The sequence below is a fragment of the Pangasianodon hypophthalmus genome, chromosome 12, assembly GCF_027358585.1.
Source record: "Pangasianodon hypophthalmus isolate fPanHyp1 chromosome 12, fPanHyp1.pri, whole genome shotgun sequence".
Lineage (NCBI taxonomy): Eukaryota > Metazoa > Chordata > Actinopteri > Siluriformes > Pangasiidae > Pangasianodon > Pangasianodon hypophthalmus.
In genome coordinates this window covers 26,133,833-26,203,832 of record NC_069721.1, presented here as the reverse complement: position 1 = coordinate 26,203,832, position 70,000 = coordinate 26,133,833, and the positions used below count along the sequence as shown (strand labels likewise).

The 70,000-nt window shown below is 38.0% G+C and overlaps 5 protein-coding genes across 9 annotated transcripts in view; 2 read left to right on the top strand and 3 right to left on the bottom strand.

The window, feature by feature from the left end:
• Positions 1-2,042: 2,042 nt before the first annotated feature.
• On the bottom strand, positions 2,043-2,969 carry LOC128319450 (C-type mannose receptor 2-like). Its single transcript, XM_053238513.1, has 3 exons — positions 2,645-2,969; positions 2,453-2,544; positions 2,043-2,231 (listed from the first exon to the last, which is right to left on the bottom strand). Exons 1-3 carry the CDS (start codon positions 2,934-2,936, stop codon positions 2,088-2,090), a joined length of 528 nt encoding a protein of 175 aa, XP_053094488.1. The 5' UTR covers positions 2,937-2,969; the 3' UTR covers positions 2,043-2,087.
• A 2,368-nt stretch (positions 2,970-5,337) lies between these two features.
• On the bottom strand, positions 5,338-10,239 carry LOC128319456 (hepatic lectin-like). Its single transcript, XM_053238536.1, has 2 exons — positions 10,203-10,239; positions 5,338-5,720 (listed from the first exon to the last, which is right to left on the bottom strand). The coding sequence occupies exons 1-2, from the start codon at positions 10,237-10,239 to the stop codon at positions 5,338-5,340; spliced, it is 420 nt and encodes a 139-aa protein (XP_053094511.1).
• Positions 10,240-19,278: 9,039 nt separating this feature from the next.
• Positions 19,279-28,039, bottom strand: LOC117599002 (inactive histone-lysine N-methyltransferase 2E-like). 5 transcript variants are annotated; one of them, XR_008303143.1, is made up of 14 exons: positions 27,600-28,039; positions 26,439-26,574; positions 26,125-26,287; positions 25,807-25,999; positions 25,567-25,668; positions 25,382-25,453; positions 25,150-25,242; positions 24,299-24,391; positions 23,510-23,602; positions 22,869-22,940; positions 22,179-22,284; positions 21,871-21,935; positions 20,973-21,154; positions 19,279-20,869 (listed from the first exon to the last, which is right to left on the bottom strand). XR_008303143.1 is itself a non-coding variant. In XM_053238974.1 (13 exons), the coding sequence occupies exons 1-13, from the start codon at positions 27,696-27,698 to the stop codon at positions 21,062-21,064; spliced, it is 1,380 nt and encodes a 459-aa protein (XP_053094949.1). In that variant the 5' UTR covers positions 27,699-28,039; the 3' UTR covers positions 19,279-21,061. The 5 variants fall into 5 exon arrangements, 4 of the variants coding, with proteins under 4 accessions (XP_053094949.1, XP_053094950.1, XP_053094951.1 ...); XM_053238974.1 differs by having other exon boundaries at positions 19,279-21,154; XM_053238975.1 differs by lacking the exon at positions 20,973-21,154 and having other exon boundaries at positions 27,600-28,037.
• Positions 28,040-37,419: 9,380 nt separating this feature from the next.
• LOC113547487 (C-type mannose receptor 2-like) lies at positions 37,420-46,509 on the top strand. The gene is made up of 6 exons (XM_034309544.2): positions 37,420-37,492; positions 37,978-38,043; positions 43,278-43,640; positions 43,941-44,273; positions 44,410-44,498; positions 44,696-46,509. Exons 2-6 carry the CDS (start codon positions 38,007-38,009, stop codon positions 44,810-44,812), a joined length of 939 nt encoding a protein of 312 aa, XP_034165435.2. The 5' UTR covers positions 37,420-37,492; positions 37,978-38,006; the 3' UTR covers positions 44,813-46,509.
• A 22,872-nt stretch (positions 46,510-69,381) lies between these two features.
• The window catches only part of rpl38 (ribosomal protein L38), a 5,937-nt gene continuing 5,318 nt past the window's right edge, over positions 69,382-70,000 (top strand). The window contains exons 1-2 of the mRNA XM_053238991.1: positions 69,382-69,432; positions 69,608-69,614. Coding sequence (XP_053094966.1) covers positions 69,382-69,432; positions 69,608-69,614 — 58 coding nt within the window. The remainder of the gene's footprint in view (positions 69,433-69,607; positions 69,615-70,000) is intronic.

Here is a 70,000-nt window from a genome sequence, read left to right as displayed (position 1 = left end):
CTAAATACAGTCATGGGGAAAAGAAAGTGCACCCTCCTTCAGTACTATGTTTTTAATGTATCAGGCCTAAATAACAATCATGTGTTCCTCACCAACTTCTATAAACAAACAAATAACCTCAGCTGACAGCAAGAAAACACAACAGATTTCAATTTGGAGTCATTTTTTTCCAAAAAGTAAACCAACTTTCAGAAACTAGGTGGGGAAGAAATAAGTACACCCTATAATTAGTAACATGTAGAACCACGTTTAGCAACAGTAACCTGAAGTAAATGTTTTCTGTAAGAGTTAATCAGTCTCTCAGTTCAGTTAAGGATATTGCTCCAGAACTTTTGTGTTAAACCTAAACGTAAATCATGTTGCCATATTCCTTTTGGAGAGAAGGGGCTTTTTCCTAGCCACCCTTCCATGAAAGCCATATTTGTTCTGTCTTTTTCTGATTGTGCCGTCATGAACGTAAACATTTAATGTGTTTACAGAGGCCTGTAGGTCACATGATGTAGCGCTTAGGTTTTTCTTTATATCTCTGAGCATTAAATGGTCTGACCTTGGACTGCATTTGCTGGGACGCTCACGCCTGGGAAGATCGGCAACTGTCTTGAAGGCTCTCCATTCGTAAACCTTCCTTCTCACTGTAGAACATTGAATTTCTAATTGCTTCTCTGAGCTCATGGCTGATGTTCTTTCTTCTTAGCATGATGTAGACACACCTGAGTGCTCCAGATCACCAAACTGCCAAAAGTTCTGCTTTTATAGAGGCAGTCACACTTCTTAATGATTAACTAATCTTTTGCATTTCATTAGTAACACCTGGCTGCTAATAACTCTCTTAATGATTGTGGACATGTGCTTATTTTTTCCCACCTGGTTTCTGAATGTTGGTTTAGTTTTTGGGAAAAAATAACTATAATGAAATCTGTTGCATTGTTGTTGTCACCTGAGGTTACTGGAATGTTTGTAGAAGTTGTTGAGGAACACACAATTGTTATTTTAAAAAACATAGTACTGAAGAAGGGTGTACTTTCTTTTTCCCATGACTGTATATCTCACACTTTTAATGTCAATATATAGAAGTGAAATATGCCCTCACTTCCTGTTTGGTGACTTCAGGTTCATTTGCAGATTATGGATGAAACATCACAGATATAAAAAAAAATCAGAGAACCTTTTTTTCTGGACCGATCTCACAATGCTGTGATCCAAAGTTTCTGATGATTAGACCAAATTTGAAAGAGAAGCAAAAATAGTTTTTTTTTAATTGAATGTTAACATGGTCGACTTCCTGTTTAACATGGTTGACTTCCTGTTTAACATGGTCGACTTCCTGTTTAACATGGTTGACTTCCTGTTTAACATGGTCGACTTCTTGCAGATCACAAATTCATTACATGTCCAACTCTCAGCACCTTCCTAGGAATCAAGAGAAAGAAGAATCATGATTGCAGGTTGTAGCTGTTCTTTCGGCTGCTCCCGTTAGGGGTCGTCACAGAGGATCACTTGTTGGCCGCATGTTTGATCTGCGCGGGAATTGAGCCCGGGCCTCAGCGGTGAGAGCGCAGGATCCTTAGCCACTAGATCCTTACAACCTGCAATCATGATTCTTGGGGTCCCTTTAGACAAGATAATTTACTCATCTACACAGTTTGGTCAAAATCCATCACCTCGTCGCTGACATATGTCCTCACATCCTGTTTGGTGACTTCACAAAATCCAATATGGCAGAAATAAACAACATGGTATTTGTTGAACTTCGTTTAACCCAAAGAATCATAAAACAACAACAACAACAACAATAATAATAATAATAATAATAATAATAATAATAATAAAACATACAATCAGCTTCGCTGCTTGGCCCCCTAATCATAGTAATAATAATAATAAGAAGACGAAGAACAAGAAGAAGATGAACAACAACAACAACAACAATGAAGACGACGATGACAACAAAACATATAATCACTATAAGATGCCTACACACATTAAGTGCTTGGCCCCCTAATGAGGACTACGGCTACATAGAAGTGTTCTCTGTCTGGGAGTTGAGAACGTTATTCCAAAATGAGTATGAATGCACTTTACAGGACTTAAAGGCCACACTTCTGCTTAGTCTCATTTTTTACCATAGTATTATTTTGTTTCTCCTTGTGAAACACTTCTCCATCTCGCTGCTCTCTCCATTTCACTGTGATGTTCTGTGCCATCCCATGATCACGCAGTTTCTGGTATATCTGAAGAACAAAAGAAGAATTTTATTGCTAAATGAGCAGGATAGAGACACTAATCTTCTGAAAAAACCTATGAAAACGCAACAGAAGCTGAACACAGCAGTCAGATTATGATTATAATGGAGTGTGTAAGTGTCAGAACTTGATGAAGACTCAGGTTCTGGCTGCAGTGATGAGGAGAGAAATGTACGTTATAAGTGGAGTTTTTGGAGGATGAGACTCACCTGCTCCAAGATGGCTGCCTTTACTGCAGGATCATTCACATCCTGACTGGACCGGACCTTCACTCTTATGGTTTCCTTTTTATCCGTGATTACTGGATGCACAGATATAAACAAACATTAACACATAATTAAACTTACATTCTAAAAGCAGTTACTTGTCTGAAAATAAGAGTAAATAAAGCTTTAACTCACCTGAGTAACAGAAGAAAGGCATTACGTCTGAGCAGAGAGCATCAGCAGCCTGACTGTTATTTAAATAACCACAATTTTCTTTCCCCAGTTTATTATCAGGTTTTCCAGACATCCAACTGATGGTAGAGAAGTTTGTTTGGTCTGTCCACTTCCAGGAGTCTCTGAACAGCCCAATCCAAGTCTTTACAGTGATCAGTTCCTGTATAACTAAGTATTCTGTTGTGTTTCTTACACTGGTCAGGTCTGTGTGATGCTGTCTACAGTAGCTCTGAGCTCCAAGCCAGGTCATCATATTAGAGATGTAAATGTAACTCTCATTGCCAGTTTTATTCTCTGTAAAAAGGTTTTAGAATTTTTACTGAAAGGACACTGAAAGGAAATGTTCAGTAAGTTTATTATTCAGTATTCAAGATTCTGCACTATTTCTAGTATATGGGTCTTTCTATGTCAATTTAGAAAGAGTTGTTGAAGAAGAAGCCTGTATTTTGTCACATATACATTACAGCACAGTGAAATTCTTTTATTCGCATATCCTAGCTTGTCAGGAAGCTAAAAACAGCTATAAAAAACATACTTTATTCTATAAGATCCTATATAGGCTATATACGTATTAGGACTGTTCAAACATTTGGAAATCCTGCTGGTGTGTGGCGTGTGGCGTGTGGCGTGGTAATGATGGTTTAGATGGTCACTGATTGTTTGCAGGGAAATGCTCAAAAGCTAGTCCAGTATCTGTGCTAGTCTTCCTGTCCTGTGTGTCCTACTGCCTTGTCCTACTGCCACACTCTTCTGTGCCACACCTGCCCCAGCTATCAGAAAACAGCTACAGCACAAGTGTCATGTCTACGCCTGAATCTGCACTGGACTCCACTTCCCACAATGCACCTCTGCCTGCAAACATGGACACCTTGGACTACAACATCTACCTGCCACTTTCACTGTCATGTTCATGTCATGTCATGTCAATTACTGATTACACACACCTGCATTCAGTCACACCACACACTCCTTACGCACGCTCCACACTCATTTACAGCATGACGTTCTCGTTCAGCTCTGACTTTTTCACCTGACGTATCAAGTTTCATGTTTGTTATTTCTGGTGTTTTCGTGTTTCTGGATTTTTGCCTTGATCGTGGATACTCTGTCTGACCCACTGCCTTTTCTTTCTTTTTCACCTTTGCCTAGTGGTTTGGATTTGTGTGATATTGCCAGTCGTTTTAAATAAAAACAGTCTCTGCAGTTGTCACCGTCTCTGCCACCTGACAACAAGAAGCCATGACTTGTAATTTGTACTCGATTCAGAATAGAGATTGGCTTCCTAGGTGGGCTTTTGTATTCGCTCTTATTGTTGAAGACGAGACTGAACATCCTACTTCAACATTGTTTTGAAGTTCATGCCTGTAAATCTGCGTAGTATCTTGCCTGATGATGTAAACCTACCAACATGCCACAAACACTGTAGCATGTTTCTGTGTGCAGCCACTGAGCACGCAGTACTTCACGTCAGAACTTGAACTAATTCAAGCTTCTTTTACTGTCATGGCCACCAGGGAAAGTTCCATCCTGGACCACTAGAGGGCACTCTTACTCACTGCGAAGAACTTCTGTTGTTTGCTTCATTTCCTGTCATAATCCAGCACACCTGCTTTGAATTTCCTCATTATCTGCCCTATTTAAGTTCCATGTTTTGCCCCTTGGTTTGTGGGAACATTAAGTTATATTCGTGTTTGTGTGGTGAGGTTTTGGTTACTGTTTGCTCTGTGTATAGTTTTGGTTTCTCGCCTAGCTTTAGCCTAGCTTTAGCCTAGCTTTAGCCTAGCTCCCTGAGTCCCAGTGTTTTTTTTCCCCCTGTATTTTTATTTGTTTCTTGATTGTTGTTTTTTTTGTCCCCATTAAAGAGGTTCTGCACTTTGCATCCATCTCTGGACTCCCCTTATGACATTGACTTTCAGTTACATTTCTGATAAATTGAGATAATTTTATAACTTGCTTTTTTGTTTAATATCCAGAAACGGTAAATTCAAGTAACTCACCTGAAATAATATGCTGAAGTCTGAGATCCAGTCAAACAGTTTAGTTTATATATGTATAGACAAATTTATATTTATAAGCAAAAATAAGGCTCAAATCTAGATAAATCTAAACACTGCAACTTATTTCAAACACATTTCACACCATTTTTCCTGATTATACTAGTGAGTAAACCTCACCATCTGGGCATGTCAGAATAGCACCAATATTTAAACTTGCCATGTGATTTTGTCAATATCTTTAATTGTATTAATTGTTCGGACCTCAGACCTTGACACAAAGTAAATTAAATATGGTAATAAGCCCCTAATATCACTCCAAGAAGATAACATGGCTTCTGTGGTGACTTCTCCATATAGACAGATAGAAAACAAGTATAACATCTCAAGAATAATATTTCTGGTGATATTAAATCCTAAATGTGACTTGAAAAATATGATATTATTCAGGGGAGTGAACAAATACGACTTTAGTATTCAGCCAAAATACTTTACAGACTTTGATTTTAAGTCACAAGTAAGAAATTAAAAAAAAAGGAATGACCAAACTCTGAGACACGCAGCAATATCCCGATCTGAACTGACACTGAATGACCCATATACTGTATATAAATTCAGTACTGATGCAGGTATATATTTAATATAACTTGAGAGCATACTTCAGTCCTCACCATCAAAGCACACAAACGGATATCTTTCAGTACAGGCTTTATCATACCAAACCCCAGGAGCTATCACAGTACACTCCTGGTTTCCTTCCCAGTTGTTAGGCTCCCCAGCAGCCCATTTGTTCATACTTCCCAGAGGCTCATTTCCAAAGGACCAGCGCCAGCTGTTGACGTCATTGTAGAGTCCAATCCAAGCGCTGGAATTGAACTGTTGTCTCTGTGCTTCGTTCTGAAGTCGGATCATGTCATCATTACTTTTAACGATAGCCAGGTCAGTGTGAGTGGCCTGGCAGTAAGCCTGAGCATCACTCCATGTTTTCCTCTGCTGGATCAGATAGTAGTTACGAGACACAGACAGGACGAGGGGGATGATTCCTGTGGAGAGGAGTTTTAAAGCCTCCATGAACATAATTGCATAATACAACAATATCACTGAATAAGCATCCACCAAGATCCAAGAAATCCATATCATTTATGACTCTGTGATTATAGGTGAATGCTCTAAAAATCCTACTTTCCTCCTGATCAGAACTGTGTGGGTGTGTCAGAGCAGACTGACAGTGACATATCCACGGCAACGTAAAGAAATTAACAATGCTAAGCAAGAGAATTGAAAGCATGACGCTTTTGTTTTTTCACGTGCAGGGGAGTATTGATGTATGTTTTACTTTTCTAGGGGATTTGATCTCTTCATGATGAACCCAGATTTGCTGCGTAGGGTCTCAGACTTTAATTTGCTGTTTTTGTTGTATAGTGTATTTAAAATTTTAGAAAACAGGTTGTGGAAAATCCAAATTTTGGTAACTAGCTCTGGAAATCACATCGAGCAATTATAGTGATGACATCACAGCTGTGTCCTACCCCTGTTCACAATCACCTGATTACTAGTTAAACTCACCTGTTTGCAATCAGCTTCAATCCTGTTAAACGACTCAGACTTACATTGTGTCTGTGTAAAGTCTTGCTTTGTGCATTTGATGATTCCTGGCCTTTTTTCTCTGCATGTTTTGTCTTGTTGTTTTGACGATAACCTGCTTATTGGTTACCCTTTTAGCATTGGCTAGTTTATGCCTGTTTGCTAATTGCCTGGCCATTAGCCTGTCTCTCATTCTGAGTAGTGCCTAGTCCTTGTGTTTGTCTATCTGATTTGTTTTAAATGAATCTATAAACCTGCACCTGCATTCCTAGAACTGTTTCACATAACACATTCCTACGCCAAAAATGCAGGTGAACATCTCTAGACCCTTAAGCAGGGAAAAAGGTCAGCTGCCAAACAGCTAGAAGCAGTTCGATCTAGCCAGTAATTATTACTGCCTTCTGCCAGGGTTTGAGAAGGGCCATGATTACAGAGTTTACAGCAATTTGTCACAGACATACATTTTGCCCATTTGCCTAGACAAGCTTCATGCCAGAAGAATGCAAAGTCTCATGATCTTCAGCCAAGTCAAGAACTATAAACCACATCAGTGATCACATGACACATTTGTTCACAATCTCTAACCCTTTGATTGCATGGTCTACGCAACAGATCACTGAGAAGTCATGCTTCTGCACTTAGATGGTGACTTTACTAAGCCTTGTTTATATTGTGCTCTACTTTCCCGGTTTTACATTACTCGCCTAGTTACAGAGTTTGCCTGAGCCCTTTCCAGAGTCTTTGTTGATTGCCTGACTGATTCTATTTTTTGAGCATCGCTCTGCCTTTTGGTTTCATAAGCCTGTCCAAAATAAATTTAACCGTGCATCAAACCCACCGAAGTCTGACACCAGTCAGACCAAGTACCAAGGAGGCTTGACAATCTGGATAGTGCAGTGAGTCCTCTCTGTAATATTTCTCAAAAAAATGTTAAAAATGGTTTTCCTGTTCTCTGTTTCTCTGAGTTGTTTCCCTGTGTTTTCTGATTACCGTGTCTTGAAAAGCATCAAGCATAAAGCAATAAGTATCCCCTGCCTTTTCTCAGCTCCGTATTCAAACCACTTAACAGAACCACCATTTTCTCTAAGCTGGACCTGCAAAACACTTATCACCTCATCAGAATCAGGGAGGGGGACGAAAGGAAAACAGCGTTTAAAACCCCACTAGGCCACTTTGAATACCTGATTATGCCCTTCGGCCTCACTATTGCTCCAGCTGTGTTCCAGGCCCCTGTTAATGACTGTTACGTTCCCTCCTTCGTCTAGTGGTTGGGGAGGAAGTAACACAAAAAAAAGTAAAGATGTGGCTCTAAAAAAAAAATTAGCCAACGAAAAATGACAGCAAAACAAGCATGGAGAAATCTCCTTTTCTCCTATCCCAGCTCGAGTTTACACCCACAACACTTTTGATTAACAGCACCCAAACACGGAATATACTCACATGAAGTGGTTTTATTGCCAGCTTAGCAAAGCCAAGTAAATAACATAAACAAAAAACAACCAAATCGTCAGGAGAGGGCAAGGCCAAAAATAATAAACAAAACAAATCTTCCTAAAGAGTTTAAACAATATAAATTACCTACCAAAAGAAAAGCAAATAAAAGACAGTTGTCTTACCTCTCTCCCTGACTAACGTAAAAACAGGAGAAAAACAGAAAGGGGGTAAAACCCAAATGAGCAGGCTCCCGTCTCCCTACACGGTTTTAACTCACAAAAAGATCAAATGGCCACTTCATATTCACACAACAGATTCACCAATTACACTTTTGCTCAACAGAAATTATACAACACGTTGATTGGGATAGCAGAAAAGGGACTCTTCCCGAGCTCTGCTTCTCTGCCGCGTTATATCGGCTGTTACACGCGCTTGACGGAGGAAGCGCGCTCCCGGTAAATAGGCTCAGCTGCAGATGGTTTGGAGCGCTGCGTGAAGAGAGAGAGAGAGAGAGAAAGAGATTTTCTGAACCAGATAGTTTTTGTCTACCTGGACAACATTCTCATCTTCTCCCACACCCCAACCGAGCACATTCTTCATGTCCGCCAAGTCCTGCAGTGCCTCCTCAAGAACCATCTTTGCGTCAAGGCCGAGAAATTCCATGCCCCCTCAGTCACCTTCCTGGGTTTGTTGTGGCGAGCGGCCGGGTTAGAGCTGACCTGGAGAAGATTTGGGCCATCGTCGAGTGACCCAACTCCCTGTAACAACTCCAGCGGTTCCTGGGATTTGCCAATTTTTACACCTGGTTCTTCCGGGACTATAGTAGGGTCACGGCAACTCTCACCAAGCTCACCTCCCCCTTCTCTCCATTTGTCTGGACCCCAGAAGCTGACCTCGTGTTCCGCATACTCAAGGAAATATTTACCTCTGCCCGTGTGTTAAATCAGCTGGACCTGTCCCAGCAATTCATAGTGAAGGTGGAAGCCTCAGACACAGGTGTGGGGGCCATCCTCTCCCAGCGTGCAGCCCCTGATCAAAAACTCCACTCGTGTTCCTTCTTCTCTCGAAATCTTACCCCAGCCAAGCGCAACTACGACGTTGGGAATCGGGAGTTGCTGGCAGTGAAGCTGGCCCTGAAGGAGTGGAGGCACTGGCTTGAGGGGACTCTGTTCACTGTCTGGACCAATCATAAAAACTTGGCTTATATCCAAATCACCAAATGTCTAAATTCCTGTCAGGCACGCTGGGACTTATTCTTCGGCTGGTTTAATTTCTCCATCGTGTACCACCCTGGCTTGAAGAATACTAATCCGTATGCTCTCTCCAGTCAATTCACCCCTGAAGAAACCCCCTCGAGTCCTGACACTATCATCCCTCCTTCCTGTATAGTTGGAGCTGTCACATGGGAGATTGAGACTGCTGCCAGAAGACCCCTACGCACCCAACCGGAACCAGGTAATGGCCCTCTGGTTGGTTGTTTGTCCCAGATTCTGTATGTCCCAACATTCAGTACCACCTCAGGACAATCATAAATACTCAATAATGCATTATGGACTGGCCAATGTGCCCTTAATCTTTCAAGAATTAATTAATGATGACATGCTCAGAGATATGCTAGGAAAATTTGTAATTGAGTACATTGATGATCTATTGATCTATTTGATCTCCATGATCCAGCACATCCATCACACCAGTAAGGGTTGCAGAGACATATGCAAAGCGATCTCTTGGTCAAGACAGGGAAGTCACATTTCTGAGGTATATTATAAGCCAAGAGTGTGTTGTTACACTGCCAAGGTCCTTACAGTAACAGAAAGACCCTGTCCCCATAGTATCAAACTTCTAACAATGTTTTATTCAAAACTTCAGTACTACTGCAAACTCTCTCATGTGATTCCATAAGGGAAAACCAAAGAAACTGCGATGGACCTCGCAAACAGGTCATGTTTTCACCATTCTGAAATAAGCCTTCATCCATTTTTCCTTTAATTTACCTTTAATTTTTCATATACGCATATTAAACAAAACTGGCATCACATTTTGTTGTGAACCAGAAGCATTTGATGCATTATCTAATTATAATATGTTAAATATGTGTGTATGTCTTTACTACAAAAGATCCTACACAACATGCAATCACAAAACTTATTTAATCTTAATCTATACTGGTCATTCTTTATAAGTGGTGCAAAATTCTCTTCTCTCAATTAACTAGGCAGTTAAAACATTAATAAATATCAAATCTAGTAGGTATAACTGAATCATTCTGATTAAAAACAATATGGGTTTATATTAGAGATGCGCCTTCTGTCTGTTTTTCTTCTAATAGTTAGTGGGAAAAATCTATTTTATAATGGAGCCAAATTTTTTTCTAAATTTTATAAATATTTCTATTGCTAGAGGTGCCATATGTCACGCAGCAGAGCTACCTGTGAAGGAGGAAGAGGCTATGTGCCCCTTTTCCGTAAAACAGGTGAAGCTGACCACACCATTATGTTTTCTCTCACCTGTGAAAAACAGGAGCTTGAACATCCTCTTCTCCATCATAAATGTATTCCTGGGTGTCTCAGTAGATAAGTTTCTGTCAAATAAATGATCATACACATAAGTTGTAGGAAATATCTAAACTCTCTAGTTGTAGGAAGCATCAGACTCCATCAGGTACCTGAAGAAGGAACTCCTTGTGTCCTCAGAGCTTCTTTCCCTCTTTGAAACTGAGGTTAGCTGAGGTTAATGTATTCCGTTTGTAAAGCATCCACCCTTTTGCCCGTATGACCGTAACAGGTCCTTCATTTGAGCTTTTGGTCTGAGTGGCCAATACTGATTTCCATTTTGATTTCCATAGGCCATTGTTTAAACTAGAGCACATAGTTGGGCAATAATGTTTTTTTCCCACATAAGACATTTCCCCTGTGTCTTTTTACTTCATTTTCTCTCTTGTGATTCATAGACATGTGGTCAAAATCTAACATTATCGTGCCAGATTATTAAAAAAAAAAACATGTAATAATAGAATCCAAATGTGAAAGACTGTTTTGTTCGTAGTCCTGTTTACAATATGCTCTCAGTGAACCACCTTAAAAACACACTTCACACTGTCTGACGTTATGTTATACAGTTTTGACAGAACACACTGTTGCATATCGCTTGTTAATCAAGAATCTAGATCTAAAATCTACATCTGGATTTCTTTAAAGCTGCTTTGTGATGATATCTATTGTCAAAAGAGCTACAAAAACAACAACAACAACAACAACAAAAAAATTTGAGTCATATGGCAAAATAATTATATAGTAGATCAGATAGCAGCAGACATCTGTCAGGTCATCAGCTGCCACTTGCTCCACTACAGTAAATCAGCGCTCTGCAGTAGGGAGTTAATGCTGATATTAATAATTGGATACTATCACTGTGACATGTCAGCTCGCGGCTGAGTCTCAGATGTAATGCACATCATTATTACAATGTTCTAGGAGCTGCATGGATCCCTAAAACCAGCACCTAGCAGAAGGTGCAGTGTGTATCGAATGCTCTGGACTTCTGGTGCTAGGCACATCTGCTAGGGCTCCTAGGGGAAGTCTCTCCTTTGTGAGGTCCAGGAGGACAAGAACATAAAAATACATAAAATATAAAATTTGAAATTAAATTCATTCCTAATGAGCAAGCCAGAGGCGATGGTGGCAAGGAAAAATTCCCTGAGCTGACAAGAGTTCATAACACCTTTTTATCATCTCAGAAACATTGCCAGATTTCGCCCTATGCTGACGTTCTCTCTGACTGAAAAGTTAATCAGTACTTTTGTTTTTACTCGCATTGATTATTGTAATGCTTTGCTGGCTGGAGTGTCAAAAGCTACCGTAAGTAAGTTACAGTTGGTACAAACTCTGCTGCTAGAATCCTGACTAGGACCAGTGCAGGGATCACATCACACCTATTCTGGAAGCCTTGCACTGGCTTCCTGTTAGGTTTCATATTGATTTTAAATTTCTGATGCTCAATTATAAGGCCTTGAATGGTTTGGCTCCTCAATATTTATTTATTCTTGCTCTGTTAAAAATGGTTCTTATTTCTATTTTTGTATTTTATCTCTGCTTGGATTTTATTTTCATCGTATCATTTTAATTTGTATTTCACTGTATCTTAATTTATGGAAAGTGCTTTGAGATGCTACTTTAAAGGCACTATATAAAATAAAGTTTATTATTATTATTATTATTATTATTATTAAGAGGAAAGAAACGGTGAGAGGAACCAGAATCAAAAGGGAAGCCATCCTGGTCTGGGTGACACCGGATAGTGCGATTATAAATCATTCCCTTCTGTAACTGTGTACTGTAGAGTCAAGCAGTAGTAAGAGTGTTAAAAGGAACTTAAGTAAGAGCCTCGTTAGAGTTTTAATATAAGTTTCTTGTATTAAACTGAAGTTATCAACTGTTCAATGATGGAGGCTTGAGTGTAAACTGTTCTTGGAAATTCCTGTCTTAAGTCTTAAATCCACACACCATCCACAGTAACCCATGGTGATCTGTAGGCAGTCCATGCGAGGCCATCTTCAGCATCAGTGAGGGATCTTCAGGTGAAGGTGATATATGGTATAAGCTTATCTGCTGATGTGTCGTAGTACGTTATATTTACATTCACAGCAATGTTATTATTATATTGTTAGATCTTTTTGCACTACCTGTTACACCTGACACCCTCACTAGATCTGTGTACAGGTCAGTGCTGCTCTGTGTCTTACTGGGCCTGGTGTCCTGTTTTAGTAGTTACTGTCTTGAGCTGTTGTGAGCTGTTTATATAGTCCTGTGTAGTCTTTATTTGGTTCTGTGTAGTCTTTATTTGGTTCTGTGTAGTCTTTATTTGGTTCTGTGTAGTCTTTATTTAGTCGTGTGTAGTCTTTATGTAGTCGTGTGTAGTCTTTATGTAGTCGTGTGTAGTCTTTATTTAGTCGTGTGTAGTCTTTATATAGTCCTGTGTAGTCTTTATTTATTCCTGTGTAGTCTTTATTTATTCCTGTGTAGTCTTTATTTAGTCATGTGTAGTCTTTATGTAGTCGTGTGTAGTCTTTATGTAGTCGTGTGTAGTCTTTATTTATTCCTGTGTAGTCTTTATATAGTCCTGTGTAGTCTTTATTTAGTCGTGTGTAGTCTTTATGTAGTCGTGTGTAGTCTTTATGTAGTCGTGTGTAGTCTTTATTTATTCCTGTGTAGTCTTTATATAGTCCTGTGTAGTCTTTATTTAGTCGTGTGTAGTCTTTATGTAGTCGTGTGTAGTCTTTATATAGTCCTGTGTAGTCTTTATTTATTCCTGTGTAGTCTTTATGTAGTCGTGTGTAGTTTTTATTTAGTCGTGTGTAGTCATTATATAGTCCTGTGTAGTCTTTATGTAGTCGTGTGTAGTCTTTATTTAGTCCTGTGTAGTCTTTATGTAGTCGTGTGTAGTCTTTATTTAGTCCTGTGTAGTCTTTATTTGGTTCTGTGTAGTCTTTATTTGGTTCTGTGTAGTCTTTATTTAGTCGTGTGTAGTCTTTATGTAGTCGTGTGTAGTCTTTATGTAGTCGTGTGTAGTCTTTATTTAGTCGTGTGTAGTCTTTATATAGTCCTGTGTAGTCTTTATTTATTCCTGTGTAGTCTTTATTTATTCCTGTGTAGTCTTTATTTAGTCCTGTGTAGTCTTTATTTATTCCTGTGTAGTCTTTATTTAGTCATGTGTAGTCTTTATGTAGTCGTGTGTAGTCTTTATTTATTCCTGTGTAGTCTTTATTTAGTCATGTGTAGTCTTTATGTAGTCATGTGTAGTCTTTATATAGTCCTGTGTAGTCTTTATTTAGTCGTGTGTAGTCTTTATGTAGTCGTGTGTAGTCTTTATATAGTCCTGTGTAGTCTTTATTTATTCCTGTGTAGTCTTTATTTAGTCATGTGTAGTCTTTATGTAGTCGTGTGTAGTCTTTATGTAGTCGTGTGTAGTCTTTATTTAGTCGTGTGTAGTCTTTATATAGTCCTGTGTAGTCTTTATTTATTCCTGTGTAGTCTTTATTTAGTCATGTGTAGTCTTTATGTAGTCGTGTGTAGTCTTTATGTAGTCGTGTGTAGTCTTTATTTATTCCTGTGTAGTCTTTATATAGTCCTGTGTAGTCTTTATTTAGTCGTGTGTAGTCTTTATGTAGTCGTGTGTAGTCTTTATGTAGTCGTGTGTAGTCTTTATTTATTCCTGTGTAGTCTTTATATAGTCCTGTGTAGTCTTTATTTAGTCGTGTGTAGTCTTTATGTAGTCGTGTGTAGTCTTTATATAGTCCTGTGTAGTCTTTATTTATTCCTGTGTAGTCTTTATGTAGTCGTGTGTAGTTTTTATTTAGTCGTGTGTAGTCATTATATAGTCCTGTGTAGTCTTTATGTAGTCGTGTGTAGTCTTTATTTAGTCCTGTGTAGTCTTTATGTAGTCGTGTGTAGTCTTTATTTAGTCCTGTGTAGTCTTTATTTGGTTCTGTGTAGTCTTTATTTGGTTCTGTGTAGTCTTTATTTAGTCGTGTGTAGTCTTTATGTAGTCGTGTGTAGTCTTTATGTAGTCGTGTGTAGTCTTTATTTAGTCGTGTGTAGTCTTTATATAGTCCTGTGTAGTCTTTATTTATTCCTGTGTAGTCTTTATTTATTCCTGTGTAGTCTTTATTTAGTCCTGTGTAGTCTTTATTTATTCCTGTGTAGTCTTTATTTAGTCATGTGTAGTCTTTATGTAGTCGTGTGTAGTCTTTATTTATTCCTGTGTAGTCTTTATTTAGTCATGTGTAGTCTTTATGTAGTCATGTGTAGTCTTTATATAGTCCTGTGTAGTCTTTATTTAGTCGTGTGTAGTCTTTATTTGGTTGTGTGTAGTCTTTATTTAGTCATGTGTAGTCTTTATGTAGTTGTGTGTAGTCTTTATGTAGTTGTGTGTAGTCTTTATTTAGTAAAGATTTCCGTGTAGTCTCATGCAGTTGTGTGTTGTTTATGGAGCACTATGGTCCTGGAGGGATGTTGTTTTGTTTCACTGTTAGTTATATTATTTATGCTCTTGTCCTGTAATGATTAACAGAAATGTAAGTGAGAGAGTTAGTTGATGTTTGAATTGTGTTACTGTGTCACTGTTATTTCTGAATCCTGTACCGGTAGATCAACTGCTTTTCTGTCAGTAAAGTAAAATGGCATTACTCTCTGTGGGCTTTTTGTTTATCTCAGCAACATACTGTGGTAGATCTCAGTTAACATTTTGACTGCCAAAGTGCTCAAAAATGTTGGAGACCACTGCTGTGGAGGGATACGAAACGAGTCTGTAATGGACTTCAGGTGGAACAGTATCAGCAGCGCAGAGGTCTTCATAATGACTGATGTTAGAGTAATTGGTCTATAATCTTTCAGTTCTGTTATCATGTCCTTCTTATTCGCAGTATTTAACTGTCCTCAGCAAAATATAAATGTAAGGAACACAGCAGACATGCAGTAAAACTTTCTTCATTCAGTTTCCTCATTCATTAATTTAGTCTTTGGCATTCTTCTACAAAATAAAAAAAATGTTATTGAACCTTCCCAGAGGATTATTTGCTAGGAAAAGAAGTTGTTTAGTAAGTAGCATGCCAGCTAACTTTGTGTATTTCCTAATGTAAAGAGAGATGATTTACTGTACACACACACACACACACACACACACTTTGCACTCAGCTGCAGGGATTATTATTCCCTCATATTCTGCACATCACACATTCTGATTCAGTGCTGAGCCTGACTAAGTGTTAACCCCTAGAATTGCCTCAAAAATGACAATATTCTTATCAAATCTATGTAAATGAATTTATATAGCATGTACAATAATGCAGACCTAGAGGGTGTCTAAGGGCATCTGTCTACGTCAGTGGAAAAAACAACAACAGTCAATCACTGAAATGCAAACTGGTGTCAGTCCTTTCCTCTGAAGAATTTGGTAACCCAATCAGCCATTTGCTGTGTTTTGCGTAAATCCTTTGCATGGATGCTTCACTGCACCATATTTCACTTTAAATCTGTAACAACGAGCTGTTTAATAAAAAGGAAAGAGAGGTAAAATGTGCATGTATGAAAATAATTGCAAGATAACTTTCTGTATGATATTTTAGATTTTGCTGCATTAAGTGTAATGATTTGCTCAGAGGATGTTAAATACAAGACAATTATAATTAAATTATACAATTAAAGATTATTATTTAGCTGTAATTATTTGACAGGGCAATAAAATATCTTAATATGTTTATAGATTTTATATGTTATTTTGTGAATAGTCACTGCCAAGAAAAAAGAAAGGAAATTATTAATTCATGAAATAACATTAGTATAATTCATCATCACCATTTTGCTTCCAACTCAGTGTGTTTTTTCTTTTTCTTTTTGTATTAGTTTTGTTTTAGTCTCATGAGGAATAGTAAAATGACAGTGTGCTAGTGACAAAGATGAATGAATGCAGAACTAAAAAAGATATTTATTGAGGTTTTACAGGTACAACAAAGGTCCTGTTCACACCTGGCATTAAGGTGCATTCTGGGTGATCGGATCACGAATAGACAGCACTGAGTACAGGTGAGAAAGGGGTCGAATGCATCCAGAGAGTTATCATATATAATATAATGTATGTGTTTATAATAATTCATTATAAATACATATGTTATAGGTTCTTGTTTAACATATATTTGTAAAAGAAAACAGACAATAAATGTAAAGAGAAAGGCATACATTAAGATAATCCTTTATTCGTTCCCCAATGGAGACATTTGCATAGGGATAAATTATATTAAATTAAATTTTTATAAATATATTATATTAAATTAAATTTGCATAAGGGAGACCTTTATATATTTATAATTTATATCCAGAATTGATATTTTTCTATAAAGCTGCTTTGTGACAATGTCCATTGTTAAAAGCGCTATACAAATAAAATAAAACTGAATTGAATTGAACTGAATTGAACCCTGGACATCATCAGTCCATTAATAAAAGACATTTTCTCCATCTTTTCCTGATAAACCTCACGTGTGTGAAATTTTCCACCTCATGGTTCCACTACTGTTTAATCAGTGGGCTAAGCAAGTGTTTAGAAAATACTCATAAGCTCCCGTTATTTCTTTAGATAAGTTGCTAAGACACAGGTACAGCATTTTAAAAGGTCTATCTAGGTTAAATATCCTGAAGAAGGTTTAAATATATAGAAGTTGCCTCTTTCCTCAATTCCACGTTTTGTTATTATTTTATTTGTTTTTTCATTTTAAAGATTTAATAACTGTTCTGATATATGCACAAGCTTTAATATGGTAACTACACAGCCTAATATTGATGGCAGTGCTCCCCCATACTCGTGATGTCATCTGAGCCCCCATGTCACTCACTATGTCTTCTGGGATGCTGAAAGACCTAAACACACAGTTGAAGACGAGTTTATCTGTTTGGAAGGCTGATGGGAGGTCAGGGAGAGAGATCAGGCAGAATAACTGGGAGCAGTGTTCCAGCTGGTTCAGAGAACTTTAACGTGAGCACAGGATGCATGAAGAGATGAACCTCAGGATTTCAGAGAGCTTGTGGGGCCAGTATTTGTACTGCAGGAGCTGATGAGCTCTGTGGTGTGTGAGTGTCCTGTAGCAGGGGAGGTGTGTGCTCATGTGATGATGAGTTTGTCTTTTAGATGTTCAGGAGTGTTGGTGATCTCACGGTCGAATTTCCAGGTTAAAGCTCCTACGAAACATGACTGTGGCAAAATGCATATCCTTCTTCGGAGGTGCAGGATGTAGGTGTGAAACGGAGTCTGCTTGTGTGTTTTTAGAACCTGGTCCACATGAGAGGGTGAACTGGAGTCTTGTGAAAAACAAGGCCCATTGTGCTTGTTGTGAGTTTAGTCTATTGTAATTTTTGATATAATTAAGGTTCTTGTGGTCAGTGTAGACTATAAACAGCTGAAGTGATCCATCCAGCCAGTGACACTGTTCCTCCAGGACCAGCTTTATGGCAAAAAAAAAAAACCACTGGATGGAGCTTGGGTTTTTCTCCAAACCTCTGTGATAAACAGTTCCCACACCTGTGGAATGTAAACTGTACAGATTTGCCAAAGATTACATTTATTAATGAGCAACCTGTAGGTGGAATTTGCATATGCTGAGTTTACAGTCAGACTTGACCATACACACCTTTGATGAATAAGGGTCATTATGACCATCATGCTGATTTGATTCTTTAGTCAATTAAAATAAAATGTAGATGTTGTGCTACATCTCCGCTGTGTTCTTTACAGTTATATTTTGCTGATGGGGCAGTTAAATGTTGAGAAGATGTCCTGAGCTGTAAAATGCTCACAGGAGCTACTCCCTAAAAGATATTTTCTTTCGTTTAAAAAGCACTGCATCGTAACATATTTAATGTGAGATATGGTGAACTGCAGCGAAGCATCCATGGAAATCATTTAAGCAAAACACAGCAGCAAATACTGCTCAGAGCAGTTTGCATTTCAGGGCTTGGCTGCATTTACTCTCACTTGAGTGAACTTCGGCGCATGTCTGTGTTATGAACTCCGCTGTTTTATTGTCTCTGCATTAGCAGGGCTTTCATTGTGACCAGTAAGTTAATTTCTCTGAGTACAGTTACATATGAATACCCAGACGCTGCCCCTTCGTGAGGCTCACACATGAACAATAATGTGTGATGTGCATGTGTTTGTGTGTACATGCATGTACAGTAAATCATGTGTAGGGGAAATCATGCTGTTTAAACAGAAAGCACTGGAAGTGCAAACTACAAACCAGCAATATAGGTGCTTCACTGTAAATGTAATTAAATCAGTCTCATTAAATCAGTCTCATTAAATCAGTCTCACAGAATGATTAAAACCTCAATTTTAGTTAAGAACAGTAACAGTAATAATCAGTGACTTGGTTTCTGAAGGTCGAGTTCTGAACAGTTTGGCTTCTTGAAATATCAAAGTAAAAACCACAACACGACAATAAGATGTTCAGTAATATAGCATTTATTGATATATATATAGAATTAACACTAATTATCTATGAAGTTAATTCTAAATAGGGACATGTGTATGTGTGTGTGTGTGTGTGTGTTTGTGTGTGTTTGTGTGTGTATGTGTGTGTGTGTGTGTGTGTGTGTGTGTGTGTGTGCTGCTCTAGAGTGAATTACGTGCGTGTGTGTGAGGGAAAGAGAGAGAGTGTGTGTGTATATGTGTGTGTGTGTGTGTATGTGTATGTGTGTGTGTGTGTGTGTGTGTGTGTGTGTGTGTGTGTGAGTGAACTACGCCCCCGGTCTGTGGTGTGTGTGAGAGAAAGAGAGCGCACGCTTGTGTACCTACACACTCACACACACACACACACACACACACACACACACTCAGTTCATTTATGCTGTAAATGAACCGCATTAAGACGCGCCTAATTGCTCACATTGCTCTTATGGTGATGATGTCAGATTTATTCTGGTTGCAATTTCCCTTAATTTTCTTGCCAGTTTCCTTGTTTCCTGTAATATTCCAGATCTATCTTTAGATAGATGTCCTGAGATGCCACTCCCCACACACACACACACTCACACACACACACACACACACATACTGGTTTTTAAGTCTTACGAGGACTTTGCCGGCCAAACCAGTTGAAACGTGGTTTAAGGGGACCCACCTTTCCCTTTGTGCTACAGCAATGCCGTAAACATCAAAAAATTTGGTTTTTTTTTAGCAAGACAAATTTCACTTCAGATTTCTTCTACGCAAAATTAAACTCTTAAACACAAGACCTGACATTATGGTTGCATATAAGGACCGTCTGAGAAGCTCCCGCCTCCGACAGAATTGGTACTTATAAGGTCACACCGCTTTATCGGGACATCAGTTTAACAATACACAAAAAAAGACTTTACACTGTATTAGAAGGACAGGCATGTTTTATTGGTACTCGACTTAACACAAACACAAACATGACCGCATGGTGATTTACCGGGTCATCTGTGACTTAACAGAACAAGTCCTTCTATACAACAATTACAGAACATTAAGCAACTCAGGTTAGGGATACTACAACTGAGCACTTAAAAAACATAACTGTTAACTGTTAACATAATTTTTAACTCTGTTAAATACAGTCCCCTCTGAAAAGCAAGTTCAATTATATTGTTTTTCCTATACCTAGACATCTGGGTTTAAGATCAAATGACGAATATAAAATGATAGCTCAGAATTTTAGCTTTTTTTCCTGATATTTACATATAGATTTTTTAAACATTTTATTTTCAAGTGATGAAGTATGTTGGAACATGTGACTGGTGTTTCTTGTTGCCCAGGTGTATCCTGTTAAATTGATAGTTTAAAGAATTAGTAGCTATGAACAGCTACTCTTGTTTTGAGCGATGTATATGGGATGTATGTATGCTGGCTTGATACAGTTATTGCAAGTAAGGGATATGAACCAAATATTAAGTGCTGTTTAATTTACTTTAAGAGAATTTGTGCCTATACCAAAGGTGCCATGTTTTAAGCTGTGTAACACAGATATAAAAATCAGGAAATGAAAGCTGAAATTCTAAACCATCATCTCATATTCATCTTTTGACCTCAAACCCAAACGTCTTCAGTGTATAGCAAAAACAGACTAATTGAGCTTGCTGTTCCATTACTTTCAGAGGAACCTTTATGTAGCATCCCTTGCCCATTTTTCCTGCTTCTAACACATCAACACAGAGAACTGACTGTTATACCAATATATCCCAACCCTCAACAAATGCCATCGTAGAGAAATAATCAATGTTATTCACTTCACCTTTCACTGGTTGTTATGTCTGATTGGTGTATACAACACGTATCAAAAGAATCAATTAGATTGTGATGTTTAAAATTGTGAACCTTATAGCCAGCTTACTGCACATAAAACAGCAGGTGCTCTATGGGACATGGGCAAAGCATCTGTGTTTGAGACTAAACAAACAAGTATATAAATATGCACATCATACAACCATAAAGACTGGGAGATATGATGACATATACTTTTGTTTCAAATTAAAAATAGGTAAAACAAAAATGATAATTATGAGTTATATGACTAAAATAAAAGTCAAAACCACATATATAACTTGGAAAATACAACCAGAACATCCAGCTTTGGCTTCTTTTGGTGGGTGATCCTTCTGCATCCCTGTAAGAAGAGATTACCACATTATTCAGCACACAAACAGTGTGGACTGATCATGACCAAAACAATTGGGCATGTAACACATCAATATGTTAGAAAAACCTACCAATCTGCACTGGTGCACTCATAGACACATTCATATTCTCACTTTCAGTGCCATTCTCAGATTCACTTCCATCAGTTTAGCCAGGAGAACTAAATGAACACCACGGTAGGGTCAGGGTTTTGGGTTTGGCAGCCATGGCAGAGTCTACATTCCCACACCAGATATCTCCTGGGGTTTGGAAGCTTTTAAGTGCAATGAAAGAAGATGACGTTGCCTCTGTAGTACGCAATGACTTTTGTAATTTCTAATCCATCAGTAGTTTTTCTTATTTTCAGTACAAGAAATTACAGATGACTGAAGACACTCCTCAGCTTCATCCACTTTAGCTTTGCCCTCTGCCATTAATGATTCCTCAACATCTCCATGTAAATCACTTCCACCAGCTCCCTCTCTTACTTCCAACAGTTGCTGGCTTGCAGATGTTCCAGTGACTGTTGTTGGCAGCATTAAACTGTCTGATGCACTGCCTAAAACTGCAACTTTTGACGTTCTGTAGGTCTCAGACACTTGCTTACCCTGAACTTTGCTTGAAAGATTATCTGAGGTTTGTGTATAGCTCGCTTCACTGTCATAATCTACATCAGTCAACTGCTCCTCATAAAGTAAACCAACTTCTTCTCTGGCCTTAACACACACTTTGCCCTTGCTTGCACCTTCAGGATTCAACTTGGCAATCTGGGAATAAATAGCCTTTCGTTTCTCCATATTCAAGGGGCATTCTCCTTGTAACTCTACTGAACTCTCAGATTCACTGTCTGACTCTGACTGTGGCACATATTCTTCATCTAGTGATTCATCCTCACCAGTACTTACTCTCTAGTACCAGAAAACAAACGATCACTAGAAATTGCACTTGCAAATGACTAAAATTTATATAATGAATTATAAATGCACTCACCCATGATAGTGACTCATTCTTAATAAGTTTTACAAAGCAGGACTTGTGCCAAAAACAATTGCAGACTGCAAAAGAGAGAGAAGTAAATAAGTAAGAATGTAAGACTTCAATACACATAAAACTAAAAACACCACAACTGTTGCCTTAACTCAATATAAAAAGATGAAGCTTAGAATTTTATTAATAATTTTCAAACCTTATGAATTTATGAGACCAGGACCACTGTCTGGAAACAATGGGCCAATTGGACAAACCATACCAGTTATAAATTAACTGCCATCTTAAATACTGTAAAGTACATTACTGACCTTTGCATCTCAGACCAATCCATTTGAGTGATGCTACAGGTCCAACACATGCTGCACATTTGTTCATGCTCGAAACAGTTGTGAAGACCATTTCATGTTTACAATTCTGTGAATAGAATTAATAAAACTCATTTGACATCACAACCAAAAATATTTGTCTAAAAGTAACTCTAGTGGAGGAATAACATGGAAAGCAAAATCCATTTATTTGATGTTAGATGATGTGCACTTTGGGCATTTTCACAACTCAAATACAAATACAGACAAAAAGAGCATGCCTGTTAGAGGTTTTACTCTTGACTTTATATAACAAAAGCTGAGGTGACAAAATACTAACAAGTATCTGGATATTCTAGATACTGCATCAGCATTCTCTTTCACACGTCTTCATTTTAATTCTGGATGTGTTTAAGTATGAGGCAATGGTGACAAAAAAAGCAAAATGTATGTTTTTAAAACAAATCAAAAATGATCAAAATAACTGATAAATATAGGTTTTGATAGCAGAACATGTTGCTCACTAATGTGATATTCGACATAGTGTATGAATGGCTTTGGTCATTACACATACAGTAGATATTTGAAATTATGCAACATGAAATAAATTATACAAATAATGAAGGAAATTATTGATGATGTATTCCATAGAAATATCATAAGCCAGAAATAATGTCTATCCAGCAAACTTACTTTTTCTGTTTTCTCACTTGGTGCTATTGTATCTTTTTCCTCAGGCCCAGATTGCTCCTTCACAATGGTAATCTGAAATATTAGACAACAAAATGTTAAGGTTACAGATTAACCAGGCTAGGAGTATTTTCTGGCAAACACCAAACACCATTTTCATGAATTAAAATGTTACACCGAGTGGGTGGTGGGTACAAAAGTTAGTGTCACATTCAAGATCCAAAAGGGCAATACAATTTTTAAACCTATTTTGGTTCAAACATGCATTAGCTTTAACTAATGGTGTTTTCCATGCAAACTACACCATTAAATAGGCAACAGTAGTCTACAACAAATGTGCTATGCATCAGTTCCTTGACACTCACACTATACTATGTCCAGTTACATTTTCTGACATGTCTGACCTCCAACAGCTCTCTGCATGCATGTATCAGGCACACTTTACTCTCGCACTCGACTTTATGACTATTTGATATACAGGAAGTGTATCCAAAAAAAATTGAAGACATCAAAAAAACTCCATTCTCATTCCAAACATCAGACAGGCAGGGCAGCTATAGTGTCTTTCTAACCAGTTTAGTGACATTAGCAGGCAATGGCTATCCTTTTGGACATAATTAATCAGAAGATGATCTCAAAATTACCTTTTCTGTCTCCTTTCTTGGAACCTCAGGCTCCATCTTGTCCTTTATAGTCGTCAGCACTGTTGTAACCTCAGTAATGGTTCCAGCTGTATTCTAAAAACAAAAATAACAAGAGATTTCTATGATGATAAACCAGCACCCAAGTCAGATCAATACACATTTACAGTGCACCACTCCCAGTGACTCTGAAGAGGCAGATAAATACCTAATAATGTATATGGTGTTCATGATATAGCTTCACAAAGTGAAGTCCCTCGAGACCATGTTTCTGTCAGACGCTTTACACACAGCTGCTGATGTGCATTTACTATCACATGTCTACAAGGTCCCATTAATACCCAGTGTACTGATAAACCAGTGCTGTGCCACACACAAGCTGATGAACACAGAGTCATCATATAAATCAATACTGTCCTCATATACCATGTACTAGTCAAACACACTGACACACACTAATATTCCTCTGGTAGAGGATCCTTATAGCATAGTTCCTAAAGGTTCTCATTAGACACAGTGTTCTCATAAAACAGGTCTCAGCCATACACATCACATACACACACTAACTACATTCTTAATATAGTGCCTACAACTGCAGACACTTCTATCTCTGTGCTCAAGAAATGTTTCCAGTGCGAGGAGCAGCTCACAGACACACTTCACTATTACAGTGCACCAGTCCCAGTGACTTTAAACAGACAGTGTACTGTGATTAAAAACTCCCTCAAACTCCGCAAACTGCACAGAACAATTAGGGAGATAATTAATCAGATGATGATTTCTACAATTTACCTTTTCTGTCTCTCCTCCTGGAACATCAGTCTCCAACTTGTCCATCACAGACGTCAGCTCTGATGTAACCTCAGTGACGGCTCCAGCTATATTCTAAAAACAGACATCATAAAACATTTTTCTCATTTCACAATTGTTACACACACACACAGTATTCCCAAGAAGAATTTGGAATCAGCGATTTTCTGTAACAGTTGTGCTGGAAGTTTCCAACGAGTTTCAATCAACAAATTTTCAGTTCATCCACAGTAGCGCATCAGCAGTCTTCCATCATTGCATCTCTCAAATGCTCTATAGGGTTTAGGTCAGGGCTCTGGGAAGTGTTCATATGTGCACTGTATATACAGTATATTAGGGAAGTGCACTGTATATATGGTATACTATTTATACCCATATAATGAACATCCATCAGTGACAATGATGCCCCTAAAAACAGTGCTGTAGCTGATTAACTCATAACTGCACCCCACACACTGTAACGTGTGTGTCACTGCTGTACTCACGGTAGACCACATATATACTCAGTGCTGCTCCTATAATGGTCCCCTACTACTGAGGGATGAGAATATAACACACTGCACATAGTAAAAGGAATGAACTCTAGTCAGTAACTATACATCTATTAAATGCCAATTTAAGATAATGTATGTGGTGTACATGATATAGCTTCACAAAGTGAAGTCCCTCGAGACCAGGTTTCTGTCAGATGCTTTACACACAGCTGCTGATGTGCATTTACTATCACATGTCTACAAGGTCCCTTTAATACCCAGTGTACTGCTAAACCAGTGCTGTGCCACACACAAGCTGATAGGGGGATCATTAATCAAAACATGATTTCTATAGTTTACCTTTTCTGTCTCTCCTCCCAGAACATCAGTCTCCAACTTGTCCATCACAGACGTCAGCTCTGATGTAACCTCAGTGACGGCTCCAGCTATATTCTAAAAACAGACATCATAAAACATTTATTATTAATAAAACCAAATTTTCAATACTTATTATTCAAGCTTGTAAATTGGGTATAGAATTGTATATGTAGAATCAACAGGTTTTAATTCATTATATATTTCTGTAAATGACCTGTTCTGTTTGGTTGATGGTTGCCTGGGTATCTTCGGTCACAGGGGTAAAGGGGTCTGCCTCAGAAACAGCCTACAGAACAGGTTAAAGAGCAAGACGAAAGGCATGTATTAAAACTGGAGCACTGCTTGGTTTCAGCAGACCATGTTAGCCATCTTCCAATTCTTTCACTGACTACAGGATACCTGGTGCTGTGACAGAGACTGATTGTCTTTCACCCTCCTGGCCTCACTCAATGCCATAGTGCTGTTTTCCTCTGGTGGCAGTTGGTGTTCTTCAGCTACAATCTGTGAAGATTTGTTAGGACAGTGTAAAATATTGGGAATATAATTAGATGATTGTAGCATGTAATGATTTGTAAGTTATGTTTGTACCGGCATGTTTAAGCGTGGCCCAATAACACTGAATAGTTCAATCTTCAATACCTTATTTCTCCAAGGCAACTCAGAATTGCCATAATCGTATGTGATTTCTTCTCCAGGGTCGATGCTCCTAGTCGCAAATAAACACAGATGAGGCTTTCCCTCTACAGTGATTATTTTCATTTTGCTGTTTGGGCTGATGTGGTCATCATTGACAAGTCTCCCAAGGGAACCATCTTCTCTGGAAGCATCGACACTGAAGCATGATATAAGACAACACATAACATCTTGTGGCTGCACAGAAGACCTTTTCAAAACTTTATGCATTAGCATGATCTTACAGAAAACATTATATGAAGAACAATGCAATGTTATACATACCATAAGAGTCTTCCATTGAAACGGAATTCATACATGAATGCTTTCATGGCATCGTGATACAACTTCTGTCGTCGTTCACATTCAGCTTTGTTTATGAGTTGTCCTCTGTACTCCAAAAGAAAATCTCCCTTATCAAAATGAACACAACTGAATACTCCACGTCCTGTATGAGAAAGCACAACACCTGTTAGTCCAGTGTTTATTCAAGCCGAGCAGCACATCTGCAGTGTTCTCTAACGTCCTGATGCTCCTAAATAAGAATAATAATTTTTTAAACAAAAAAAACTAACAAAGAATGACATATTAAGACTTACCTATAAATGAATTTATATATTTCACATCAAATCCCTCCTTGTCTTTGGCAGCAGATGTGAAATATTCAGCCTCCTGTTTGGGATTGTCTCTCCTCCTCCTCCTCAGCTTCATCTCACACAGTCTGTACACCGGACGCTGTGTGTCCACGCACAACTCATCCTTAGTACTTTAGTTCATTTAGTTTATACTTAAGTTTGAAGCCTTAAAACACTTTGGCCTGTATATAAGTTATTGTTATATAAATGTAAAGCAATGTAAATTTCCTGTGAGCCTACCCAGGGCTCCATCAGTGATGCTGAGGGATGTGCAGTTACTCTGCTGTGACGTCACCGCAGCACCAGCACACACAGCTGATAAACAAACCACACCACTCTCATTTATATACTATATATAAAAATATATAATAAACATATATATAATAAATATATATAGTTATTTAAAGGTGCGAACTAGCTTATTTACGAGGCGTGTAGAGACTGTCAGGGGTCAGAGAGAGTAAAACCCGCAGCTGCAGCATGATAAAATGTTAGTGTTAAATCGCGCGCCCCCGACGCGCGCCCCCGACACGCACTACAGCGGCGCGAGCTAACAGGAAGTGATGCAGCCAAACTAAGCAACTGCAGCCAACTAACAGTTAATAGAGTTGGCTCCGGGATTAATAAAATAACACCGAAATAAACACTTCTCCAGTCTCCATGCTGTTTGTTGTTTACCGGTTGTTGCTTGTGTTCAGCTAACGCAGGCCACTCGAAACCATTTGAGCTACAAACCATACACCCGCACTGTGTTCCGGAAGAGATGATTTAAAGATCAGCGATGTCGCACATTAGCATTAAATATCATTAGCAACGCTACCATGCTAATTTACCGATATTTCCCGTTTATATTAATTAAACCAAATTCACATAAACCATAACCTACACTTAAACTCATTCATTAAAAATACATTTGCCAAGTTTTTAAAGCAGAGAATTCTATGATTATTATGGTAACTAGCAGGATTTTTAAGATATACTCATTAGACTAAACATGTACCCCATTCTCATGAGCATAATCTTTTATTTTTTAATCTGAATATGTATAAACTAAAGTAAACGTGCATTTTGCAATATAATCATATAAAGTACATTTAATAAAGTGTATAAAGTTAATTCTCATACCTGTTTTTTAAAGATTGACGTATTATGAGTTCCGCATGATGACGCGCTGCACATAGAGAAACTCCGCCCACAAACCGAGACACGTGACATGAATGACATCGGCCGCAGCCAATCAGAGCGCGAATTAGGCGAGTCAGCGGTAGCCAATCAGAAGGCTCAAATTTTGTGTAAGTGTGTAAGTTGGTGCAATACCAAGACCAGACTAAAGGGGGCGCTATATTAAATTCCGAGTTAACACTGTGTAAAGTCAGTTTCAGGGGTATGTGGTGTAAGTGGACTTCGACCGAAACTTTGAATTTTAGCTTCTCTTACTTAGATATATATAGATATATTAGAGGAATTATGGGGACACTGTCCCTGTCCTCATAATTCCAAATGTCCCCGTAGTGTCGGTACGTAAACAGGTCAAAAGTCCTCATAAGCCACAAAAACCAACGCACACACACACACACACAGACACACACACTCACTCACACACACACACACACAGAGTTGAGTAAAGTGCTCATAGTGAGGATATAATACTGAAATCCCACTCATCATCTGAGGGGTTTTATGTCCCAGCGCAGGATTTTGTTGGATATGTTTATTAGCACAAAGTACATAAAAGTAATGATGTATGAATTAATTTCTGTAATTTAATAATGAATTTAGTAATGATGAGCCATTGGACTTTATCAATTGCATCGGACATGAAATACTGTATATGCTGTGATAAGTCTGTGGGGATTGCTGGATAAATCACGCACATGCCTTTGTGTCTCTTAGTAGAGAAGGTTGTTTTATTAAAACCCAGACCATGCGCTCTTAAAGAAAGAAAAGAAAATGATATTATGGTAAAAAATAAAACCAAGGAAAAGCGTGATCTCTCTGCGACTGTTAATGAAGCGTTGTTTTAACTGGATTCAAACTTTTTAGAAATATTGTCAGTCTTTAAGGTAAATATTAGTAGAATAGGTCTATGCTGCGTAATCTTCTGTACTCATCAGACTACATGCTTACACTAAAAAAATTTTGAAATTTCCTAAAACTAATATTAGTTCTTACAAGATATTTAAAAAGGGAATCTCTACATTACTACACTATCATTAGATTTTAATTACTAAAGATAAAAATGAAAGCTCAGTTATGTCTGAATGATTTAAATCCTAAAAGCTGACTGTTTGCCTCAATCTTAGCAGAAAGGATGAAAATATTTATAGCAGAATGAATAGATCTGGACTTGACGAGATTCATTAACAGCATTTTGTTGCTTTAGAAGTGAAAAGAAGTACGCAACTGCTGCAGTTCAATTCAATTCAATTTTATTTGTATAGAGCTTTTAACAATGGACATTGTCACAAAGCAGCTTTACAGAAATAAATGGATATATATATATATAGTAAATATGTGAATTTGTCCCTAATGAGCAAGCCAGTGGCGACGATGGCGAGGAAAAACTCCCGGAGATGATGTGAGGAAGAAACCTTGAGAGGAACCAGACTCAAAAGGGACCCATCCTCATCTGGGTGACACCCGATAGTGCGATTATAAATCATTCCCTTCTATTATTGTGTACTATATGGACAAATAGTGCAGTTGTGTAACCAGGAAATTCATCACAGTTTTTGCAAGAAGTCCGGCTGGTTAAAATCTATCCACTGTCCACTGATGGAGTCCTGAGTACGAAGCTGCTCGTGGCAACTGCAGCCCCAAAGCCACTACAGCAATCGCAGTCCCAAGCCATTACAGTACAGTACAGTACAGCTCCCCATATGTGATCCCCAAGCCATCTCCACAGCCCCCAGGTGGCACCATCCCCAGCAATCCAAACAGTTCTTCAGACCGTCCATATGGGGCCCCAGCAGCAGCGAGCGAACTCAACCGATGAGAACTCCAACCAGAAGTAGAGCATCAGGATGGATCAGGCAGCGAGGAGGAGCAGAAGGGGTCAGGATCACTGGCATCTCAGGAGTAGCATGTGTAGCTCGACAGAGAGTGAGGGAGAGAGTGAGGGAGAGAGAGAGAGAGAGAGATTGCAGCAAACAATAAAAAAACATTCACCAACCATGGGCTCCAAGCAAGCAACTAAATCTGAAAATGAAACTACAAAGCAGATGAAGATCAAAAATTTACATTTACAGCATTTGGCAGACGCCCTTATCCAGAAGTCTATCAATAAATACATTCTGATATTGGCTCACTAGGTCACAAACTAGGAATACCATCAGTCCAAAACTCTGTTGGGGAGGAAATAGACAAGCTCTTAGACAATTTACGGCATTTGGCAAAAATCAAAGTGCTGCCAGCTCACTTCCACTGTCATTAAGAAATGGCTGTTAAGTGGAACTGTGGAAGTCAAGACAAGACCTAAATCACCAAGAGCACTCTCAGACAGAGCTGCCTGTACGCTGACCAGGAAGGCAAAGCAAATCCCTCATATGGCACTAAGGACCTGCGGGAAGGTTCAGTGGTGTTGCACCGTTCCACTCTGCAGCATCGCTTTCACAAACAAAATGAAACTTTACCTGCAACCTCATCATAAAAAATCTAATTCCTGATGTATGCAAAACAGAAGCATTTTGAAAACAAGTGCTGTGAAGTGATGAATTAATGCCATTATGAATGACTGGCCACAATCACGGTATGTTTGGAGAAAAAAGGAGCAGCATTTGATGAACTTGCCAACTGTTAAGCATGAGGCTGGGTCTGTATTATGCTTGGGGTTGTGTTTCAGCCAGTGGCGCAGGAAACATCGCACAGGAAGATGGAATAATCGATTCCAGGAAATAGCAGCAGATTCTGAAAGCAAATGTTCCTCAGTCAAGAAACTGAAAATGAAAAGAGGCTGGCTTTTACAACAGAACAATGATCCAAAACAAACCTCAAAATCCACCATCAACTACTTCAAGAAATGCAAGCAGAAGCTTTTAGAGCTTCATTCATTATAATTCATTAAACAATAACAGAAAGAGCTACTGGCTACACGGAGCATTTACCAGATTCATCTGTAAATAAGACAGTTCTCCAGAAGCTGTTATCTTTCTGTGCATGGCCTTTTGCAAATTTCACTCTTGCTTTCTTATTCTTGAGGCTGATGAATGATTTCCACTGCATTACTCTCCCTCTGTGAGGATGCAATTGCTTTTAACCAGCTGGTTCCGCGGTAATTTATAGCGGATGCACGTAATCGATTACCTTCAAGTTCATACAGGAGCCCTAGCAGCGTAGCCACATGGTGCAGTTTATCACATTAACTACAGAGTAACTGCGACAACCAGAAAGGACGTAAGTGTCCGAAATTCTATTACTTTTATTACATCTATTATTTTTATATTTTAAAAATAATCAATTAAAATAATCAATTAAAAATCTTGTATAGTAGCACTACTTGTATTGTTTTCTGCTTGATATATCGCTTTGCTTGTATTTCCTTATTTATAAGTCGCTTTGGATAAAAGCATCAGCTAAATGAATAAATAAATTCACAGATAAATTCACATATTTACAATATTTTTTTTTTTTGTGAATCCATTTATTTCTGTGAAGCTGCTTTGTGACAATGTTCATTGTTAAAAGCCCTAAACAAATAAAATTGAATTGAATTGAATAAGTAAAAATATAAAAATAACTGTTTTTTGGGAAATGTTTTGCTTGAAAAGTGTGCCTGGGGTATCATTATTTAAAATAAATGCCACAATTTAATTTAATTTAATTTAATTTAATTTAACTTAACTTAATTTAATGTAGTTCCTATTATGGAAGCTGATGACTGGTTTATTTTTGTACCTGCAAAAATTCAGTTAATATCTTTCTGGTTCTGGATACCTTTACCTTTTTCACTACCACATTATCATTTTCTTATATCTCCAGAGATTTAATACAAACTCAAATAATTATTATTTAACATGGACCACCGTACACAAAGAGTAAAATAAAACTAATACAAGAAGCAAATTTTGAGATTTTAAAAAGGTGATTTTTGAGCTGTAATAAAAGGTTTTTAATGAATTGATCATTTCTTCTCTTTGAGATGGCATTGCACTTAAGATATTTATTGTAGCTAAATTGAAATAAATAATTAAAATAAATATCTAAAATATCAAAGTAATATGTTTTACATGGAAGCTCTGCATTGTTACAGATTTAAAGTGAGATATGGCGCACTGCAGTGATCCATCCATACAAAGCATTTACGCAAAATACAGCAGCAAATGGTTCTTGGGCGAGCAAATACTGCTCAGGAAAGGGTAAACAGACATTTGCATTTCAGGTCTTGGCTTTGTTTTCTTCCACTTCAGTGAACTTGAGCCAGATGCCCTGTTTGTGAACTCTTCAGGTCTGCTGCTCTTGCGTTAGCAGACCTATTGCCTATAAGCTCATTTCTCACAGACCAGGAGTTCATAATGCCCTCGATGTGGAATGTGTTATGAATATGATAGCATTACATTTACCATGGCTGCTGATCAGGGTGTTACTCTGTGGTCTGGATCTTGTTTTATAAAGTTAATTTCACTTTGTTTATAATTATACTATCATGTGGAGAATATGAGAATACGATCAGTGCTGTAGTGCTCGTGAATCCACCTCTCCAGTGGTAAAGAAAACACACTGCGTTAGAGATTTTGGATAAAGACCCAAGTGTGGCATTGAGCACCAGTGCCACCTGACTGTCAGGCCACACACATGAATCCTTCTGTTTGTTATTTTTCATTTTTAAAACTTTTGGCCAGTAGCAACCCTGACCAGGATAAAGCAGTTTGACCATTTTGGTTATTTTTTTTCCACATTTATCCTTTTCTATCATTCAATCCACATGTTATAAGTCAACTTTTTTGAGAAGTAGCACACAGGGCGATCCTACCCTGTAGATACCCTGAGGATACCTTATGGTCATCCTCCCGTATGAGCACAGCACCAGCACCGGTACCACTGGCATCCACTTCCAGTTTAAAGGACTTGCTCAGATCAGGTGCAGAAAGAACTGGAGAGCTGGTTAATAGGAGCTTTACTGAGTTTAAGGTGGACTGGCACTCTGAAGACCAGTTGAATAAGACACTGGCATAACAGATTAGTGAGGGGTAAAACAACATCAGAAATTTTTTTTCACAAAAACAATAATAATAGTAGTTGGCTGTACCTTAAAAACATCTGATGTCTCTTCTTGTCTTGGGAACAGGAAATGGACTAATGGCATGGACCTTAATGTCCAAAGGTTTCACTATACCTGGACCAAAAATCTTCCCAATGTAAGCGACAACCCCTTACCAAACTCACATTTATCATCTGAGAGGCTTGTGAATACCAACGCCAGCAGTTTCCTAAATAACTAAGTACACCACAACATCATCAAGGTAAGCTGCACAATTCGAGAACTCCTCCAGTACGTAGTTTATGAGTCTCTGAAAGGTGGAGGGAGCATTATGGAGCTCAAAAGCCATTACTGTATACTGGAGGAAGTTATCTGGGGTAGCAAAGGCAGAAATTTCAGATGCCTATGGGGTGAGAGGAACCTGTCAATAACCTCCTGATTGCTAGTAAACCTGGCTGTGACAACACAATCTACACAATTTTCCATTCTAGGAAGACAAGTCAGGTTTAGTTACAACATTTAATCTTCTGGAATCAGTACAAAAAAAAACACCACTGAAATACAGGGTGAACACTGAGGACTCACACTGGGGACAGCTAGTCCATGTTTAAGCAAGTACTCTGTCTCTTGCTTCATAACTGCTCGCATAAATTGGTTTGCTCTGTAGGGATGCTGCCATTAAATATCATTGGGGCATGATCACCTACATCACTGTCATGCTCTATTGAGGCTGTGTGAGATGGGACATCAGAAAACAAATGAGCAAACCTTTAATCAGTGCTTTGAGGTCCTCTTGAAGAGATACAAGCAAATTTGTTAACTTCTCAGGCAAATGCTGTAACACATCAGTGTTAGTCAAATGAACAGAAGAAATCCAATTCCTACTGAGATGTAGACCGTCTGCCTCTGGGGAGCGTGCAGAAGGCACAACATTAATAACCTCTGCAGACAGAGTAACTACTGGAACCACAGGAGAAATGGGCTCTAACTCAGGGGATGAGGTGCAAGCATGGTACTTCTTCAAGTTTATATAACAGAGACAGGTTTTATGTTATTGGTTACTGTCCGGAGTATCATTCCATTAGTCCCACTATTGACATAATCAGTGAGACTAAGTTTCTCAGCCACCCTAAATGCACCATTATGTCTGTTTCATGTAAGCTTGAATCCCGAAAGAGATCCTAACTAACCAAGGCATGTCATTTTTGTAATGTACACTATGCCAGCTATACAAGTTATTGGGAATTAGAGCGATCTGCACCAGCATGTGTCATCCCCAAACCAGCGGGCTGGTGGAATGCTTTCATAAAACCCTTAAAAACATGATTCATACGAAGCTAGCTGAAATTGGGATAAATGGTTGGAAGCCCTATTATTTGCAGTCCAGGAGGTTCCCCTATGGAGGAATCCCCTTTTAAATTGTTATACTGGTGGAAGCTCTGGAGAGTGTTGAAAATGATTAAAGAAAACTGGGAGGATGGTCCAATACCCAGTAAAAATTAAATTCAATATATTCTAGACCTACGAGCAAAACTGCACGCAGTAGGTCAGCTATCACGGGAGAATTTGCTGCAGGTGCAGGAGAGGCAGCAACAACTCTTTAATAGGTGCTTCCAACTAAGAGAATTTGCACCAGAAGATAAAGTCTTCACATTGCTTCCTACCTCTAGCTCGAAATTACTTTCCAAATGGCAAGGGACCTTTGAGATCACAAAGTCAACTATGAGGTTTTGTGCACAGAATTGAGGAACACACAGCGGATATATCACTTTGACCTCCTTAAGGGAAGTGGTCCCTGTTGCTCTGGTGATAGCAGTGAAATGAGTTGCAATGAGTTGAAATAAGTGTCTAAAAACAGCTGATTGCACTCACCATCCCAAACGGCAAAGTTTGCCAAGTTACAAAATGAATTTTCGAACATTTTCCCTCTGCCTCGATGCACAAATCTCACAGAATATCACAGACACTCCTCTCTGCATGACTGCACACATCCATCCATATCAGTTATCTGAACACAAGAAAACAGTGGTTCAGAAGGAATTGGAGAAAATGCTAGAGATGGGAGTAATACAGGAATCCCACAGTGAATGAAACAGCCCCATCATGCTGATACACAAGGCTGATGGGCCGATCCATTTTGTTTGGATTTCTGCAAGATGAATGCGGTTTCTAAATTTGATGCCTATCACATGCCTCGTATTGATAAGCTCCTGGATTGGCTAGCCGCAACCCTATGTTACTCGACCCTGGATTTGACCAAGGGCTTTTGATAGATTCCCTTGTTGCCAAAGTAGAAGGAAAAAACTTCTTTCTCTACACTGTTCAGTTTACATTAATTAGTCACACTTCCATTTGGACTTTGGAGAACCAGCTGTTTCAGAGGTTCATGGATCAGGTGTTAAAGCCACACAGTACACATGCCCCATAATAATCTATAGTAGCAACTGGGAGCGGTATGTGCAGCAGGTGAGGGCAGTCCTAAAGTCTTTGAGATGGGCCGGTCTCATGGCGAACCTGGGGAAGCGTGCAACTGATGGGTGGAGGTACAGTATCTGGGCTTCCACTTGGGCAGATGTTTTGTGGTGATGGAGGGTGAGGACCACCCGGTGCTGTACATAAGCAGAAAACTATCAGTGTGGGAGTATAAGTACAGCATCTTGAAGAAAGCACTGGGCAGTCCTCACTTTCTGATACTACTGTTTGGACCACGCCCCCCTGCTGTGGCTCCACCTCATGAAGGATTCCATGAATCACTTGTTGGCGTCTGGCATTACAGCCATTTAAGTTCACTGTGGTCTACAGGCCAGGGGCACAGATGGTAGTGTCTGACTTTCTCTCCTGTCTGACGGGGAGCTGGTCTCAGGCCGGACGTCTCCCCAGGCTGCGTCGGACGGTGGGGGTTCTGTGGCAGGTGGGGAGGTGGTCTAGTGAGAGTCTCCAGCGGGAGTACAGGGGAATGAGGAAACTAACTTGGCATACCTGTTTCTTATTCGTGAGTGCATATTAATAAGGTGTCTCCCTTTTGTCCTTGTTTAGGGCCTGAGGTGTGTGTGTGTGTGTGTGTGTGTGTGAAAAGCTGATCCTTGTCAGAGCAGAGGAAAAGCAGCCAAGTCTTAATTTGCCTGGTGTTTTGGTTTTGTTGTATTCTTCCCATTATTTTCATACTGTGTAAGGACCGAGCCGGGAAAAGCTCATCAGAAATCTCACCCTCTGTGTTCTGAGCTGTGTGGGTTGTTTCCTGCTACAATGAAGTTTCATTACAAATGTTTTTGTAATTTGTCTCTTGATGAAGGTTTGGCTTGACTGAGAAGTATGCGACCATGAAGAACTGCTTTATTAGGTGTATTTTCAATAAAATGTGTTTGTATTGTGTTGAGTAAAGTGTGATGACTTGTACACTGTTTATCTGATCCTGATTCCGTCCCACTTGTAACAGTCAATGTCAGGAGTTTCTTCTCAGTTGAATGACTAGCCTTATCTTACTTTATGGATTTATCTCATTTCATTTTTTACATATTTAATAATTCTTTAATTAATGTGATTAATATAATATTACCATGTTTTACAAACTATTCATTAAAATTTGTGTTTGAAAATAAAATACATAAACTATTTAAACTTGACAGTGTAATCTGTACATAAAAGTGCAGTAATCCCTTGAAATTAAATGATTTGAAGTCGATCAGCCAAGGTTTACTTTATTTAGTTTTCAAATGTCTAATTTTACAAACACTCAAGAGCACAACTAGGACATGAACATTTTTCTAAATTTATAGGATTTTCATGAATATCAAATTTTATGTGTAAATGCTCCTTTGAACAGTTTTCAAATAGATCTGTTTGTATCCAGGTTGATAAATGAGGCCCAATGTTGTGATCAGATCACTTTTTCAAACTTTAAACAACATAGATGTTTGTAATTAAAAAGCTTAAATGTCATCTTTAGACTAATATTATTTTATTATAAAAGTCTTGGCACCCTATTTTTTTTAGTACAAACTTTGTTATAGATGTTTATTTTCTGACTTCTACATTATTGATTCAGTACAAAAACATTTTAGATTCCAAACATTAGTTTTCCAGCACAAAATGAAACGTTACAGAAAAATGTTTGTATGTCAGTAAAGAAAGCAGCAGATTCCATAAGAGACACTTTTCAGATAAAAACATAATGAAGGCTGCTGGGTTTCGCTGCAGAAATAAGAAGCGAGTCGACAGTCAAAGTCTCCAGAAGAACTGTGGCTGCTTCTGCAAGATGCTCAGTAACACTTCCAGCTCATTTCCTTATAAAACTGCACACACTGCACCTCAGATACTGCTTTATTTATTTAAAGTGAAGGATCGTCACATTAAATACTGACTTTGTTTCATTTATTACTGTTTACTGCTCTTTATAGGATTTTGTTAATGTAGAAACATTTAATTTCATTATTTCTGAAGGCGTCTTTGCTCTACAGCATTTCTTTGCATGTGACTAAGACTTTTGCACAGAACTGTGTATTCTATTCATTTTTTTGAACATAATCATATAATATAATCTTTAAAAAAATTATTTTCATAAATATATATGTATATATTAACATTTACTGCCAGGGTGCTGATATTGAATCACATGACCTGAGAACTCGACCCAGCCCACTCTTCAGTGTTTTCCTGACATTAAGCCCAACCCAGTCGTTGCTCCTCCTCCGAGACTGACGAGTGTTTGCATCTCCAGGATATAGAACCCATTTAAGGGTTAAACAGGCAGCTAAACTTATCAGAGATTATAAGAGGCTCAGAGAACACAGAGACATCCTTCATTATCTCATTCATATTACAGGTGAGTTTCAGAGATGGACACTGGTACTTTAGCTATTTCCTATTTTTTAGTACAGTGTTCATTTTTTTTATCACTGGGATTATGTTATTTCTGTTTAAACTCATTTGAACAATGCTTGCTAATCAAAATAATTCATTTGGTTTGAAGGAAATAATGTTTTAACCTAGTTATACACATTCTTTATATACATACAGTATATATACATGCATATAAACATTTTTTTTGTGAATCCATTTATTTCTGTAAAGCTGCTTTGTGACAATGTCCATTGTTAAAAGCGCTATACAAATAAAATTGAATTGAATTGAATATAAACATTTAATGTCGTATTTGAGTTGTTTTGAGATTAATGTGGTAGTGAAAGCTTTCTTTGTGAAATGATCTTATATAGTGAAATGCAGTTATCCAGCTTACTTCTATTGGAATCTCACTGTTTGAAGTATTTAAAGATTTTTCATTTTCTCATTAAGTTTAATACTTTACAGGTTTTGAATTCAACAGTAACACATTAGTGATGAAGAACTGTCTGTTTCTACTCGTGTTTTACACAGGTAAGAGGAAGGGAGAGTGCGTGTACGTGCGTGTATGTGTGTGCGTACGTGTGTGTGTGTGTGCGTACGTGTGTGTGTGTGTGTGTACGTGTGTGTACGCGTGTGTGTGTACGTGTGTGTGTATGTGTGTGTGTGTGTGTGTGTGTGTGTGCGCGCGAGAATGTGCAGGATGGCACTCACACACCGTGACACATTTAAAAGCTCAGGAATGTGCACTGAGCCACTGTTACTCAGTGATCAAATCTGGCTCACATTCCAATTTCTCCCAAAGGTGCTGGCGAGGCCTGAGGTCGGGACTCTGTGTAACCAAACAAGTTATTTTACCCCAAACACAATCACTGATTTCTTTATGGATCTCTTTGTGTACGGATGAATCATCATGCTGAAACAGGAATGAGTTTTCTCCAAACTGTTGTTTCTGTTGTTGCCAATTCTCTAGTGTTGTATTCTATAGCATTACCATTTCTCTTCATGAAACATAGACAATAAATCCATTAAATCAGCCCCAGAATCTTATTCCTGCACCAGAAGAGGCATTTGGGCTTCGCTGTGTTCTCTTCACAAGCCTCCAGACGACGCTTGGTGTCGCATATAATCTGCACTACAGAAACCCAATCCAGCTAGTCTGGAACCTGACAGTAATTTTTCCTAACGAGGAAAGATTTTATTTTAATTAAAAAGCTTTGTTAAAAATATATCTGTGGTCTACCAGTTTGCAGATGAGCTGCAGTTCACACTGCTGAAATCTTCTGCATGGAGTTCACAACTCTCAGGTTGGAGTAGAAGTATCTGAGATGGGGTTTTCAGTAGCATTTACACCACCACCTTTAAACACAAGCAGTCCCCTTTAAACCCCTTTAAAATCAGGGATAGAAAATGCAGACTGAAGAAGAAAACGATTTACAGTATTGTGGACTTATTTGATTTGCCTTTATGTTTAAATCTGTTTTATTCTGTTTATGCTGATTGTATTCTGTACCAGAGTGTTGTGACCTTACATGTCATGCCATAAGATAAGTGGATAGAATGTACATAAGGACATAGACAAGTGGTACATGTTTTCTTGTGAAGACCTTTTTATCATGCAGTGAGCTAAACCTCTCTGAACGTGTTATTGCATAAATGACCTAAAAACTTGTCAGATATTCGGTAGAATTTCTCACTTTTATTTAGACAAGAAGGGCGAACTTGCGTGACAAACCAAAACAGAACTCTGGCTAGACTCCCGTATTTCTCCATCTGAAGAACTTCATCTACTGTGAAGATCCTCTCTCCAGATTTATCCTTCCATCCTGACTGAAGCATCATTATGGTGGAAAAGACACCAGTATACAATGATGTGACTGAGAAAGTGATAAACATTTGAATAAAAAACTAATATGAGCTTAACATATTGCCAGTTGATTGGTGCACGTATTATCCAAGCTGTAAATGTCACATTAATCACTGCAAATTTGATTTAATTTAATATGATTTCCACATTAATTATTCATTAGATTATAAAATTATACTCAATCCAGCACCTCTTATTTTTTATATTGTGCTGTTACAGTTACTCAAGCACACAGCTTAAAGCCACAAGATATTAAATCAAGGTCTTGAAATCATGTTGGCTTTTTAACCATACTATTAATTTAATATTTGAATTGTTGAATTAATAAAATAAAACAATAATTAACAATTAATATCCTAATATCCTGTATTCATGATATCAAACACTGGATGCATTCTAACTTTCTAAAACTGAATCCCAGTAAAACTGAAGTTCTGCACATTGGCATTGACGGGGTGATTGTTAAACCTTCCTCAGCAGTTTATAACTTGGCCGTAATATTTGATCCATCTCTGTATTTGGAACTCCACATTAGATCATTGCTCAAAAGCTCTTTTTTTCCATCTCTGAAACACTGTACATCTTCACCCCAAGCTTAATAAGATAGATGCAGAAACTCTGGCCCATGCCTTCAATTCAATTCAATTTTATTAATATAGTGCTTTTAATAACAGACATTGTCACAAAGCGGCTTTACAGAAATAAATACATTCATGATATAAATTTGAGAGGAACCAGACTCTAAGGGATCCATCCTCATCTGGGTGACACGGATAGTGCGATTATAAATCATTCCCTCTATAACTGTGTACTACATGGACAAATAGTGCAGTTGTGTAACCAGGAAATTCATTACAGTTTTCACATGAAGCCTATTTTGTTGAAGTTATCAGCTGTTCACTGATGGAGACTTGAGTGTGACACTGTTCATGGGAATTGCAGCCCTAAAGCTATCATAGCAACTGAAGTCCAAAGCCATCGTCATGGTTCCTAAGTGGCACCATCCTCAGTAATCTCATGTATCTTCAGGCTGTCCGTGTTGGCCATCTTCAGCAACAGCGAGTGATTTCCATGAGATAAGAACTCCAATTCCGCCCTAATATTCTCCCACGTCGAATACTGCAACTCTTTATCTATTGGAATTCCTGAAAAACCCTGCATCCTCTACAATACAGCTAGAATTCTCTCTCTCTCATTCTAAAAACATTTGCTCATATCAGCCCAGTCCTCTATCAGATACACTGGCTACCTGTTTCACTGCACATATAATTTAATGTCATTCTACCTACATATAAAGTCCTGGATCGCTTAGCTCCGCCCTCTTAGCCATCACACAATTCAGACTGGTCACTGTTAGGGGCAGATGTTTTAGTGTCATGGCCCCCAAACTCTGCAATTCCTTAACTCTATCTGTACGACTTTGTTCTTCACTTTCAACCTTCAAAGCCCAGCTTAAAACCTTTCCCTTTTCTCCACACTTCCAATCTTCTTCTCACTCCAGTTGATGTGTTTTTCCCCTTCTCTCATTTCATTGTGTATTTTGTCTGTTTTCTGGTTGTACAGTGATGTTGGCTTTGAGAAAGATGCCATAAAAATTAAACTTTTGAGCTGAGTACAATGCGGTTCTTAGGTGAGCTCATCATCAAGAGAAATATTCTCAGAAAGAAGGACTACAGTGAGCATGTAAAGGGGAAATGTTTATTTTCCTTTATTACAAAGATAAACCATCTAAAGCACATACACTGAAGGATCTGTGTAAGGAGACAGGAAGAACATCTGCTTCATCCATGAAGTGCCCGGATACACTGGGGTCAATGAGCACTGGAAAATATTATGGAAAATATGGAAAATATTCAGATTGTAACCACTGAGATACATTCACAGGGACTGTACTTCTCTTACTGATGATTATGCGAGTAACTGGAGGGCTCCTTGGCTGAAGGTCCCATGCACTCTGCCTGAAAATGTCATTTATTCCCACAATGTAGACACACAGAAAAGCACTATCTCTCTTCCATTGTGACCTACTTACCTACTTGCTTTTTCAGTCATAACGAGGGCTGAAGTGCATCCAGCTCGGATTAGTTTATCTGTGCAGAGAGAATGTCATCACAGGAAGCAAGATCAGTCTGAAGCACTTTGTTTATGTCTAACACTTTAATGCAGTTTTCCACTGTGACTGTGTGAAACATCAGGGTACAATCCACAATCCACAGCTTTGATCCCTTATTTTAGAGAAAGTAATTCCTCACCTGGATCTTGTCATGAGACTAGGTCATGAAAAACATCTTTAAACTCCTTTCAAATTTGTAGCATAGTTTGATCAAAAATGGCAGTCAACCAGATGAGCTCTGTTCCAGTTATAACTACACAACACCAGCGTTATATCAAGCACGTCACTGGTGTAAACAGATAGAAAGCCTGAAAAAAGTATACAGCATTGCATAAGATAAGGAACCCTTGCATTCTCAAGAAGAACCATCATATTTTAAAGGTTGTGCTATTCAAGGATGAAACTAGTTTACTTTCAGGTTAGTGAAATGTGGTGGATTACTCACACTCATCCTCAGACCTAACTGTGTGTCTATGCTCTGTATGGACGAGTTTCTCCATCGTGCTGGAAATCTGGTGTGATGGATGTGACACAATCCTTCTGAACAGCACTGCTAACTAGAAAGTCTTGATTCATCCCCAAATTCATAACAACAAAATTCATGAACATCTAAAATGTTTAAATTCCTGAACGAGTAAAAATACTAAGAACAATAATAACAGTTATGAAAATGCTGAATGATATGGCATACGGGATTTAGCTAATGCGAATTTACTCACAATACTGATGTTGTCAATAATAATAATGTTTCACTTGAATTGAATCTAGCTAAAACAAAAGCAAAGTTAAGTGTGTCGCTATAATATGTCTTGAGGTCACAGTTTTTGGTTTCTGGCTCATGACCTACGATATTGTCATGTGTGTCCCAAATGATATTATCTTTCTCTGGCCAAAAAAACATATTAAATATATTGAAGTCTGTTTTAAAATGTGCTGTTAATGTGTGAAACTTTATTTAAATTTACAGTGGTATGAGGCCTTACTACTCTTTAAGTAAAGATATTTACATTGATTAATGAGTAGAAATAATTAATAGCAAGGTCTGCTCCTTTAGATATAGCACACAACACGTGATATATTTGAATGAAACAGGAATGTTTTATTTTTAATTGTCTATTTCAAGCCATATTATTAGTAAGGTCTATTGTAAACAGAAAATACTGAATAATTACCTTGTTTTTGGTGATAACGAGTTTAGATTGTTCTCCTTCTCTTTTGTGACTCTGCTCTACTGATTACATTTGCATGGAAACTTCTTTATTGTTCTTTATTTATTGTTTGTAAATGTTCTTTATTGTAAGTCATTTCATTAGGCCGTATACTGTACATGTGGGGCATATTTATAGAAAATTATCCTATTAAATGGTTGATCACAGCAATATGTATTTATCCAACTGTAACTATGTTATAGGCCATGGCTGGACTACAGAAACAGCAGTTAAATCTGAATGTTGAGGTGCTCAATTTCAGTATTATATTCTCAGTACATGTGCTTAACTCAAATCTGAATACAGCCCAATATTTGTTTATAAAAAAAGGCTTGATTTTTTGTCTTCTAACAATGCATGTGGTTAAAATATTAACTAAAATAAGTGTTTTTAAATTTCTTTTAATTTTTTAAAGATTAAACAGCTTTCGTCACAACCAAAATAATAGCTTTTAAAATAATTCAGCCAAACGTTGTGCATCCAGGTATAAATATACTGAATGCTAAAGGATCACGGTGAAAAGGTGAATTTATGCCACAGTCCTAACACTGGATAAATCCTCTAAAACTCTCCTCCGCAGGAGTCATCTCCATCGTCTCTCGTAAGTACTATCTGATCCAGCAGGAGAAAACATGGAGTGATGCTCAGGCTTACTGCCGGGCCACACACACTGACCTGGCTATCATTAAAACTAATGACGACATGGTCCAACTTCAGAACGAAGCACAGAGACAGCAATTCAGTTCCAGCGCTTGGATTGGACTCTACAATGACGTCAACAGCTGGCACTGGTCCTTTGGAAATGAGCCTCTGGGAAGTGTGACATACTGGGAGTCAGGAGAGCCTAACAACTGGGGCGGACATGAAGAGTGTGTTATGATCACTCGGTCGGGTTGGTATGACTCGAGATGTACAGAGACACATCCCTTTGTCTGCTTTGATGGTGAGGAACAACACTTGTTTCACATCGTTGTTTAAAGAAGGTTGTCTTATTAAAAAGCGTGCTCTCGTTAAACTGAACAGTGTCCTATAGCGGCAGATCGTACAGAACATTTCAGCTGTATCTAAAAATGGACAACAGACAGCAATGACTCATCTTTATCAACTCTGACACTCCGTGCATTTAGCACATGGTGTACTGATGTTCTTAGCTGTTTACCTGTTTACCTTTCTCTACCAGGAGACAATACAGTTAACTTATAATTACCCTTCGTGTTATGTTTTTTTTTTTAAATTCTTACAGACAGTAAAACTGGCAGTGACAGGCTTATTTATATCTCTAAAACAATGACATGGCTCGAAGCTCAGAGTTACTGCAGACAGCATCATACAGACCTGGCCAGTGCGAGAGACACTACAGAAAACTCAGATATAGTGGGACTGGTTCCTGACTGGACTTGGATCGGTCTGTTCAGAGACTCCTGGAAATGGTCAGACCAGTGCAATGCTTCTCTCATCATCTGGATGTCTGGACAACCTGATAATAAACTGGGGAAAGAAAATTGTGGTTATTTAAATAACGGTCAGGCCGCTGATGCTCTCTGCTCAGACATAATGCCCTTCTTTTGTTACTCAGGTGAGTTAAAGTTTTATTCACTTTTGAATTGAATCAAAATTTTTAAAAAAAAGTAATTTTTAACTGCTTTTAAAATATACGTTTACTTGCGTGTTCATGACTGTGTTTGCATGTGGCTTTGCATTTCTATATCCAGAAACCACAAAACAACAAATCGTAAGAATGAAGATCCAGTCCAGTCAGGATGTGAACAATCTGGCAGTAAAAGCAGCCATCTTAGAGCAGGTGGGTCTCATCCTCCACAAACACTACTTATATTGTACAAACCCTGAGAATTTATTTATTTATTTAAATCTAAAACTTAGACACTGTATTGTAATCAGAATCTGACTGTTGTGTTCAATTTCCGTAGCAAGTTTCACGGAAAATTAGTGTCTCTATCCTGCATCATTCAGTAATAAAAGTCTTATTCTGTTCTTCAGATCGAGCATGAACTGAAGGATCATGGGATGTCAGAGAACATCACAGTGAAATGGAGAGAGCAACTAGATGGAGTAGTGTTTCACAAGCAGAAAGAGGGAAATAAGACCAGGAAATAAGTGTGACCTTTAAATCTTTGATGTTAAAGTGATTTTCTTTAGACTTATGCTCATTTTTAAATAACTATCTATAGCTATTACAAGTATATTAGTATTTAATCTCTTTCTATCACTAATAGGTGACAAGGAGGATACAGTGGATATAAAAGTATATGCACCCCTGTTAAAATTACAGGTTATTAAGGTGTAAAAAGTCAAACCAAGATAAATCATGTCCAATATTTTTCAGCCTTAAATGTGATATAATAACCAACAAAATTCAGAATCAGAATCAGAATCAGTTTTATTCGCCAAGTGTGTGTGCAGACACACAAGGAATTTGTTGTGGTTTTCTTTAAGGTGCTCTTGGTACATACATACATATCTGACATGCGAACAGAAAACATTTAAATAGTAAGAATAATAATAATAATAATAATAATAATAATAATGTGTATGAATCTGGAACAGAAGATTTATGTACAGATTTGTGCATTATTTACTCTATATACAGCTGTATAAATAAAGAGAGATGCATATGTATTTACATAATACTAGAGAAAGAGGCAGTAATTAGAGATGGAGGATGAATTACAGAAATGAATTATAGAATAAAAAAAGACAGGTAATGATTCCTGTGTTAGCTGTTTAAGCTGGAGATGGCACGGAGGAAAAAACTGTTTTTATGCCGAGATGTTCTAGTGCACAGAGATCTGTAACGTCTGCCTGAAGGGAGGAGTGCAGACAGGTTGTGGCCGGGGTGAGAGGGGTCTGTGATGATGTTAGCTGCCCGTTTCTTCACTCTGGAGTTGTACATGTCCTGAAGCTTGGGCAGGTGCACAATTCACGTGAATTCAAGTGAAAACAAATAAAAATATTTTATGGTAATTTTTTTTTTCAATTTTCAAAAACTTTCAAAACATTAGATGTACCATGCATCACCGTAAAGTACATCATCAACAAATATAGAAAATGGAGCACCACAGTGATATCACCAAGACCAGGATGTCCTGAAGGACAAGAAGAAAATTTATCAGGGATGCGATAAGAGATTTACGGCAATCTCCATCCACAACATTTAGTCAAAACCAGCCGCTTTATTTTATTGGCTTTAATTAAAGAATATAAAAAATAAAGAAACCGAGCAGACACAAGCCCATAAATAAAACTCATCATTCAATTATGTAAATTATGTAAAAATAAAGAAATGGCGGTGTATAAACAGAGGACGAGCCGTTCTGTCTGCACAGAGCCGTAAGCCATAAACAACAAACACTTCAGCGGACAGAAGATTTAATGATCCCTTATTATTATTATTATTATTATTATTATTATTACTATTATTATTATTTATTGGCACAGAAGTGAGTTAAAATAATTTCCACTACTGTTTTTCAGCCTTTACCCTGATCGCTCATTTCGTGCTCCCAGCTGCCTGTGCACTTTACCTTTTATGGAGTTTTGTGGGCGTCGCTACATGTAAATGAGCTGTCCCGTACATGCACTTGGTAATTTACGGGTGATTAGCATTCAACAACATAAACACACAAGTATGAAGAAAATCTGCATTTCTAAAACTTTGGAAAATCCAGGAGAAATTAAAATTTTTAATGGAACATGACTTTTTAAAAGCACAGTTATGATTTTGCTCTTTTTTCTGTCAGTGGTGTTACTGTGGTCAGGTGAGAGCTTGGCTAGTGCACGGCAACAAAGCTGTAACTTGCAAAAAAAATAATAAATAGATAAAAATGGCTACTGATCCTATGTGTGTGTGAGTTTCTACTTTGTTTAAATAGTTTGCATGTAATAAAAACACCCAGACAAAGATACGTGTAAAAGTGTTTATGTAATTAATATTAGTGCAATAAACAGGAACTTGTGATATACACTTACTGATTACAAGCCTTTTAAAAGATTAAATACAAACAAACAGAATACAATATAGTTAAAGCCACAAGATCTATAACTACTGAATTAGATCAATAATACGATTATAACTACTGAATTAGATCAATAATAAGATTATAACTATTGAATTAGATCAATAATACGATTATAACTACTGAATTAGATCAATAATACGATTATAACTATTGAATTAGATCAATAATAAGATTATAACTACTGAATTAGATCAATAATAAGATTATAACTACTGAATTACATCAATAATAAGATTATAACTACTGAATTAATGCCTTACATAAATTTATTAACAAGATTTTTAGCTCCATTAATATATAGCCAAAGGTTATAAAACTGTTAATGGATGTTTAATGTTACAAATACATTATCTAAATACTTATAAATATAAATATCACATCATATATACTGTGCATATTGGATAAATAATAAAGATTTAGACTCTATGAGAAAGTTAGACATTTCACTGATACTTTATTTAAATTATTGTTGATAATGGATCTGTATAATGTAGAGTTACAGGAAAATATGCACATGATCATATATCGTATATTTATAAACATATATTAATTATCAAATCCTAAACAACTTAGGATTTGTTCATGTATCTATTTGATAATCTGCCTGTTGTATTGTACATCTCTTAATTGTGTATTAATGAAAGTTATTACAGCTATCAGTTGTTACAGCTGATTTTATTTGGTAAAAACAAACATTTCTCAAAGAAAAGTATATAGAAAGTTTATTTATTGTTGATGTGTTTGTAACAAAAAGAATGCAAGAAATGCAGTGAATATTTTTAAAAATTGTAAAACTGCTTAAAAGTTCTTAAATAACAGAGTGCAGGATTTGCTAGCTTAAATGGAAGAACAATGAATACAAACTAATGATAATATTCTACATCAGTCTCAAGGGTCAAGCAAAAAATAACGCATAAAATCAAGGCATTTCCACGTATTGGTGTGCAAAAGTATTTTGCTTTTTTCAATCATCATCGTGGACAGTAACTCGGCAAAAAGCGGTGCAGTCGTAAATATGGTGTGATGAGTATACTGTAATGATCTGTAGATGTCTAAATCACCTCCTCTCATGTCCTGAAGCTCCTCAGTGCAGACATTCTGCTAATGATATGTGATGATATTTCACTCACTGACAGAAATTCCAACAAACTGTGTGTTGCTTTCTTCTGTGCTTTTGTTCGCTTAGATGCTTCATCTAAATCCCAGATAAATAAAGTCAAAGCTAATTACACCAAATTATATCATCTTATTTAAGTTACACTGGCTGTCTGTTCATTTCTTCATTGACTATAAAGTCTCATGACATGTAAAGCTCTGAATAGTTTAGATTTTCTATTATAACTAGGCAGTATGTATAATCCCTATGTATAAATATGTTGATTTTCCCCTACATGATTTGGAGAAATTACACATCACAGGCTTACTCTGATGACTTTGCACTTCACAGCTTAACAATTACACAGAAATACGCTATAATTATTCTGAAACACCAAAACTTAGAGTTCACACTTTCCCCCGTTCTCATTTTCTACTGTTTTCTTATTTTCGTTCTCCTGGTGAAACACCACTCCACCTGGATCCTCTCTCCATTTCACTGTGATGTTCTCAGCCATAAAACCGTCCTTCAGTTTCTGCTTGATCTGGAGAACAGAATTAAACTTTTTCTCCTGTGGAATCTGTAAAAATGCTACAGAAACTGAACACAGCAGTCAGATTATGATTATAATGGAGTGTGTAAGTGTCAGAACTTGATGAAGACTCAGGTTCTGGCTGCAGTGATGAGGAGAGAAATGTACGTTATAAGTGGAGTTTTTGGAGGATGAGACTCACCTGCTCCAAGATGGCTGCCTTTACTGCAGGATCATTCACATCCTGACTGGACCGGACCTTCACTCTTACAAGTACTTGTTTTCCAGAGCTTACTAGACATAGAAATGCAAAGACATGAACACATAAATAAACTTACATTGTAAAAACAGTTTAGATTAAAATACCCTAAATAGGAGTATGAGTGAGACTTTAACTCACCTGAGTAACAGAAGAAAGGCAGTAGGTCTGAGCAGAGAGCATCTACAACGTGATGGTTATCTAAATAACCACAATTTTCATTCAGCAGGTCATTATCAGGTTTTCCAGACATCCAACTGATGGTAGAGAAGTTGGTTTGGTCTATCCACTTCCAGAAGTCTCTGAACAGCCCAATCCAGACCAGTCCCATGCCGCCTGCCAGTCCCGCTATAACTGAGTTTTCTTCTTCATCGCTCGCACTGGCCAGGTCTGTATGATGCTGTCTGCAGTAGCTCTGAGCTTCAGCCCACTGCATTTTATTAGAGATATAAATGTACCTGCCAGTGCCAGTTTTACTGTCTGTGAGAATTGAAAAAACAGATAATTACAACATACGTTGTTTATAAGTTAACTGTATTGTCTCATAGAAGAGAAAGATAAAAGTAACAACAACTGTACACATTTGCTAAATGTCCTAAATGTCAAAGTTCAATGTTTTTATTCTGTGTGTTGCCTGCTTTAACATATATTTGAGGTACGTTCTCAAAGATTTGCTAACATTTGTAACATGTCTGACATTTTAGAGTACAGACACATTTAATAAAAAACACTGAGAGCTGAAAGTTTAGAAGTCTAGAACCTTATTTACTAACAAAATAGCAACGTGAGACATGTTTTATTTCTTACTATCAAAGCACACAGAGGAAAATGTCTGTGTGCATCCTTTATCCTGCCAACCCTTAGAATCCATTACAACACACTCTTCGTGTCCATGCCAGTTGTTAGGCTCTCCTGACTTCCAATTTGTCACATTTCCTAGAGGCTCATTTCCAAAGGACCAGCGCCAGCTGTTGACGTCATTGTAGAGTCCAATCCAAGCGCTGGAACTGAATTGCTGTCTCTGTGCTTCGTTCTGAAGTTGGACCATGTCGTCATTAGTTTTAATGATAGCCAGGTCAGTGTGTGTGGCCCGGCAGTAAGCCTGAGCATCACTCCATGTTTTCTCCTGCTGGATCAGATAGTACTTACGAGAGACAGAGAGGATGAAGGGAATGTCTCCTGTGGAGAACAGTTTTAAAGGTTTCATGCAATGTTCAGTTTTATGTTTTCAGTGTTTTCCGTTTTTAAAATTATAAATTATATAAGTGAAAAAACACTAAAAAATAGATAACATTTAATAATTTATTTCTTGCAGTAGTGACATAACAGGATTTTAAAAAAACATAAACATTGATATTCATCTCTAAAATTATCTGACCACAGTACACTAGAATAAATCAGCCTTAAATTTTTCCAATTACAAAATATTTCCTCAGCTCTGACTTACAGTCATTTATTAGGCATTTAGATCATTTGCACTATTTACTTAAGGATCCATGCAATCAAAAAAATACTCCAGAATTTCCAATTACTCTATAAACTGGGCCAATTCCACTGTCTTCTCACTCCACATGAGCTTATAAGACACTGCAGCCCAAACTCTACCTGTCCCCACAAGCGCTGATTACATCACATACCTAAGTACCAAAATTTCTTCCCAGCTGTCAGAGCTACACAAACTCAACTTTAACTCATTGCTGTCCTAACCAGGGCTAGGCTCCTGCGTTTCCCCGTTCCTCTTCCTGATTAATCAAGTAAACGCATCTGCTTCCCATTTCCTCATCAGACAGCAGCGTAAATAAACTCCAGTTCTGCAGCCACTCATTGTTCCAGCTACCAGTGCAGTATCTGCAGTTAGGCCCTTTCTTGTGTTCATGTTCAGTTTGTTGTTGCTTCATGTTTGTTCTCCATGTAATCCTGTTTCCCCCCGTGCTCCAAGTCCACATTTCACCCTGAGTGCCTGCACTCCGCTACGCCCAGCCTGGCTTCACCTTCCCTGGGGTTCTCAGGCAAAGTTCGAGCATCTGACCCTCACACAATCAACCCGAGTTAAGTTCAAGCTCCAGCTTTGACAGACGCACCAAGCCACGTTCCTTCCTCATACATTTCACCCTCACTACCTCTTCACTAAACCCGTTTAACCTTCTGTACTCGTGTCTGTCTGCTGCTTCTGGGTCCCAAACCCCTCGTTGGTTATAAGAATTACTAAGTACCATAAGTAATGATGTCCATACCCTGGATAAACCTTCCTCTCTCTCTCATTGCCAAAATAGGATCCATTAAAAATGGCAAGGCTATCAAAAATAAATTACTTGTTTTCCATGATCCCAGCTTAGCCATGCCTTATCATCACTAAATTCTACTGAAAAAAAAACTGCATAGAGTCAATTTAAACACCATACAAAGATCCAAAAGTCATGGAGGCCTTGAAGCCCCAAACCTCCAACAATATGTTCTCCAAACCAACCAACTCCAAACAAATGTATAAAACACAATCACATAGATGAGCTTAAAGGTTAAAGACTGAACAAACACGCTACAAAGAAATCAGAATCTCAGGTCCTCCATTCATCAGCCCAGTAATCAAACACCACCCATGTTTCAAAAGCCCAGTGACTGCAGCGATTGCTGACAGTTTGGTGGAAAGTGTATCACAAACTCTCGACTTCTAATAACCGAACACACTCCCATATGGCACAATCCTGATTTCTTAAACACCACAAAAATACCAACTTTCTCCACATGGGTAAAGAAAGGCATTATAGATCTTAAACACAACCCAATACCTTTATATCTGGATTTCTGTAAAGCTGCTTTGTGACAACTTCCACTGTTAAAAGTGCTATGTAAATAAAATTGAATTGAATTAAATTGAATACATCATTCTCATAATTAACCACAAATTGCGAATGGGAGAATAAGAATTTCCCTGAATTCCTACAACTCAGATCCATCATATGTTCCAAAATCAATCTAAAAGAAAATACATTTAAATTCCCCCCATAAGTACAGGAACTCTTCAATATCTCTTCATCACATAAAATCCTATCCAAAATATATAGAAGAATAATTACTGTAAATCCAAGCAACAGATTTAACTACTACACCTTATACAATACAAAATAATCCATAAAACTCACTACAAAGGGCAAAAGATTTTTAAAATTGACTTTATGGAATCCAAAATCTGTACACAATGCACACAAAACACTCCAGACAATTACTTACATGCATAAGTGACTGCACACCTGGCAACAAATCACTAAGGAATGATCACATTCTCATTTAAAAATAAAACTACTGAATTGAACTTTATTTGGAAACCACTCATCCACTACATACACCAGTGAATCAGGCAGAGAGGAGATGACATCTGCAAAGCCAGGTGGCAGAGAGAGCAAGACATCATCGAAGCCAGGAGGTGAAGAGGAAATGATGTCATCGAAGCCAGGAGACTGAGAGGAGACTGCCTGCCTGCTTTCTGACCCATGCTGTGGATTACGATGATGACTTTTGCCTTGCTCTTAATAAACACGTCGATTTTACATTTACATTTTACGTCGATTTTTTAACTGTGTCCTGCCAGCTCTCGATGCATGTTACACAATCACCTCACAATAACTAACAGCAGACCTCCTATAGCCACACCACATAACCAAAGCCATACCACACAGCTCTAGACTCACCAACACACAACTGGTGCAATACAAAACACACACAGTACATGCACAAGAACAACAACAACTAGGTAAATGCAGGAACACAAGAACATGACATGAGCTTGACAAATGCAAGACAAACAGTGCTACCAGAGATGGTACTTAAATACCTGTGCTCATTAGACATAAACGTGACTCAGGTGCATGTGATATCATGAGGTGCAGGGGCTGATGGGTAACACAGTCCTGACAGAACTCCGCTTTAAGGCGTGACGCATGACGTACCTACTTTGGTCTCGAGGGGGTCCTGGGCTGCTGGTCAATGCGACAACCATGGCGAGGCCAGAGGGGGGACGATGTCCTCTGTGAAGCAAGGGGCAGAGCAATGTCCTCAACCGAGCCTCTTCATCCTCTGGCTTGGGCTGGGTTGGACAGGCCTGGACAACACACAGGTTATAGATTCCACCAAAAAAATTCTTTGGGGGAGCCCAGCCATGAGCCAAGGGCCTTGATCTGGTTGAGCTGCCTCTGGTTCTCTCAGATTTGACTGTTGCATCCACAGTGGGTCTTGCATTCTCTCAGGGATTGGAGACGGAGGCAGATGCAAGTGCAGGTACGGTTTAATCAGTGCAATACAAAACACACATGAACAAGAACAACAACAACAACTAGGTAACTGCATGAAACACAAGAACATGACATGAACTCGACAAACGCAAGGCAAAGAGTGCTACCAGGGACAGAACTTAAATACCCGTGCTCATTAAACATAAACGTGACTCAGGTGCGTGTGTTATCGTGAGGCGAAGGGGCTGATGGGTAACATAGACCTGACAATAACAGTTCTTTGAAGAAGAGGCTGGTGGTGAGCCCAAAAAAGTAAAAAAAAATAAAAATAAAAAACTATAGAATACAACTTTAGAAAAAAATTATCATGCCAGTGGTTTGGAGACCTTTTCCTGTTCCAGCATGATCAAGTTTCTTACACAAACAATGATTCATAAAGAAATGGTTTGTAGAGTTTCATATAGAAGAACTTGTAGAAGAACTTGATTGGCCAACACAGAGCCCTGACCTCAGCCTTCTCCAACATGTTTATGATAAATTGGAATGGTGACTGTGAGCCAGGTCTTGTCACCAAAAATCAGTGGCTGATCGCACTAATGCTCTCGTGGTGGAATGGAAGTGAATCTCCATAGCCATTTTTCAGAGTCTAATGGAAAACCAGAAGAAGATGAGTGGACACTGTTGTGGCAGCAAACGGAGGACCAACAAGTGACATCGCTGGCTCACGCTTTGGGCTGCTGATCGCAAGGTTGTGAGTTTAAATCAAGGTTGTGCTACTGCGATTATAAATAATTTCTCTTCCATAACTTTATAATATATTGTCAAAAGTGCAATTGTTCCAACAGGAATTTATGAGCAACCTTTGAGTATGAGCTTCATAGAGATTTCTGAATTCATTATAGTTTTAAATTAAAGTATAAATCACACATCACACACAAATTAGGGCATTTATATTTCATGGTCATTTGTGTACACGATGTGTATAATTTTATTGTTTATTGTTTATGGCTGTATTTTCCTGCACAGTTGTGCACTTTATCTCTATCACTGTATAACTCTCTGTACACGACAAATAAAGAACAGGAACTTGAACAGGCCTCATAGTTAGTAGATCTTCAGGAGAAAGGTAAGCCTTAGCAATTGGATGTTAATGTTACGCAATCCCTAATTAATCTGTGGGAGAAATGCAGAGTCAATAACTACTTCTTAGTTAATATTGAACTACTTCAATCATACTTACTGAGTAATTCAGTTATTATTATTCCTTGGTTGTTAATCGTAGTAACGTTAGTGAGTGTTAATGAGGACCTGTTCGTTTGCTCCTGCGTAGTTCCCTATGAGATCAGGATTGTGAAGTGTTACTAGTGTCTAACCAAACAACTTCATACCTACACATTTCTCTGGAGACATTTCGTAGTTTTTAATTATTCCTTTCATGTTGTTATTTCCATTGCTTGGTGTATAATATCGTACAGTAGGAGCACCAGAAGATCAAGGCTACCATATGCCTACATTCTGTAAAACACACGAAGCTGATCATAACATCACGATTTTAAACCACAGCACACACTGAGCAGATCGATCTGTATGGAGCCGAGTGCTAACTCAACAGTTCTCCCTTTAGATCACTTGAGTTTGGCTCTCTCTCTCTCTCACACACACACACACACACACACACACACACACACACACACAGTGTCATCATTCCTTTTACCTGTGAAAACCCCAAGTAGAAACAGAAAATTCTTCATCACTGATGTGCTGCTGAGGAGCTCGGTGTTATGAAGGAGACAGTAAAGCATCGTCTGTATCCTCTGAGCTGCTTCTAATCTCTATGTTTCTCTGTCTGCTTATAAAACAAGTCTCATGCAAACCAGCTGCTCTTTTTACCCATATGATAGAAACAGGTGCTTTCAGGAGATTGCAATCTGATTGGCCAGCACTGATTTCCATCTCAAATTGACTGAGTCATTATTCAAATCAATTCAAGTAGTTAATCTAACTGGGGCATTTAATAATGATTCTTAAGTATTCTCTACAGACGTGGCTGTGGTCTAAAATAAAATATTATATAAATATAAATGTATAAAATGTATCTCCTCTTAGGTACTAGTGCTGGTGGTTTAACTGAAGGCTGTGATATTGGAACGTTACTACAGGAGACCGTCCCTAGCACAATTCTACTCAAATAACTAAAGACGTTCTGCAGTATTTCTTTCTCATCTTGTTTTATAGGAGGAAACGATAGCATTGTACACAATAAGATGAATTAGTTCCCTTTACCAGTACATTACAGGTTCTACGGATCAAAGACTCTATAATGAATTGAAGAGAGTTTGAATATTTTATATCTAATTAATATCGATTAATTTGAAATCCATATGGATAATAAAATGATTGAAAGGAGCGTTTGTAAATATTCTTCGATGAATGATATTCAAAATGCCACAGAACCTATCAATCACCATAATCATAGCTAGCTTTCAGTTTAACTCCATTTAATTCAATATAATGTGCATTAAACAAGAGACACTGGCACAAAACTGCTTTTCAAAAATCTGGGTCTGGATCTACAGCCTTAATAAGAAAAACTGGAAGAAATTCAGCTATGAAATGCAATATAACAATCCATTTACAATAAATACAGCGCAAAAATGCAGTGAAGAGCATTCAGCATAAACACTGTCCAAGAACTGCGACCTGACTCCTTGTTATTATTCCACTAGCTGTTCTCATCTTTTATAAAATAATTTTTTATCCATATAAACACTGTACAGGTGCAACACTCACCTTAGGTTTACCAGGTTTCAGTCAAGCCAAAACTGTAGGGCACTCGTTACAAAAGCCATCAAAACTTAATTATTTTATTCATTATTTAAAAATTTGTATTTTACAATGCTAAAAATAAAATGTGTAGTAAGACACCCATGCAAAGTGTGTAAACAAATTATCAAAGCAAAGGGCTCACCGATGTTCAGAAAACGAAGCACAGGGACTTCGTAACAATTTGCATTTAATTTTTTGTTTGGGAAATGAGGAAACTCTACAAACCCTACTGCACATGCATGAGTCAGGCTCTCACAGGACCATAATATATTTATTTAATTTTTATAATGTTAAGTTATAACTCTTATTTTATTACTGGTTGAAAAATGCAAATGATAATGTTTTTTAAATTACAATTTATCAGCTATTTCCATTAAATAAATCTTAAATCAACAGCGACCTGATTACAAATACCGGTAACATCGCTGACAAACATGATTATCCTGTTAAAGTGCAACAGATCTGAAATCGAGCAAAAACATGATAATAAAATGATCAAACAAAAAGTTCCAAAAGAGCTTATGTGTACAGTAATAAAGTAATAGTACTAATTACAAAAAAAATATCAAAATTTCATTATTTAATTATTATTAAAAGTTTACCTTTTATTTTACAAATGCTAAATCAGAACCAAACTATTAGGATTGGTTTAAGACATGGTTTACTGAAATGTGCAGTGAAGCATCCATGCAAAGTGTTTAAACAAAATACCAAAGCAAATGATTCCCTGATGTTCAGAAACAATCAGTAGCAATTTATTTTATTGTTTGGTTTTGTTTTCTTTCACTTGCCCTGTACGTGTGTGCTGCAGCTCCGTTACCCCTGCACTAGCCGGACAGGAAGTGTTTCCTGTTCACGTCTTCTTCACCGACACGACAACATTTCTTTCATCATTTGATGATCAATTTTATGTTCTAGAAATGCTGAAAATAGAAACCTGCCTTTCATATATTTGTTAATATATTTGTTAATATTTTCCCTGTGACGTTAGGCTTGGTCTGAGATGAAATGTGCAGTGAAGCATCCATGCAAAGTGTTTAAACAAAGTGGCAAAGCAAATGATTCACTCGTGTTGAGAAACTGATGCACAGGAAAGGATCAGAAGCAATTTGCATTTCATTCTTTGGCTTTGTTTTCTTTCACATGAGTAAATTTGCTCTGTGTGTGCACTCCGCTCTGTGCCCTGTTCTGCCTGCACAGGTCAAGCCTTTAGAGAAACAAGAGATAGAAAGGAACAAACTAAACTGAGAGATAATTGAGTGCAGATGATTAGTAAATGAAGTGAAAGTGTGTTTATTAATCGTTTAACTTTTAATCAGAGCGGGTTTGCCGCCTCCTCGCAGCTCCTGGGTCTCCAGTCCGCAGCTTGAGTTACCGGCTGTGTGGAGTTTCACATGTTCTCCTTGGGCTGTATTTGATGAAAGGAAATTAAAAATTTACATCAACATTTATGCGAATGCAATTTAAGCATGTTCAGAGATGGCTAAGCACCTGCTTAAGTGGATTTTCTGAGCTCCACATTCAGATTATTAAAATCGCCTCCAAGGTTGCCAGATTTTTTCTTGAGTAGAATCGTCTGAGATGGAGGTTTTTTTTCAACAGCGTCTAGACCACAGCCTTTAAACCCAAACCTTTAAACCTGAAAATAATCAGGGATAGAAAATGCAGACTGAAGAAGAAAATATTTTTTGTTTGCTTCTAAATGTAATACAGTGTAAGGTAAAGGCAAGTGATGATTTTAAAATGAAAAATAAATAGATTAATATGATGAGTAAATAAATCTAATAGGAGTCTCATATATCACCAATATATTACTGCATGAATAGAGCTAGTTATAATTATCACATTAATCACTGGTTTAATTTAACAAAATGGCTTCCACACTCATTATTCAGCAGCACAGAGAATAGCACTTGATCCAGCACATTGTCATTCCAACTCCGGAATCGACATCAAACTCAATTTCCCAGAATGCACCTCTGCCTACAAACATGCCCTGCATCTCACTTCGCCTTCTATCCGTACTAAATAGTATCCGAGATTAGTAGAATTATTTATTTACAATTATCATGTCCCAAATTGTAGGATGTTGAAATGAGTCCCAAACTTACCCGGATAGTTGACTATTTTTCAGCCAATATTACCCACGATTCCTAGCGCGAGGGAGGAGGAGGAGTTTTGTGACGGTTTGCTTCGCCGAATTCAAGGGCGTGTTTTCGAGAGGTGTAAATGAAATGTGGAAAAATAAATCAACAGAATGGTAAATTAAATGATATAGTGTAAAATATATCAGGAATAATGAATGAAGAAAAGCTGAAATGCGATGAGGAGGGTGTTTACGGTGACGGCGTGCGTTGCTAAGCAACAGCGTTCTCTTGTGTTACATGAGGTGTTAGTTAGTGTGTCCCGGTCCTCGCATACTCTTTTACTACACACTCAGGAGTATGTATTTTTTCTTCACAAAACGAGGGAATAGTTTTAGTGTAAGTAGGTGAACTGAGACACAGGGATGGACTACAACACCACCACACTCAGTCACCTGGTTTCTGATTACACACCTGGACTACAACACCTCCGCTCACTACATTAGCACACTCTCTACACAGGGACTTTCTGACGTATTCATCCAGCTCTGTTTCACATCTTACACACCGAACCTTTTTCATGTTCGCTAGTTCTGGTTTTGACCCACGTTAGTTTTCTCGTTTTGTTGATTCTTGCCTTGTGCTTTGATCACTTAACCTCATGTCTGTTTCTCGACCCTGACCTTTGTGTTGTGATTTGGATTTTGTTTGCATCTGCCAGTACTTTTAATAAAAAGCGTTCAGTGCAACTGTCACTGTCTCTGCTTTCTTACACACTTCCTGTTATTTTATATTTTATTATTTTTTATATCGTGATCCGACAGTTACTCGTGCACAACTTAATGAAGCCACGAGACACTAAATCGAGGTCATGAAATCGTTTTGTGTGCAGGATGTAGGAGACTGTGTCACAGGGTTAACTTGTTATTTTGATAGATTGATGGATAATAAAACATTTGGCATGCAACTGTCCTACAGCGGTCTCCATTATGTTATTACATATCTATTACATGTTTATTATGTAATTATTAAGTTGTTACTACTACTACTACTACTACTAATAATAATAATCTATAAATGTGTGAGTACGGGTTTATGTTGATCATTTCTGTTTGTTACTAGTGATGAAGTCCTCATGCTAAGTTTTATATTTAAGATCTTTTGTAGGAAGATGCTGTAGATGCTTTGCTTTGATCATTAGTCATGAAATACATCCAGATCTTTTGTACTTCCTGCTGTCTTTTTTTTCATTAGCAGAACAACATAGTCTAGGATTAAAGCCACACATTACCACCTGATATCGGCTGCGTCCCTCGTTTCAGTCCTCGTGCTCCACAATGTTAATGTCTTTAACTGTAGATTTCTTAAAATATTACTTGGAGGAAAAAAAAACAAATGACAAAAACAAAAAACAATTCTGCTGTAGAGGAGTGGAGGCCTTTTGTCTAAAAAACAAAAAAACATTTCCTCACTTAATAAATATTGAATTTTATTTATTTTTTTAATAGTGATTGCTGCATCTGAGCTGCTCTGCGGCCAGCACTAGGGGGCGCTGGAGCTGTGGCTCTTGGTGCATTGCTGACACTGCTGTCTGTGTTAATGATGTATCGGTTCTACTAAACAATTTACAAGTCAGTCTATGAGACAGACAGGAGGAACTGTTTGTTCTGAAACGAAGCCATCATGACGGGTTTAAAGCAAAGTGCAAGATTGTGAGAATGATGGACACATGCATCACACAGGAGGAGGAAAAAAAGAAAACGATCGTTCATGCTGATTAAACCCAGAGTGAGAGAGAGAGAGAGAGAGAGAGAGAGAGAGGCAGAGAGAGAGAGAGAGAGAGAGTGAGGCAGAGAGAGAGAGATAGTGAGACAGAGAGAGAAAGAGAGAGAGAGATAGTGAGACAGAGAGAGAGAGAGAGAGAGAGAGAGAGAGAGAGAGAGGGAAATAGAGTGACAGAGCGAGAGAGACAGAGAGACAGAGAGAGAGAGAGAGAGAGAGGCAGAGAGAGAGAGAGAGAGGGAAATAGAGAGAGAGAAATAGATAGAACGATTCAATGGTTCAACGGAGAATAGATAGAGAGGTTCTACATTTTCTCATCACAGACTCTTAAAGTCAATCTGCTTCGAACTCCTGCTGCTGTCTGCAAATAAACCGTCGTCTTTACGGCGTCCCGGTGTGAGCTGTGAATTCTGGGTAATGGAACCAGGAGCCGTGTGAGGGGTCAGGACTCTACAGTCTCCACTCACAGCTCCATCAGGAAGAAGCAGCAGGAATTCCGGTTTCCTGTCGCAGTAACGGAGTCGAGACGGAGACGAGGGACGAGACCTCAATTTCCCTGAGGTGATACAGAGAGAGAGAGAGAGAGAGAGAGAGAGAGAGAGAGAGAAAGAGAGAGAGAGAGAGAGGGGGGGGGGGGGGAATTAAAAACGTGTCCAGATGAAATGACATGAATGTTAAATGAGATGAAAAAAAAGGAAAAGAATGTGATTAAAACAGCGAGATTAAACGATAATACCTGAAAAATACCTGAGGTTTTAATGAGCTAGCATTAGCTGCTAATCAGCTTCACCACATCATCAGGATAATAATTTTATTAACACGCACTGAAATCTCTTAATCCTGAAATCCCTCCATTTTCCTTTTCAGCTAATCCACATCAAAGCGATTTATTTTTCTTTTTTTACTACAGATGATCACCTAGCGCTTAGCTGATTAGCCGCTAATCACAAATCTAATCTGACTAATCCGATAATGAGTTCAGCTGAGCAGCAGTGAAGCAGGAAGCAGATGGTTCTGATTGTGAATGAAGACTGGACCCTGAACCAGACGGTTCCGTCACGCCCTCAGCAGGGGATTCTGGGATGCGATGATGTCAGACGTGTTGAAGGAGATCAGACGCTGTGTTTCTGCGACCTGCTTCTCTGTTAGTTCTGGGTTTTTTCTTCTTGTTGTCTTTCTTGTTTCTAGTTCCAGCTTTATTTTATAATATTAAATCCTACTTCTGATTTTGATCTCATTCTGAATCTCGCTCTGGTGCTGGATCTGATTTCAGCCTTTATCCTGGGTTTAGTTTAACACTTTATGATTCTGCTTCTTATTTTGGTTCTCGTTCTTGAACTGATTATGTTTTGCTTTTTATTTTTGCTCTAGTTATAAATTCTTGTTTTTATTTTCTGGTTCTGTTTCTAATCCCATTTTATTTCTAGTGCCGGTTGTTGTTCAGTTTGGGTTCCGATTATAATCTGGTTCTGTACAGTTTTTTGTTCTCGTTCTTCTTTGCGTTTGTTCCTGTATTTCTAACACTCTTTCTGGATCTAGTTCTAGACCTGGTACTTGTTCTAATTTTAGTTCTTGTTCTTGATCTTCTTTAGTCTTTCAGTAATATAAAGTGTTCTGGTTGTTGTTGTTGTTCTTTATGGCTTCTTTTCTTCTTATTCCTTCTGTTGTTTCGTTGTTTTCTGAATCTAATCCTTGGTTTTGCTTCTTTCTACTTCTGGTTCCTGTTCTGATACTCATTCCGGATCTTGTTCGAGAACTGATTCTGGTTTTTGGTTCTGATCTTTGTATAAAACAAGTCAGAATATAATATTACAGAAATAATGTTCCTGCTGAAATGATGCTTTTCTCCCACGACACTTTCCCATTCAGACAAAAACGAACGTTCTAGGAAGTTAAAGTTCTTACAAATAAAAACAAATGTTTATAAACGTTACATAAAGAACATATGTTTCTTTCTGCTCATGTAAAGCTCTTCTGTATCCTCGACTCCTCTTTGTGCATTTTATAGAACTGATACCTCCTGAAGTGCACATGGACAAATTAAAGGAAAAAAAACATCTGACTAACCAAGAGGTGAGACAGAAACTGAGGTTTTGGCGCCCCCTGTGGTGAAAATGTCCCAAACACACTGAAACTGTAAAACACAATAAAATAAATAAATACAATAAATAAAATGGATCAAACCCTAAATGGTGAATATGAATCTTTTAATGGTTTAAGAACAGATGATTGGTGAGGAAATGAGCAGAATGAAGCAGATGCTCCTGAGAGCTCCTGTGCCTCCACTCACTGGTTTCCTTTCGCTGTTTGGGGAAAAGCTAGAAACAGCGAAATTCACTTCTATAGTCTTCTTCTACACAAAATCATGATAATGATTAAAATTTTTGATGTAAAATTCAGACTAAAACACGTCTGGGTGTACAAACTTTTCCATAAATATCTTCTGGGATTTTTTTTCTTAAAAGATTAGTGATTATTTGGTTTTCTGCTGCACCTGATGCAGCTCATCAAGAGCCACGAGGCTTAAACATTTACAGAAATCAGAGGGAAAAGCTCCCATACTGAGCTCCTTTATCTCTCTGTTTCATTCCTGATCATTTCCTCACCAATGATCTGTTGTTAAATTCATTAACAGATTAATATTTTGCACAGGTGTGTATAATTACTCCATTTTAATGATTCTGATTAAAGAAGAAAGGAAACTGTTCGTTTGTAGATGTTTGCTTAAAGAATGGCAGAAATCACTGATACATTTTTGTCCAGGGTTTGTCTTCACTGTGTGTGTGTGTGTGTGTGTGTGTGTGTGTGTGTGTGTGTGTGTGAATGTGTGTGTGTGTGGTGAATTTTCTGATCTCTTGTTCCTTAAGTGCGGCCGTGTTTCATGTTTCAGAGCAGTGAATTTACACTCTGACACACACCTGATCCATAATGTATGTGCTGAACACACACACTCTAGCTTAGGAGTGTGTGTGTGTGTGTGTGTGTGCGTGTGTGTGTGTGTGTGTGTGTGTGTGTGTGCCTGAGGGGAAAATCCTGCAGAAGTATAGCATGGAAAAGAAAAAAACAGTGTTTGGACAAGGAAGTGTGCTGAGAATCAGAATCGACTTCATGCTAATATTTACACGAATGCAGTTTTCTGCGTAACCGTGGCAGCTCAAAAGTAAATAAATATGGTAAAAAAAAAAAAAAAAAGCATGTTATTATAGTTAGTAAGTATAATTTAATAATGTATATTTATTTTTATTTATTTGGCACGTGCTATGACTTAAAAAAAAATCTGTAATATTTAATTTACTTATAATTTATAAGGTTCTTTAGTGTGATGTCATAGATTAACCTTTTTTAATTTCTTATTTTTATCCTAAATTTTGATCTGTGTTGTCGTTGTCACAGAAAAATGAAAATAAATTTCACCGTAAACACAATGTCATCCTTATGGTGTAAAATAATTCTCCCATTTATTAATAGGTTTATTAGAATTATGGAATAAAACATTTCGCCTGTAGCTTTATTTTTAACACATTTTACGCTAATATTCTGGAAAAAAAAGTCACATGGCCCTAATTTCATTAATTTCAGTAAAATGTCTTGGTTCTGTGATTTCCTGATTTTAAATTCGAATAAAATTCCCTTATTTTTACTTTAATTATTTACTACATTAACATTAATGTTAACAATAACAAACAATCAGAATTAATAAACTATATTATAATATTACTATAATATATAACACTATAAACTATAATAGTAATAATGAAGGTTAATTTATTACTTGACATTAGAGCAATTAGACAATATTTATTCCATTCTTGACTTAATAAAGTTCACAATATTCACATAAATGAAATTATACAACTAAATTCTAATATTGTAAATATTAATCAGGTGAAATATTGATATTCAGCTCCATTTATTTTCCATTTAACCACAGACATTTTAATTATAATAAACACATTAATTCATAGTGTTTATTGTAAATGTTTTATTTCTCACTGATGCTATAAATATTCAGTACTGCATGTGTTTATGATTTGTATTTTATTCAGTATAATGTTTAATATTACTGGAGGAAATTCTTTTTCACAGATGAACAATAATAAATAATAGACGAATAAATAACAGTTTTTTTGGGTGGAAATTTATTCAGGGATTCGTGGAATCATGAGAAAAGATTTTTTAAAAATTTGCTTAAACTTTATTCATTATTAAATATTTTTTGTTTTCCTGTTGCAATATATCGAGCTCTGTTTGGAAAAATCCTACAGCGAATGATCCAAAGAAAAAAGTGAAAAAAAAAACAATATTTACAAATAAAAATGTAATGCATGCAAAAATAAAACCAAATAAAAGCAGTTAAATACTTTGTATTGTAAATGTATATTTTTTATGAATCATCAGTACAGGGAAAAAGCTTTTATATTCTGCACAAACTTTTTAATGTAATTATTTAATTTAATTTTTAATTTTTTAAATTTTATCTCTAAAAGGTACATGAGTGATCCTTGCATTTTAATGTGACATTATATTTAATTATTTCCCAGCTGAAAATCACATATGGGACATCCAACCAGCTCCAAAAGTATTGGCACCCTTGTAACGTTTGTTTTATTTCTTAATAAACTTATTTCAGTTAAAGGTCTCATATTTATTTTCAGTGTGAGATTGAGCAAATTAACTACAAAGACTTTACAGACATTTATTTTATCCCTCTTTTACTCAGAGTGCCATTAATTCAGAAGCTGACTGTAAATCCTGAACGTGTCTTTCACCTGGAAAATTAAATAATGAGACGTAATGTGTTTCTACTCGTCACAAATTCTCAGCCTTAAAGCGCAGCTCCCTGAAATGGAGTCCTGGACGGCTATAAGGTGTGGGAGGTCTTGAGGTGGGCGTTGTGTCTGAGGAGCGACGACGTCCTGAGCGGAAACGGGGCGAAGTGGAGCGATGACGAGCTCCTTCTCAAAGCCAGCGATGTTCCCAGACCCCATTCTGACTCTTCTCATGCTTCAGGAGCTGTGCTTTAAGAGAGAATTTGTGGCAATAGTTTGATGTTAGAGACCACTGATGCACATTTCAAAGATACACAAATATTTGCTAGAAAATTAATAATTAATTAAAACCCCAACAGAATTTTTAGGAAACAAAAGACACCAAATCAACCTTCTGAGTCAGGATTTATCCAAAAATTGTCCTCCATAAAAAAGATAACATAAAATTTAACTCATCTAACAAACTCGACTAAAGCCCTTATGATGCCCAAGAGGAAGTGGACTAGTGTGCACTAAAAACAGAATTAAAAGACAGAATTCATTTAAATATTAATTTCTATTTAAAACCAGGTTATGTGAGATGGATCAGTTTGGCACTGATTTATTATAATAATCAAAAACTCACACAGACACGAATCATTAATCAGGTCAAGCTGCTCGTTTTATTTCCAGACGTAATCGAAGCTGAAGATGGCGAGTCTGCAGACCTGAGATGTGATTCTGATGAAATGCGCATATTTTACTTTGAGTGAGTCTTTGTGAGGTTTGAGACACTCGCCGTAGCCTCATTCCATCACGAAGAGCCTTATTAATGCAGATCTGTGCTTCTTCTGCAGCTCGTTATCCGACCTGAGAAACATTTCCTACTGCAGTAACCTCCGTCCAGGATAATCATCTCTCAGCTCCATCACCACAAGTCACACACACACACACATAATGACTGCTTCTTCAGCTCAGTGTGTGTGTGTGTGTGTGTGTGTGTGTGTGTGCCAGCACTTTTTAAAATCTGGTCCATGATGCCAGGATGTGTGGATACACAGCGCCTTCTAGCGTTCTCTCAACCTGCAGACCAGCAGCATATCATATCTGTGAAATGAGAAAAATGGAGAAATAAGCCGTATTCAGACAGTTTTCCATGAGGAGGTGTGTAACGTAATTATTCCATCATTATTCCATCATTATTCCATCATTATTCCATGACTGAATCCATCATTTCAGTCATTTTTACAAAAACATTACTCTGTATTTTCTCTTCTATAACCTGAGCAGTAAGAATAACTCCAGCTAATATAAATCCCGTCTGAAAGGACGTGTGGGTAAAGATTGTGTTAACTCCTGTGGGAAAAGTGGTGGAGCGTTTAGTGGACATGTTGAAGTCACACATGGAGCGTTTAGTGGACATGGTGAAGTCACACATGGAGCGTTTAGTGGACATGGTGAAGTCACGCCCATCTCTGTTTGTTACATGTTATAGCTTATACAAGACAAAAAGGTATATATAATATTAAATATATTATAATTCTGTGATGACGGGCTGTTCCACCCCATCACAAGCGGCAGATCGAACCTCCCCAGATGGACACGGTGGTGCTCAATGGACAGCAAGTGACATCAGCCAAGTGTTTCCAGCCTCCTACTTCCTCATTAAAGGAGGCCTCAACTACCTTCTTAAGGAGCACCAGGGCCAAATGTGTGACCTCCTTGTAATGTCACACTCAGAAATCAACCACTCTCACCCACTAGGAGGCCATCTGGAGGCCCGTAACTTATGATATTCTTCAGTTAAGTTGGGATCCCCAAAGACCTGCTGATAGACCAAGGAAGGTCCTTTATGTCTAAACTATTGGTGGATTTGTGTCAGCTGTTGCAGGTACAGCAAATCAAGACCTCCATATATCACTCCCAAATGGACGAGCTAGTGGATCTCCTTAACCAACAACTGAAATGAATGCTGCAGCACGTGGTAGATGAGGAAGAAAGAAACTGGGTCCTTTTACTTTCCTATGTCCTCTTTCAGTCTGTGAAATTCCCCAAGCCTCCAGAGGAGTCACCTTGCCTGAGATGCTCTTCAGGAGGAGGCCCAGAGGACTGCTGGCTGTAGCCAAGAAAGCATGAGAAGATCCTTCTCAGGTGGATGACCTAGTGGAGCGCCTAGGGAGCGCCCGCTTTAACTCTTCCTTGGACCTGACAAAAGGCTACTGGCAGCTAGCCCTGAAGCCCAAGGCCAGACCCAAATTGGCGTTTTCCACCTCCAGTGGACGTAGGCAATACCAGGTACAATTCCACAGAGCACTCACAACCTTTCAACAGCTCATGGACATTGTCCTATGGCCACGCAAGGCATTTGTAGCAGCGTACCTTGACGATGTAGTCATTCTTTAAGTCACCTGGACAGACCTCTTGTTCTGAAAGGGCTCCAGCAGACAGGCATCAAAGCCAATCCCTGTAAATGCCACTTGATGCTGACGGAGGCTCAGTACCTGAGATTCTGCATCAGTCGAGGTCTAAAACCCGAAGAAAAGAAAATTCAAGCCATGAAGGAGCATCGCCCGCCCACCTCCAAATCCCAGGTATGTATCTTTTTGGGGATAGCAGGGTATTAACGGAGGTTTGTACCTAATTTCTTCTCTTTGCCTCTCCTCTTTCAGACCACATGAAGAAGGGAAAGCCGAACAATGTGCACTGGACAGACAAAGCCAAGTTTCAGGCCCTGAAAGCAGCCCTAACCAGCTCTCCCTTCACAGTGCATACCGATGCCTCTGAAACCGGCCTGGGCACCTGTCCCAGGTGTTCGAGGGAGAAGAACACGCGGCGTTTTACATGAGCAGAAAGACGCTATGATGCAGTGTACTGGGAATCTCTTGCCATCAAATGAGCCGCAGAGGAACTTAAGAATTATCTCACTGGCAGACGCTTCACTCTGATCACAGATCATGCTCCACTTCAGTGGATGGTTAAGGCAAAAGAAACCAACTCCCCTATCACCCAGTGATTTCTCTCACTACAAGACTTCTCATTTCAGGTGCAGCACAGAGCGAGGATCCACCACGGCAATGCTGACAGCTCCAGATCAGCAGCACTGTTATGAACAGCCAAGGTGCACGTGGCAGGGGTGGGGAGAGCAGTAAGAAGACATGCCTGGTGACAGATGATTGCCACAGCTGCTCGCTTTCTCCGGAGCCAGTGAGATAAAAGATGGTGTTCTTAGAGAGAGGTGAAGAGAAACTTGTCAAGAACTAACACGATTTTCTTTTCCTCTGAACATTACAGAATTGAGCCCAGACAAACCGTTCCTGCCGCCACGGCGTTGAGCTGCAGAATTCATCACTTCTGTGAGCCGCCGCGTCACCGCCGTTCTTCTCCACGAGGCCACCGCGGTGCCTAGAACCTGTCCCACACCTGGAACTGCACAGGTTCCTCACTGCCTCACCTTCTCTCACATCAACCCCAACTCCCTTATCCTCAAAAAATCATTAAACAGCCCTTCTGCAGTTTCTTTCGCCTTCTCCACGTTTGTGTTTTGCCTCCGGCTCTGTTGTTGTTATTATTATTATTATTATTATTATAATATGATAAAAAAATATATTTTTTAGGGTTCAGAGGAAATTATATTTGTAATATTTTGATGTGTTTATGCAGTTTGTGATTTTTATACAGGACAATTTGTTAGAATGAATCTATCATGTGAACCGACTCCCATGGATCATCAGCCTGAATGATTCATTTAACCAACTGTATGTTCATGTCAAAGATTTTCTCAAAAACACATTGTCTGTTTTAGCAGTCAAACTGAGATTAATTAAATATTGATAATGAAAAACATTTAAACAGTAATGAAACAAAATGTTAAATAAAACATAATTCAATTAAAAGACAGTAAAATAAACAGCACTTCATTACTCTAAAGTACGTTTGATATTTTATAAAAAGACATTCATACAATGTGTATATTTAATTAGGAATATTTACAACACATGAATATTAAAAAAAATGAATCATAAAATCTGTTTTGTCAGTAATACCACACAAGCCTCAGAAACCTCTAATTCTGTTAGACAAAGGCCAGAAATTTGAACATGTACATTTACATTTATGGAATTGGGCAGATGATCTTATCCAGAGCGACTCACAGAAGTGCTTTGAGTCTCTATCAATAAACACATCCTCATGCTGGCTCACAAGGTCACGGACTAAGAGAACTATCAGTCTAAAGACTCTGTTGAGGAGGTGATGAAGTAAGAAAAACACAATTCTGGATGAGTTGCACAGGACGAATGGAGCTCAGGCATGGAGGCAGACCTGTGGGTTTCTTCAGGATGGGAATAACCCTTGCTCTCTTGAATGCAGCTGGTACATGACCAGATGTTATGGAGTCATTGATGATGGAGGTGATGAAGGGGAGGAGGTCTTGAGAGAAGGTCTGGAGCATCGTGGAAGGGACTGGATCCAACAGGCAGGCGGGAGGATTTCAGGATAAGTTTAGAAAAACGTGCCATTGAATGAGAAGGAGAATTCTGAGTGTGTAGTGTAAGAGTTGGGGTAGGAGTGAAGGTTTGGCATACACACACACGCACACACACACACACACACACACATACACACACACACGCACACACACACACACAGACACACATGCACACACACACACTTATTTATTTCCTTTTAATTCGACACCACAAATCAGGTATAACAGCTGTGTGTAACAGAAACACTATTAAAAAAAAGCTGTGGAAATAAATAAATTATAAATTCTAATTATAAATTATTTTATAAATAAATGTATAATTAATTCATATTTAATTTATAGAAACACGTCTGTTTAATTACATACAATTAATCATAAAAACATCCATACTATTATTATTTTATAATCTTAAACTGATCATCGCACATAAAATATAAAAAAAATATTGAACGAATCAGTGAGTTAAAGAATCGACTCATCTTCCTGTACTGAGCTAAATGACTCGAATCACTAGGTGTAGTACTGTCACGTGGCCGCGAGGCGTCGCTGGTTTTTCGCGTTTGGGTTTTAAATTGTCGCTCGTGCGCCGCCGTAGGGAAGCTATAAACATGGCGGAAGCGGAAGTCCCGCCCCTTTTCGCCTCCTCGCTCGCTGGCTGTGTAAGTGTTAGCGCCGAAACATCAACATCATCCCTAAAAATCTGAATTAATCCTGCGATGTGTCTGAAAATGCGCTACTCAGAGACGATTATTAAGATATTAAGTCGTGTATTAAATCGTTATTTGTGAGATGTGTCGCGGTTTTAATGTATATTTTGTGTTTTGTGTGTTGCAGGAGAATGGTGAGGAACAGCGTTACTGCGCGCGCGCAGGCTTCAGCTTTCATCTGCATAAAAACATTCAGTTTGTCCGAATTAAACTCCTTTTTTAAAATGATATTAATAAAGTTTAATGTTGTAGATAATTTGCGAAACAAAAACAATCACTTTTACTGAGTTATCCGTTAGAGACCGGCTAGCCGTGTATGCTAGCTAGCTAACTAAAGCCAAATTTATTCACTTATTTTAACAGTTTAACATAAACTTGAATATAATTTTATTTAATGTTTGTTACAGAACATTAGACTCAGTTTTACACAGCTGTGTTTTTATTAAAGCTTATAAACCTGCTCCTGTTAGCTGAGAGCTAATCAGCTGCTCCATGTGAATGTATAAGTGTGAATGCTGCG

Bases quoted from the DNA above. Each gene is read 5' to 3' on its own strand.
- LOC128319456 (XM_053238536.1), bottom strand. From the start codon at position 10,239: ATGGAGAAGAGGATGTTCAAGCTCCTGTTTTTCACAG. The intron at 5,721-10,202 runs GTGAGAGAAAAC...TCCTCTCCACAG, and splicing joins CAAGCTCCTGTTTTTCACAG to GAATCATCCCCCTCGTCCTG.
- LOC128319450 (XM_053238513.1), bottom strand. From the start codon at position 2,936: ATGATGACCTGGCTTGGAGCTCAGAGCTACTGTAGACAGCATCACACA. The intron at 2,545-2,644 runs GTGAGTTAAAGC...CTGTGCATCCAG, and splicing joins GCCTTTCTTCTGTTACTCAG to TAATCACGGATAAAAAGGAA. The intron at 2,232-2,452 runs GTGAGTCTCATC...TTTGTTCTTCAG, and splicing joins AGGCAGCCATCTTGGAGCAG to ATATACCAGAAACTGCGTGA.
- LOC117599002 (XM_053238973.1), bottom strand. From the start codon at position 27,698: ATGTCATTCATGTCACGTGTCTCGGTTTGTGGGCGGAGTTTCTCTATG. The intron at 26,000-26,124 runs GTATGTATAACA...ATCATGCTTCAG, and splicing joins TTCAATGGAAGACTCTTATG to TGTCGATGCTTCCAGAGAAG. The intron at 25,454-25,566 runs GTATCCTGTAGT...CCTGTTCTGTAG, and splicing joins AGTCTCTGTCACAGCACCAG to GCTGTTTCTGAGGCAGACCC.
- LOC113547487 (XM_034309544.2), top strand. From the start codon at position 38,007: ATGAAGAACTGTCTGTTTCTACTCGTGTTTTACACAG. The intron at 38,044-43,277 runs GTAAGAGGAAGG...TCTCCTCCGCAG, and splicing joins TCTACTCGTGTTTTACACAG to GAGTCATCTCCATCGTCTCT. The intron at 43,641-43,940 runs GTGAGGAACAAC...AAATTCTTACAG, and splicing joins TCCCTTTGTCTGCTTTGATG to ACAGTAAAACTGGCAGTGAC.